The following is a 72089-nucleotide window of genomic DNA, read 5'->3' as shown; positions in this document are numbered from 1 at the left end:
ATTTTCAAAATTTAGCTGTTTTGCTCGGTTTTATTAGAGCAAGATTGTTTCCCTTTTATACAAACTTGTAGTTATTATTAAATCTTAGCAAATTACCACACAAATTCTTAGTTCTAAACCAACGTTTGGGTCAAGTTTCGTCGAATTCTAAGAACGTTTAAAGTTTAGCTGTTTTGTACGGTTTTATTAAGGTAAGTTTGTTTGCCTTTTATAAAAACTTGTAGTTATTATTACGCTTATCAAATTTACCACACAAATTCTTGGGTCTAAACCTACGTTTGGGCCAAGTTTCGTCGAATTCTGGTAACGTTCAAAATTTAGCTGTTTTTTGAATGGTTTTATTAGAGCAAGTTTGTTTCCCTTTTATACAAAATCGTAGTTATTATTAAACTTAGAGAATTTACCACACAAATTCTATGGTCTAGACCAATTTTTGGGTCAAATTTCATCGAATTCTGGTAACGTTCAAAATGTAACTTTTTTGCACGGTTTTATTATAACTAGTTTGTTTCCCTTTTATACAAACTTGTAGTTGTTATTACGCTTAGCAAATATACCACACAAACTGTTGGGTCTAGACCAACGTTTGGGTCAAGTTTCGTTGAATTCTGAGAATTTTCAAAATTTAGCTGTTTTGCACGGTTTTATTAGAGCAAGATTGTTTCCCTTTTATACAAATTTGTAGTTATTATTAAAGCTTAGCAAATTACCACACAAATTCTTAGTTCTAAACCAACGTTTGGGTCAAGTTTCGTCGAATTCTAAGAACGTTTAAAGTTTAGCTGTTTTGTACGGTTTTATTAAAGTAAGTTTGTTTGCCTTTTATAAAAACTTGTAGTTATTATTATGCTTAGCATATTTACAACACAAATTCATGGGTCTAGACCAACGTTTGGGTCAAGTTTCGTCGAATTCTGAGAACGTTCAAAATTTAGCTTTGCACAATTTTATTATAGCAACTTTGTTTCCCTTTTATACAAACTTGTAGTTATTATTACGCTTAGCAAATTTACCACAGAAATGCTTGGGTTTAGACAAACGTTTGGGTCAAGTTTCATCGAATTCTGAGAACGTTCAAAATTTAGTTGTTTTGCACGGTTTTATTGGTGCAAGTTTGTTTCCCTTTTATGAAAACTTGTAGTTATTATTATGCTTAGCAAATTACCACACAAATTCTTGGGTCTGGACGAACGTTTGGGTCAAGTTTCGTCAAATTCTAAGAACGTTCAATCTTTAGCTGTTTTGTACGGTTTTATTTAAGTAAGTTTGTCTGTCTTTTATAAAAACCTGTAGTTATTATTATGCTTAGTAAATTTACAATACAAATTCATGGGTCTAGACCAACGTTTGGTTCAAGTTTAGTCAAATTCTGAGAACGTTCAAAATTAAGCTTTGCACGATTTTATTAGAGCAACTTCGTTTCCCTTTTATACAAACTTTTAGTTATTATCACACTTAAAAAATTTACTACACAAATTTTTGGGCGTAGACCAACGTTTTGGGTCAAGTTTCGTCGAATTCTGAGAACGCTCAAAATTTAGCTGTTTTGTACGGTTTTATTAAAGCAAGTTTTTTCTCCTTTTATAAAAACTTGTAGTTATTATTACGCTTATCAAATTTACCATACAAATTCTTGGGCCTAAACCTACGTTTGGGCCAAGTTTCGTCGAATTCCGGTAACGTTCAAAATTTAGCTGTTTCTTGAACGGTTTTATTAGAGCAAGTTTGTTTCCCTTTTATACAAAATCGTAGTTATTATTAAACTTAGCAAATTTACCACACAAATTCTATGGTCTAGACCAATTTTAGGGTCAAATTTCATCGAATTCTGGTAACGTTCAAAATGTAACTGTTTTGCACGGTTTTATTATAACTAGTTTGTTTCCCTTTTATACAAACTTGTAGTTGTTATTACGCTTAGCAAATTTACCACACAAACTGGTTGGGTCTAGACCAACGTTTGGGTCAAGTTTCGTCTAATTCTAAGAATTTTTAAAATTTAGCTGTTTTGCACGGTTTTATTAGAGCAAGATTGTTTCCCTTTTATACAAACTTGTAGTTATTAATAAAGCTTAGCAAATTACCACACAAATTCTTAGGTCTAAACCAACGTTTGGGTCAAGTTTCGTCGAATTCTAAGAATGTTTAAAGTTTAGCTGTTTTGTACGGTTTATTAAAGTAAGTTTGTTTGCCTTTTATAAAAACTTTGTACTTATTATTATGCTTAGCAAATTTACAACACAAATTCATGGGTCTAGACCAACGTTTGGGTCAAGTTTCGTCGAATTCTAAGAACGTTCAAAATTTAGCTTTGCACAATTTTATTATAGCAACTTTGTTTCCCTTTTATACAAACTTGTAGTTATTATTACGCTTAGCAAATTTACCACAGAAATGCTTCGGTTTAGACAAACGTTTGGGTCAAGTTTCATCGAATTCTGAGAACGTTCAAAATTTAGTTGTTTTGCACGGTTTTATTGGTGCAAGTTTGTTTCCCCTTTATAAAAACTTGTAGTTATTATTATGCTTAGCAAATTACCACACAAATTCTTGGGTCTGGACGAACGTTTGGGTCAAGTTTCGTCAAATTCTAAGAACGTTCAATCTTTAGCTGTTTTGTACGGTTTTATTTAAGTAAGTTTCTCTGCCTTTTATAAAACCTGTAGTTATTATTATGCTTAGTAAATTTACAATACAAATTCATGGGTCTAGTCCAACGTTTGGTTTAAGTTTCATCGAATTCTGAGAACGTTCAAAATTAAGCTTTGCACGATTTTATTAGAGCAACTTCGTTTCCCTTTTATACAAACTTTTAGTTATTATCACGGTTAAAAAATTTACTACACAAATTTTTGGGCCTAGACTAACGTTTTGGGTCAAGTTTCGTCGAATTTTGAGAACGTTCAAAATTTAGCTGTTTTGTACGGTTTTATTAAAGCAAGTTTGTTCTCCTTTTATAAAAACTTGTAGTTATTATTACGCTTATCAAATTTACCACACAAATTCTTGGGTCTAAACCTACGTTTGGGCCAAGTTTTGTCGAATTCTGGTAACGTTCAAAATTTAGCTGTTTCTTGAACGGTTTTATTAGAGCAAGTTTGTTTCCCTTTTATACAAAATCGTAGTTATTATTAAATTTAGCAAATTTACCACACAAATTCTATGGTCTAGACCAATTTTTGGGTCAAATTTAATCGAATTCTTGTAACTTTCAAAATGTAACTGTTTTGCACGGTTTTATTATAACTAGTTTGTTTCCCTTTTATACAAACTTGTATTTGTTATTATGCTTAGCAAATTTACCACACAAACTGTTGGGTCTAGACCAACGTTTGGGTCAAGTTTCATTGAATTCTGAGAATTTTCAAAATTTAGCTGTTTTGCACGGTTTTATTAGAGCAAGATTGTTTCCCTTTTATACAAACTGGTAGTTATTATTAAAGCTTAGCAAATTACCACACAAATTCTTAGTTCTAAACCAACGTTTGGGTCAAGTTTCGTCGAATTCTAAGAACGTTTAAAGTTTAGCTGTTTTGTACGGTTTTATTAAGGTAAGTTTGTTTGCCTTTTATAAAAACTTGTAGTTATTATTACGCTTATCAAATTTACCACACAAATTCTTGGGTCTAAACCTACGTTTGGGCCAAGTTTCGTCGAATTCTGGTAACGTTCAAAATTTAGCTGTTTTTTGAATGGTTTTATTAGAGCAAGTTTGTTTCCCTTTTATACAAAATCGTAGTTATTATTAAACTTAGAGAATTTACCACACAAATTCTATGGTCTAGACCAATTTTTGGGTCAAATTTCATCGAATTCTGGTAACGTTCAAAATGTAACTTTTTTGCACGGTTTTATTATAACTAGTTTGTTTCCCTTTTATACAAACTTGTAGTTGTTATTACGCTTAGCAAATTTACCACACAAACTGGTTGGGTCTAGACCAACGTTTGGGTTAAGTTTCGTCTAATTCTAAGAATTTTTAAAATTTAGCTGTTTTGCACGGTTTTATTAGAGCAAGATTGTTTCCCTTTTATACAAACTTGTAGTTATTAATAAAGCTTAGCAAATTACCACACAAATTCTTAGGTCTAAACCAACGTTTGGGTCAAGTTTCGTCGAATTCTAAGAATGTTTAAAGTTTAGCTGTTTTGTACGGTTTATTAAAGTAAGTTTGTTTGCCTTTTATAAAAACTTTGTAGTTATTATTATGCTTAGCAAATTTACAACACAAATTCATGGGTCTAGACCAACGTTTGGGTCAAGTTTCGTCGAATTCTGAGAACGTTCAAAATTTAGCTTTGCACAATTTTATTATAGCAACTTTGTTTCCCTTTTATACAAACTTGTAGTTATTATTACGCTTAGCAAATTTACCACAGAAATGCTTCGGTTTAGACAAACGTTTGGGTCAAGTTTCATCGAATTCTGAGAACGTTCAAAATTTAGTTGTTTTGCACGGTTTTATTGGTGCAAGTTTGTTTCCCCTTTATACAAACTTGTAGTTATTATTATGCTTAGCAAATTACCACACAAATTCTTGGGTCTGGACGAACGTTTGGGTCAAGTTTCGTCAAATTCTAAGAACGTTCAATCTTTAGCTGTTTTGTACGGTTTTATTTAAGTAAGTTTGTCTGCCTTTTATAAAACCTGTAGTTATTATTATGCTTAGTAAATTTACAATACAAATTCATGGGTCTAGTCCAACGTTTGGTTTAAGTTTCATCGAATTCTGAGAACGTTCAAAATTAAGCTTTGCACGATTTTATTAGAGCAACTTCGTTTCCCTTTTATACAAACTTTTAGTTATTATCACGCTTAAAAAATTTACTACACAAATTTTTGGGCCTAGACTAACGTTTTGGGTCAAGTTTCGTCGAATTCTGAGAACGTTCAAAATTTAGCTGTTTTGTACGGTTTTATTAAAGCAAGTTTGTTCTCCTTTTATAAAAACTTGTAGTTATTATTACGCTTATCAAATTTACCATACAAATTCTTGGGTCTAAACCTACGTTTGGGCCAAGTTTCGTCGAATTCTGGTAACGTTCAAAATTTAGCTGTTTCTTGAACGGTTTTATTAGAGCAAGTTTGTTTCCCTTTTATACAAAATCGTAGTTATTATTAAACTTAGCAAATTTACCACACAAATTCTATGGTCTAGACCAATTTTAGGGTCAAATTTCATCGAATTCTGGTAACGTTCAAAATGTAACTGTTTTGCACGGTTTTATTATAACTAGTTTGTTTCCCTTTTATGCAAACTTGTAGTTGTTATTACGCTTAGCAAATTTACCACACAAACTGGTTGGGTCTAGACCAACGTTTGGGTCAAGTTTCGTCTAATTCTAAGAATTTTTAAAATTTAGCTGTTTTGCACGGTTTTATTAGAGCAAGATTGTTTCCCTTTTATACAAACTTGTAGTTATTAATAAAGCTTAGCAAATTACCACACAAATTCTTAGGTCTAAACCAACGTTTGGGTCAAGTTTCGTCGAATTCTAAGAATGTTTAAAGTTTAGCTGTTTTGTACGGTTTATTAAAGTAAGTTTGTTTGCCTTTTATAAAAACTTTGTACTTATTATTATGCTTAGCAAATTTACAACACAAATTCATGGGTCTAGACCAACGTTTGGGTCAAGTTTCGTCGAATTCTAAGAACGTTCAAAATTTAGCTGTTTTTTGAATGGTTTTATTAGAGCAAGTTTGTTTCCCTTTTATACAAAATCGTAGTTATTATTAAACTTAGAGAATTTACCACACAAATTCTATGGTCTAGACCAATTTTTGGGTCAAATTTCATCGAATTCTGGTAACGTTCAAAATGTAACTTTTTTGCACGGTTTTATTATAACTAGTTTATTTCCCTTTTATACAAACTTGTAGTTGTTATTACGCTTAGCAAATTTACCACACAAACTGGTTGGGTCTAGACCAACGTTTGGGTCAAGTTTCGTCTAATTCTAAGAATTTTTAAAATTTAGCTGTTTTGCACGGTTTTATTAGAGCAAGATTGTTTCCCTTTTATACAAACTTGTAGTTATTAATAAAGCTTAGCAAATTACCACAGAAATTCTTAGGTCTAAACAAACGTTTGGGTCAAGTTTCGTCGAATTCTAAGAATGTTTAAAGTTTAGCTGTTTTGTACGGTTTATTAAAGTAAGTTTGTTTGCCTTTTATAAAAACTTTGTAGTTATTATTATGCTTAGCAAATTTACAACACAAATTCATGGGTCTAGACCAACGTTTGGGTCAAGTTTCGTCGAATTCTGAGAACGTTCAAAATTTAGCTTTGCACAATTTTATTATAGCAACTTTGTTTCCCTTTTATACAAACTTGTAGTTATTATTACGCTTAGCAAATTTACCACAGAAATGCTTGGGTTTAGACAAACGTTTGGGTCAAGTTTCATCGAATTCTGAGAACGTTCAAAATTTAGTTGTTTTGCACGGTTTTATTGGTGCAAGTTTGTTTCCCCTTTATAAAAACTTGTAGTTATTATTATGCTTAGCAAATTACCACACAAATTCTTGGGTCTGGACGAACGTTTGGGTCAAGTTTCGTCAAATTCTAAGAACGTTCAATCTTTAGCTGTTTTGTACGGTTTTATTTAAGTAAGTTTGTCTGCCTTTTATAAAACCTGTAGTTATTATTATGCTTAGTAAATTTACAATACAAATTCATGGGTCTAGTCCAACGTTTGGTTTAAGTTTCATCGAATTCTGAGAACGTTCAAAATTAAGCTTTGCACGATTTTATTAGAGCAACTTCGTTTCCCTTTTATACAAACTTTTAGTTATTATCACGCTTAAAAAATTTACTACACAAATTTTTGGGCCTAGACTAACGTTTTGGGTCAAGTTTCGTCGAATTCTGAGAACGTTCAAAATTTAGCTGTTTTGTACGGTTTTATTAAAGCAAGTTTGTTCTCCTTTTATAAAAACTTGTAGTTATTATTACGCTTATCAAATTTACCACACAAATTCTTGGGTCTAAACCTACGTTTGGGCCAAGTTTCGTCGAATTCTGGTAACGTTCAAAATTTAGCTGTTTCTTGAACGGTTTTATTAGAGCAAGTTTGTTTCCCTTTTATACAAAATCGTAGTTATTATTAAATTTAGCAAATTTACCACACAAATTCTATGGTCTAGACCAATTTTTGGGTCAAATTTCATCGAATTCTTGTAACTTTCAAAATGTAACTGTTTTGCACGGTTTTATTATAACTAGTTTGTTTCCCTTTTATACAAACTTGTATTTGTTATTACGCTTAGCAAATTTACCACACAAACTGTTGGGTCTAGACCAACGTTTGGGTCAAGTTTCGTTGAATTCTGAGAATTTTCAAAATTTAGCTGTTTTGCACGGTTTTATTAGAGCAAGATTGTTTCCCTTTTATACAAACTTGTAGTTATTATTAAAGCTTAGCAAATTACCACACAAATTCTTAGTTCTAAACCAACGTTCGGGTCAAGTTTCGTCGAATTCTAAGAACGTTTAAAGTTTAGCTGTTTTGTACGGTTTTATTAAGGTAAGTTTGTTTGCCTTTTATAAAAACTTGTAGTTATCATTACGCTTATCAAATTTACCACACAAATTCTTGGGTCTAAACCTACGTTTGGGCCAAGTTTCGTCGAATTCTGGTAACGTTCAAAATTTAGTTGTTTTTTGAATGGTTTTATTAGAGCAAGTTTGTTTCCCTTTTATACAAAATCGTAGTTATTATTAAACTTAGAGAATTTACCACACAAATTCTATGGTCTAGACCAATTTTTGGGTCAAATTTCATCGAATTCTGGTAACGTTCAAAATGTAACTTTTTTGCACGGTTTTATTATAACTAGTTTGTTTCCCTTTTATACAAACTTGTAGTTGTTATTACGCTTAGCAAATTTACCACACAAACTGTTGGGTCTAGACCAACGTTTGGGTCAAGTTTCGTTGAATTCTGAGAATTTTCAAAATTTAGCTGTTTTGCACGGTTTTATTAGAGCAAGATTGTTTCCCTTTTATACAAATTTGTAGTTATTATTAAAGCTTAGCAAATTACCACACAAATTCTTAGTTCTAAACCAACGTTTGGGTCAAGTTTCGTCGAATTCTAAGAATGTTTAAAGTTGAGCTGTTTTGTACGGTTTTATTAAAGTAAGTTTGTTTGCCTTTTATAAAAACTTTGTAGTTATTATTATGCTTAGCAAATTTACAACACAAATTCATGGGTCTAGACCAACGTTTGGGTCAAGTTTCGTCGAATTCTGAGAACGTTCAAAATTTAGCTTTGCACAATTTTATTATAGCAACTTTGTTTCCCTTTTATACAAACTTGTAGTTATTATTACGCTTAGCAAATTTACCACAGAAATGCTTCGGTTTAGACAAACGTTTGGGTCAAGTTTCATCGAATTCTGAGAACGTTCAAAATTTAGTTGTTTTGCACGGTTTTATTGGTGCAAGTTTGTTTCCCTTTTATAAAAACTTGTAGTTATTATTATTCTTAGCAAATTACCACACAAATTCTTGGGTCTGGACGAACATTTGGGTCAAGTTTCGTCAAATTCTAAGAACGTTTAATCTTTAGCTGTTTTGTACGGTTTTATTTAAGTAAGTTTGTCTGCCTTTTGTAAAAACCTGTAGTTATTATTATGTGTAGTAAATTTACAATACAAATTCATGGGTCTAGACCAACGTTTGGTTCAAGTTTCATCGAATTCTGAGAAGGTTCAAAATTAAGCTTTGCACGATTTTATTAGAGCAACTTCGTTTCCCTTTTATACAAACTTTTAGTTATTATCACTCTAAAAAAATTTACTACACAAATTTTTGGGCCTAGACCAACGTTTTGGGTCAAGTTTCGTCGAATTCTGAGAACGTCCAAAATTTAGCTGTTTTGTACGGTTTTATTAAAGCAAGTTTGTTCTCCTTTTATAAAAACTTGTAGTTATTATTATGCTTATCAAATATACCACACAAATTCTTGGGTCTAAACCTACGTTTGGGCCAAGTTTCGTCGAATTCTGGTAACGTTCAAAATTTAGCTGTTTCTTGAACGGTTTTATTAGAGCAAGTTTGTTTCCCTTTTATACAAAATCGTAGTTATTATTAAACTTAGCAAATTTACCACACAAATTCTATGGTCTAGACCAATTTTTGGGTCAAATTTCATTGAATTCTGGTAACGTTCAAAATGTAACTGTTTTGCACGATTTTATTATAACTAGTTTGTTTCCCTTTTATACAAACTTGTAGTTGTTATTACGCTTAGCAAATTTACCACACAAACTGTTGGGTCTAGACCAACGTTTGGGTCAAGTTTCGTTGAATTCTGAGAATTTTCAAAATTTAGCTGTTTTGCACGGTTTTATTAGAGCAAGATTGTTTCCCTTTTATACAAATTTGTAGTTATTATTAAAGCTTAGCAAATTACCACACAAATTCTTAGTTCTAAACCAACGTTTGGGTCAAGTTTCGTCGAATTCTAAGAACGTTTAAAGTTTAGCTGTTTTGTACAGTTTTATTAAAGTAAGTTTGTTTGCCTTTTATAAAAACTTGTAGTTATTATTATGCTTAGCAAATTTACAACACAAATTCATGGGTCTAGACCAACGTTTGGGTCAAGTTTCGTCGAATTCTGAGAACGTTCAAAATTTAGCTTTGCACAATTTTATTATAGCAACTTTGTTTCCCTTTTATACAAACTTGTAGTTATTATTACGCTTAGCAAATTTACCACAGAAATGCTTCGGTTTAGACAAACGTTTGGGTCAAGTTTCATCGAATTCTGAGAACGTTCAAAATTTAGTTGTTTTGCACGGTTTTATTGGTGCAAGTTTGTTTCCCTTTTATAAAAACTTGTAGTTATTATTATTCTTAGCAAATTACCACACAAATTCTTGGGTCTGGACGAACATTTGGGTCAAGTTTCGTCAAATTCTAAGAACGTTTAATCTTTAGCTGTTTTGTACGGTTTTATTTAAGTAAGTTTGTCTGCCTTTTGTAAAAACCTGTAGTTATTATTATGTGTAGTAAATTTACAATACAAATTCATGGGTCTAGACCAACGTTTGGTTCAAGTTTCATCGAATTCTGAGAAGGTTCAAAATTAAGCTTTGCACGATTTTATTAGAGCAACTTCGTTTCCCTTTTATACAAACTTTTAGTTATTATCACTCTAAAAAAATTTACTACACAAATTTTTGGGCCTAGACCAACGTTTTGGGTCAAGTTTCGTCGAATTCTGAGAACGTCCAAAATTTAGCTGTTTTGTACGGTTTTATTAAAGCAAGTTTGTTCTCCTTTTATAAAAACTTGTAGTTATTATTATGCTTATCAAATATACCACACAAATTCTTGGGTCTAAACCTACGTTTGGGCCAAGTTTCGTCGAATTCTGGTAACGTTCAAAATTTAGCTGTTTCTTGAACGGTTTTATTAGAGCAAGTTTGTTTCCCTTTTATACAAAATCGTAGTTATTATTAAACTTAGCAAATTTACCACACAAATTCTATGGTCTAGACCAATTTTTGGGTCAAATTTCATTGAATTCTGGTAACGTTCAAAATGTAACTGTTTTGCACGATTTTATTATAACTAGTTTGTTTCCCTTTTATACAAACTTGTAGTTGTTATTACGCTTAGCAAATTTACCACACAAACTGTTGGGTCTAGACCAACGTTTGGGTCAAGTTTCGTTGAATTCTGAGAATTTTCAAAATTTAGCTGTTTTGCACGGTTTTATTAGAGCAAGATTGTTTCCCTTTTATACAAATTTGTAGTTATTATTAAAGCTTAGCAAATTACCACACAAATTCTTAGTTCTAAACCAACGTTTGGGTCAAGTTTCGTCGAATTCTAAGAACGTTTAAAGTTTAGCTGTTTTGTACAGTTTTATTAAAGTAAGTTTGTTTGCCTTTTATAAAAACTTGTAGTTATTATTATGCTTAGCAAATTTACAACACAAATTCATGGGTCTAGACCAACGTTTGGGTCAAGTTTCGTCGAATTCTGAGAACGTTCAAAATTTAGCTTTGCACAATTTTATTATAGCAACTTTGTTTCCCTTTTATACAAACTTGTAGTTATTATTACGCTTAGCAAATTTACGACAGAAATGCTTGGGTTTAGACAAACGTTTGGGTCAAGTTTCATCGAATTCTGAGAACGTTCAAAATTTAGTTGTTTTGCACGGTTTTATTGGTGCAAGTTTGTTTTCCTTTTATAAAAACTTGTAGTTATTATTATGCTTAGCAAATTACCACTCAAATTCTTGGGTCTGGACGAACGTTTGGGTCAAGTTTCGTCAAATTCTAAGAACGTTCAATCTTTAGCTGTTTTGTACGGTTTTATTCAAGTAAGTTTGTCTGTCTTTTATAAAAACCTGTAGTTATTATTATTCTTAGTAAATTTACAATACAAATTCATGGGTCTAGACCAACGTTTGGTTCAAGTTTAATCGAATTCTGAGAACGTTCAAAATTAAGCTTTGCACGATTTTATTAGAGCAACTTCGTTTCCCTTTTATACAAACTTTTAGTTATTATCACGCTTAAAAAATTTACTACACAAATTTTTGGGCGTAGACCAACATTTTGGGTCAAGTTTCCCTTTTATACAAAATCGTAGTTATTATTAAACTTAGCAAATTTACCACACCAATTCTATGGTCTAGACCAATTTTAGGGTCAATTTTCATCGAATTCTGGTAACGTTCAAAATGTAACTGTTTTGCACGTTTTATTATAACTAGTTTGTTTCCCTTTTATACAAACTTGTAGTTGTTATTACGCTTAGCAAACATACCAAACAAACTGGTTGGGTCTAGACCAACGTTTGGGTAAAGTTTCGTCTAATTCTAAGAATTTTCAAAATTTAGCTGTTTTGCACGGTTTTATTAGAGCAAGATTGTTTCCCTTTTATACAAACTTGTAGTTATTATTAAAGCTTAGCAAATTACCACACAAATTCTTAGGTCTAAACCAACGTTTGGGTCAAGTATCGTCGAATTCTAATAATGTTTAAAGTTTAGCTGTTCTGTACGGTTTTATTAAAGTAAGTTTGTTTGCCCTTTATAAAAACTTTGTAGTTATTATTATGCTTAGCAAATTTACAACACAAATTCATGGGTCTAGACCAACATTTGGGTCAAGTTTCGTCGAATTCTGAGAACGTTCAAAATTTAGCTTTGCACAATTTTATTATAGCAACTTTGTTTCCCTTTTATACAAACTTGTAGTTATTATTACGCTTAGCAAATTTACCACAGAAATGCTTCGGTTTAGACAAACCTTTGGGTCAAGTTTCATCGAATTCTGAGAACGTTCAAAATTTAGTTGTTTTGCACGGTTTTATTGGTGCAAGTTTGTTTCCCTTTTATAAAAACTTGTAGTTATTATTATGCTTAGCAAATTACCATACAAAATCTTGGGTCTGGACGAACGTTTGGGTCAAGTTTCGTCAAATTCTAAGAACGTTCAATCTTTAGCTGTTTTATACGGTTTTATTTAAGTAAGTTTGTCTGCCTTTTATAAAACCTGTAGTTATTATTATGCTTAGTAAATTTACAATACAAATTCATGGGTCTAGTCCAACGTTTGGTTTAAGTTTCATCGAATTCTGAGAACGTTCAAAATTAAGCTTTGCACGATTTTATTAGAGCAACTTCGTTTCCCTTTTATACAAACTTTTAGTTATTATCACGCTTAAAAAATTTACTACACAAATTTTTGGGCCTAGACCAACGTTTTGGGTCAAGTTTCGTCGAATTCTGAGAACGTTCAAAATTTAGCTGTTTTGTACGGTTTTATTAAAGCAAGTTTGTTCTCCTTTTATAAAAACTTGTAGTTATTATTACGCTTATCAAATTTACCACACAAATTCTTGGGTCTAAACCTCCGTTTGGGCCAAGTTTCGTCGAATTATGGTAACGTTCAAAATTTAGCTGTTTCTTGAACGGTTTTATTAGAGCAAGTTTGTTTCCCTTTTATACAAAATCGTAGTTATTATTAAACTTAGCAAATTTACCACACAAATTCTATGGTCTAGACCAATTTTAGGGTCAAATTTCATCGAATTCTGGTAACGTTCAAAATTTAACTATTTTGCACGGTTTTATTATAACTAGTTTGTTTCCCTTTTATACAAACTTGTAGTTGTTATTACGCTTAGCAAATTTACCACACAAACTGTTGGGTCTAGAACAACGTTTGGGTCAAGTTTCGTTGAATTCTGAGAATTTTCAAAATTTAGCTGTTTTGCACGGTTTTATTAGAGCAAGATTGTTTCCCTTTTATACAAACTTGTAGTTATTATTAAAGCTTAGCAAATTACCACACAAATTCTTAGGTCTAAACCAACGTTTGGGTCAAGTTTCGTCGAATTCTAAGAACGTTTAAAGTTTAGCTGTTTTGTACGGTTTATTAAAGTAAGTTTGTTTGCCTTTTATAAAAACTTGTAGTTATTATTTTGCTTAGCAAATTTACAACACAAATTCATGGGTCTAGACCAACGTTTGGGTCAAGTTTCGTCGAATTCTGAGAACGTTCAAAATTTAGCTTAGCACAATTTTATTATAGCAACTTTGTTTCCCTTTTATACAAACTTGTAGTTATTATTACGCTTAGCAAATTTTACCACAGAAATGCTTGGGTTCAAACAAACGTTTGGGTCAAGTTTCATCGAATTCTGAGAACGTTCAAAATTTAGTTGTTTTGCACGGTTTTATTGGTGCAAGTTTGTTTCCCTTTTATAAAAACTTGTAGTTATTATTATTCTTAGCAAATTACCACACAAAATCTTGGGTCTGGACGAACGTTTGGGTCAAGTTTCGTCAAATTCTAAGAACGTTCAAATTTTAGCTGTTTTGTACGGTTTTATTTAAGTAAGTTTGTCTGCCTTTTATAAAAACCTGTAGTTATTATTATGCTTAGTAAATTTACAATACAAATTCATGGGTCTAGACCAACGTTTGGGTCAAGTTTCGTCGAATTTTGAGAACGTTCAAAATTAAGCTTTGCACGATTTTATTAGAGCAACTTCGTTTCCCTTTTATACAAACTTTTAATTATTATCACGCTTAAAAAATTTACTACACAAATTCTTGGGCCTAGACCAACGTTTTGGGTCAAGTTTCGTCGAATTATGAGAATGTTCAAAATTTAGCTGTTTTGTACGGTTTTATTGAAGCAAGTTTGTTCTCCTTTTATAAAAACTTGTAGTTATTATTACGCTTAGCAAATTTACCACACAAATTTTTGGGTCTAAACCTACGTTTGGGCCAAGTTTCGTCGAATTCTGGTAACGTTCAAAATTTAGCTATTTCTTGAACGGTTTTATTAGAGCAAGTTTGTTTCCCTTTTATACAAAATCGTAGTTATTATTAAACTTAGCAAATTTACCACACAAATTCTATGGTCTAGACCAATTTTTGGGTCAAATTTCATCGAATTCTGGTAACGTTCAAAATGTAACTGTTTTGCACGGTTTTATTATAACTAGTTTGTTTCCCTTTTATACAAACTTGTAGTTGTTATTACGCTTAGCAAATTTACCACACAAACTGTTGGGTCTAGACCAACGTTTGGGTCAAGTTTCGTTGAATTCTGAGAATTTTCAAAATTTAGCTGTTTTGCACGGATTTATTAGAGCAAGATTGTTTCCCTTTTATACAAATTTGTAGTTATTATTAAAGGTTAGCAAATTACCACACAAATTCTTAGTTCTAAACCAACGTTTGGGTCAAGTTTCGTCGAATTCTAAGAACATTTAAAGTTTAGCTGTTTTGTACGGTTTATTAAAGTAAGTTTGTTTGCCTTTTATAAAAACTTGTAGTTATTATTTTGCTTAGCAAATTTACAACACAAATTCATGGGTCTAGACCAACGTTTGGGTCAAGTTTCGTCGAATTCTGAGAACGTTCAAAATTTAGCTTAGCACAATTTTATTATAGCAACTTTGTTTCCCTTTTATACAAACTTGTAGTTATTATTACGCTTAGCAAATTTTACCACAGAAATGCTTGGGTTCAGACAAACGTTTGGGTCAAGTTTCATCGAATTCTGAGAACGTTCAAAATTTAGTTGTTTTGCACGGTTTTATTGGTGCAAGTTTGTTTCCCTTTTATAAAAACTTGTAGTTATTATTATGCTTAGCAAATTACCACACAAAATCTTGGGTCTGGACGAACGTTTGGGTCAAGTTTCGTCAAATTCTAAGAACGTTCAATCTTTAGCTGTTTTGTACGGTTTTATTTAAGTAAGTTTGTCTGTCTTTTATAAAAACCTGTAGTTATTATTATGCTTAGTAAATTTACAATACAAATTCATGGGTCTAGACCAACGTTTGGTTCAAGTTTCATCGAATTCTGAGAACGTTCAAAATTAAGCTTTGCACGATTTTATTAGAGCAACTTCGTTTCCCTTTTATACAAACTTTTAGTTATTATCACACTTAAAAAATTTACTAGACAAATTCTTGGTCCTAGACCAACGTTTTGGGTCAAGTTTCGTCGAATTATGAGAATATTCAAAATTTAGCTGTTTTGTACGGTTTTATTCAAGCAAGTTTGTTCTCCTTTTATAAAAACTTGTAGTTATTATTACGCTTATCAAATTTACCACACAAATTCTTGGGTCTAAACCTACGTTTGGGCCAAGTTTCGTCGAATTCTGGTAACGTTCAAAATTTAGCTGTTTCTTGAACGGTTTTATTAGAGCAAGTTTGTTTCCCTTTTATACAAAATCGTAGTTATTATTAAACTTAGCGAATTTACCACACAAATTCTATGGTCTAGACCAATTTTTGGGTCAAATTTCATCGAATTCTGGTAACGTTCAAAATTTAAATGTTTTGCACGGTTTTATTATAAGTAGTTTGTTTCCCTTTTATACAAACTTGTGGTTGTTATTACGCTTAGCAAATTTACCACACAAACTGTTGGGTCTAGACCAACGTTTGGGTCAAGTTTCGTTGGATTCTGAGAATTTTCAAAATTTAGCTGTTTTGCACGGTTTTATTAGAGCAAGATTGTTTCCCTTTTATACAAACTTGTAGTTATTATTAAAGCTTAGCAAATTACCACACAAATTCTTAGTTCTAAACCAACGTTTGGGTCAAGTTTCGTCGAATTCTAAGAACGTTTAAAGTTTAGCTGTTTTGTACGGTTTTATTAAAGTAAGTTCGTTTGCCTTTTATAAAAACTTGTAGTTATTATTATGCTTAGCAAATTTACAACACAAATTCATGGGTCTAGACCAACGTTTGTGTCAAGTTTCGTCGAATTCTGAGAACGTTCAAAATTTAGCTATGCACAATTTTATTATCGCAACTTTGTTTCCCTTTTATACAAACTTGTAGTTATTATTACGCTTAGCAAATTTACCACAGAAATGCTTGGGTTCAGACAAACATTTGGGTCAAGTTTCATCGAATTCTGAGAACGTTCAAAATTTAGTTGTTTTGCACGGTTTTATTGGTGCAAGTTTGTTTCCCTTTTATAAAAACTTGTAGTTATTATTATTCTTAGCAAATTACCACACAAAATCTTGGGTCTGGACGAACGTTTGGGTCAAGTTTCGTCAAATTCTAAGAACGTTCAAATTTTAGATATTTTGTACGGTTTTATTTAAGTAAGTTTGTCTGTCTTTTATAAAAACCTGTAGTTATTATTATGCTTATTAAATTTACAATACAAATTCATGGGTCTAGACCAACGTTTGGGTCAAGTTTCGTCGAATTTTGAAAACGTTCAAAATTAAGCTTTGCACGATTTTATTAGAGCAACTTCGTTTCCCTTTTATACAAACTTTTAATTATTATCACGCTTAAAAAATTTACTACACAAATTCTTGGGCCTAAACCAACGTTTTGGGTCAAGTTTCGTCGAATTATGAGAATGTTCAAAATTTAGCTGTTTTGTACGATTTTATTCAAGCAAGTTTGTTCTCCTTTTATAAAAACTTGTAGTTATTATTACGCTTAGCAAATTTACCACACAAATTCTTGGGTCTAAACCTCCGTTTGGGCCAAGTTTCGTCGAATTCTGGTAACGTTCAAAATTTAGCTGTTTCTTGAACGGTTTTATTAGAGGAAGTTTGTTTCCCTTTTATACAAAATCGTAGTTATTATTAAACTTAGCAAATTTACCATACAAATTCTATGGTCTAGACCAATTTTTGGGTCAAATTTCATCGAATTCTGGTAACGTTCAAAATGTAACTGTTTTGCACGGTTTTATTATAACTAGTTTGTTTCCCTTTTATACAAACTTGTAGTTGTTATTACGCTTAGCAAATTTTCCACACAAACTGTTTGGTCTAGACCAACGTTTTGGTCAAGTTTCGTTGAATTCTGAGAATTTTCAAAATTTAGCTGTTTTGCACGGTTTTATTAGAGCAAGATTGTTTCCCTTTTATACAAACTTGTAGTTATTATTAAAGCTTAGCAAATTACCACACAAATTCTTAGGTCTAAACCAACGTTTGGGTCAAGTTTCGTCGAATTCTAAGAACGTTTAAAGTTTAGCTCTTTTGTACGGTTTTATTAAAGTAAGTTTGTTTGCCTTTTATAAAAACTTGTAGTTATTATTATGCTTAGCAAATTTACAACACAAATTCATGGGTCTAGACCAACGTTTGGGTCAAGTTTCGTCGAATTCTGAGAACGTTCAAAATTTAGCTTTGCACAATTTTATTATCGCAACTTTGTTTCCCTTTTATAAAAACTTGTAGATATTATTACGCTTAGCAAATTTACCACAGAAATGCTTGGGTTCAGACAAACGTTTGGGTCAAGTTTCATTGAATTCTGAGAATGTTCAAAATTTAGTTGTTTTGCACGATTTTATTGGTGCAAGTTTGTTTCCCTTTTATAAAAACTTGTAGTTATTATTATTCTTAGCAAATTACCACACAAAATCTTGGGTCTGGACGAACGTTTGGGTCAAGTTTCGTCAAATTCTAAGAACGTTCAAATTTTAGCTGTTTTGTACGGTTTTATTTAAGTAAGTTTGTCTGCCTTTTATAAAAACCTGTAGTTATTATTATGCTTAGTAAATTTACAATACAAATTCATGGGTCTAGACCAACGTTTGGGTCAAGTTTCGTCGAATTTTGAGAACGTTCAAAATTAAGCTTTGCACGATTTTATTAGAGCAACTTCGTTTCCCTTTTATACAAACTTTTAATTATTATCACGCTTAAGAAATTTACTACACAAATTCTTGGGCCTAGACCAACGTTTTGGGTCAAGTTTCGTCGAATTATGAGAATGTTCAAAATTTAGCTGTTTTGTACGATTTTATTCAAGCAAGTTTGTTCTCCTTTTATAAAAACTTGTTGTTATTATGACGCTTAGCAAATTTACCACACAAATTCTTGGGTCTAAACCTCCGTTTGGGCCAAGTTTCGTCGAATTATGGTAAAGTTCAAAATTTAGCTGTTTCTTGAACGGTTTTATTAGAGGAAGTTTGTTTCCCTTTTATACAAAATCGTAGTTATTATTAAACTTAGCAAATTTACCACACAAATTCTATGGTCTAGACCAATTTTTGGGTCAAATTTCATCGAATTCTGGTAACGTTCAAAATGTAACTGTTTTGCACGGTTTTATTATAACTAGTTTGTTTCCCTTTTATACAAACTTGTAGTTGTTATTACGCTTAGCAAATTTTCCACACAAACTGTTTGGTCTAGACCAACGTTTGGGTCAAGTTTCGTTGAATTCTGAGAATTTTCAAAATTTAGCTGTTTTGCACGGTTTTATTAGAGCAAGATTGTTTCCCTTTTATACAAACTTGTAGTTATTATTAAAACTTAGCAAATTACCACACAAATTCTTAGGTCTAAACCAACGTTTGGGCCAAGTTTCGTCGAATTCTAAGAACGTTTAAAGTTTAGCTGTTTTTTACGGTTTTATTAAAGTAAGTTCGTTTGCCTTTTATAAAAACTTGTAGTTATTATTATGCTTAGCAAATTTACAACACAAATTCATGGGTCTAGACCAACGTTTGGGTCAAGTTTCGTCGAATTCTGAGAACGTTCAAAATTTAGCTTTGCACAATTTTATTATCGCAACTTTGTTTCCCTTTTATAAAAACTTGTAGATATTATTACGCTTAGCAAATTTACCACAGAAATGCTTGGGTTCAGACAAACGTTTGGGTCAAGTTTCATCGAATTCTGAGAATGTTCAAAATTTAGTTGTTTTGCACGATTTTATTGGTGCAAGTTTGTTTCCCTTTTATAAAAACTTGTAGTTATTATTATTCTTAGCAAATTACCACACAAAATCTTGGGTCTGGACGAACGTTTGGGTCAAGTTTCGTCAAATTCTAAGAACGTTCAAATTTTAGCTGTTTTGTACGGTTTTATTTAAGTAAGTTTGTCTGCCTTTTATAAAAACCTGTAGTTATTATTATGCTTAGTAAATTTACAATACAAATTCATGGGTCTAGACCAACGTTTGGGTCAAGTTTCGTCGAATTTTGAGAACGTTCAAAATTAAGCTTTGCACGATTTTATTAGAGCAACTTCGTTTCCCTTTTATACAAACTTTTAATTATTATCACGCTTAAGAAAATTTACTACACAAATTCTTGGGCCTAGACCAACGTTTTGGGTCAAGTTTCGTCGAATTATGAGAATGTTCAAAATTTAGCTGTTTTGTACGATTTTATTCAAGCAAGTTTGTTCTCCTTTTATAAAAACTTGTAGTTATTATTACGCTTAGCAAATTTACCACACAAATTCTTGGGTCTAAACCTACGTTTGGGCCAAGTCTCGTCGAATTATGGTAACGTTCAAAATTTAGCTGTTTCTTGAACGGTTTTATTAGAGCAAGTTTGTTTCCCTTTTATACAAAATCGTAGTTATTATTAAACTTAGCAAATTTACCACACAAATTCTATGGTCTAGACCAATTTTTGGGTCAAATTTCATCGAATTCTGGTAACGTTCAAAATGTAACTGTTTTGCACGGTTTTATTATAACTAGTTTGTTTCCCTTTTATACAAACTTGTAGTTGTTATTACGCTTAGCAAATTTTCCACACAAACTGTTTGGTCTAGACCAACGTTTGGGTCAAGTTTCGTTGAATTCTGAGAATTTTCAAAATTTAGCTGTTTTGCACGGTTTTATTAGAGCAAGATTGTTTCCCTTTTATACAAACTTGTAGTTATTATTAAAGCTTAGCAAATTACCACACAAATTCTTAGGTCTAAACCAACGTTTGGGTCAAGTTTCGTCGAATTCTAAGAACGTTTAAAGTTTAGCTATTTTGTACGGTTTTATTAAAGTAAGTTTGTTTGCCTTTTATAAAAACTTGTAGTTATTATTATGCTTAGCAAATTTACAACACAAATTCATGGGTCTAGACCAACGTTTGGGTCAAGTTTCATCGAATTCTGAGAACGTTCAAAATTTAGCTTTGCACAATTTTATTATCGCAACTTTGTTTCCCTTTTATACAAACTTGTAGTTATTATTACGTTTAGCAAATTTACCACAGAAATGCTTGGGTTCAGACAAACGTTTGGGTCAAGTTTCATCGAATTCTGAGAACGTTCAAAATTTAGTTGTTTTGCACGGTTTTATTGGTGCAAGTTTGTTTCCCTTTTATAAAAACTTGTAGTTATTATTATTCTTAGCAAATTACCACACAAAATCTTGGGTCTGGACGAACGTTTCGGTCAAGTTTCGTCAAATTCTAAGAACGTTCAAATTTTAGCTGTTTTGTACGGTTTTATTTAAGTAAGTTTGTCTGCCTTTTATAAAAACCTGTAGTTATTATTATGCTTAGTAAATTTACAATACAAATTCATGGGTCTAGACCAACGTTTGGGTCAAGTTTCGTCGAATTCTGAGAACGTTCAAAATTGAGCTTTGCACGATTTTATTAGAGCAACTTCGTTTCCCTTTTATACAAACTTTTAATTATTATCACGCTTAAAAAATTTACTACACAAATTCTTGGGCCTAGACCAACGTTTTGGGTCAAGTTTCGTCGAATTATGAGAATGTTCAAAATTTAGCTGTTTTGTACGGTTTTATTCAAGCAAGTTTGTTCTCCTTTTATAAAAATTTGTAGTTATTATTACGCTTAGCAAATTTACCACACATATTCTTGGGTCTAAACCTACGTTTGGGCCAAGTTTCGTCGAATTCTGGTAACGTTCAAAATTTAGCTGTTTCTTGAACGGTTTTATTAGAGCAAGTTTGTTTCCCTTTTATACAAAATTGTAGTTATTATTAAACTTAGCAAATTTACCACACAAATTCTATGGTCTAGACCAATTTTTGGGTCAAATTTCATCGAATTCTGGTAACGTTCAAAATTTAACTGTTTTGCACGGTTTTATTATAACTAGTTTATTTCCCTTTTATACAAACTTGTAGTTGTTATTACGCTTAGCAAATTTACCACACAAACTGTTGGGTCTAGACCAACGTTTGGGTCAAGTTTCGTTGAATTCTGAGAATTTTCAAAATTTAGCTGTTTTGCACGGTTTTATTAGAGCAAGATTGTTTCCCTTTTATACAAACTTGTAGTTATTATTAAAGCTTAGCAAATTACCACACAAATTCTTAGGTCTAAACCAACGTTTGGGTCAAGTTTCGTCGAATTCTAAGAACGTTTAAAGTTTAGCTGTTTTGTACGGTTTTATTAAAGTAAGTTTGTTTGCCTTTTATAAAAACTTGTAGTTATTATTATGCTTAGAAAATTTACAACACAAATTCATGGGTCTAGACCAACGTTTGGGTCAAGTTTCGTCGAATTATGAGAATGTTCAAAATTTAGCTGTTTTGTACGGTTTTATTCAAGCAAGTTTGTTCTCCTTTTATAAAAACTTGTAGTTATTATTACGCTTAGCAAATTTACCACACGTATTCTTGGGTCTAAACCTACGTGTGGGCCACGTTTCGTCGAATTCTGGTAACGTTCAAAATTTAGCTGTTTCTTGAACGGTTTTATTAGAGTAAGTTTGTTTCCCTTTTATACAAAATTATAGTTATTATTAAACTTAGCAAATTTACCACACAAATTCTATGGTCTAGACCAATTTTTGGGTCAAATTTCATCGAATTCTGGTAACGTTCAAAATTTAACTGTTTTGCACGTTTTTATTATAACTAGTTTATTTCCCTTTTATACAAACTTGTAGTTGTTATTACGCTTAGCAAATTTACCACACAAACTGTTGGGTCTAGACCAACGTTTGGGTCAAGTTTCGTTGAATTCTGAGAATTTTCAAAATTTAGCTGTTTTGCACGGTTTTATTAGAGCTAGATTGTTTCCCTTTTATACAAACTTGTAGTTATTATTAAAGCTTAGCAAATTACCACACAAATTCTTAGGTCTAAACCAACGTTTAGGTCAAGTTTCGTCGAATTCTAAGAACGTTTAAAGTTTAGCTGTTTTGTACGGTTTTATTAAAGTAAGTTTGTTTGCCTTTTATAAAAACTTGTAGTTATTATTATGCTTAGCAAATTTACAACACAAATTCATGGGTCTAGACCAACGTTTGGGTCAAGTTTCGTCGAATTCTGAGAACGTTCAAAATTTAGCTTTGCACAATTTTATTATCGCAACTTTGTTTCCCTTTTATAAAAACTTGTAGATATTATTACGCTTAGCAAATTTACCACAGAAATGCTTGGGTTCAGACAAACGTTTGGGTCAAGTTTCATTGAATTCTGAGAATGTTCAAAATTTAGTTGTTTTGCACGATTTTATTGGTGCAAGTTTGTTTCCCTTTTATAAAAACTTGTAGTTATTATTATTCTTAGCAAATTACCACACAAAATCTTGGGTCTGGACGAACGTTTGGGTCAAGTTTCGTCAAATTCTAAGAACGTTCAAATTTTAGCTGTTTTGTACGGTTTTATTTAAGTAAGTTTGTCTGCCTTTTATAAAAACCTGTAGTTATTATTATGCTTAGTAAATTTACAATACAAATTCATGGGTCTAGACCAACGTTTGGGTCAAGTTTCGTCGAATTTTGAGAACGTTCAAAATTAAGCTTTGCACGATTTTATTAGAGCAACTTCGTTTCCCTTTTATACAAACTTTTAATTATTATCACGCTTAAGAAATTTACTACACAAATTCTTGGGCCTAGACCAACGTTTTGGGTCAAGTTTCGTCGAATTATGAGAATGTTCAAAATTTAGCTGTTTTGTACGATTTTATTCAAGCAAGTTTGTTCTCCTTTTATAAAAACTTGTTGTTATTATGACGCTTAGCAAATTTACCACACAAATTCTTGGGTCTAAACCTCCGTTTGGGCCAAGTTTCGTCGAATTATGGTAAAGTTCAAAATTTAGCTGTTTCTTGAACGGTTTTATTAGAGGAAGTTTGTTTCCCTTTTATACAAAATCGTAGTTATTATTAAACTTAGCAAATTTACCACACAAATTCTATGGTCTAGACCAATTTTTGGGTCAAATTTCATCGAATTCTGGTAACGTTCAAAATGTAACTGTTTTGCACGGTTTTATTATAACTAGTTTGTTTCCCTTTTATACAAACTTGTAGTTGTTATTACGCTTAGCAAATTTTCCACACAAACTGTTTGGTCTAGACCAACGTTTGGGTCAAGTTTCGTTGAATTCTGAGAATTTTCAAAATTTAGCTGTTTTGCACGGTTTTATTAGAGCAAGATTGTTTCCCTTTTATACAAACTTGTAGTTATTATTAAAACTTAGCAAATTACCACACAAATTCTTAGGTCTAAACCAACGTTTGGGCCAAGTTTCGTCGAATTCTAAGAACGTTTAAAGTTTAGCTGTTTTTTACGGTTTTATTAAAGTAAGTTCGTTTGCCTTTTATAAAAACTTGTAGTTATTATTATGCTTAGCAAATTTACAACACAAATTCATGGGTCTAGACCAACGTTTGGGTCAAGTTTCGTCGAATTCTGAGAACGTTCAAAATTTAGCTTTGCACAATTTTATTATCGCAACTTTGTTTCCCTTTTATAAAAACTTGTAGATATTATTACGCTTAGCAAATTTACCACAGAAATGCTTGGGTTCAGACAAACGTTTGGGTCAAGTTTCATCGAATTCTGAGAATGTTCAAAATTTAGTTGTTTTGCACGATTTTATTGGTGCAAGTTTGTTTCCCTTTTATAAAAACTTGTAGTTATTATTATTCTTAGCAAATTACCACACAAAATCTTGGGTCTGGACGAACGTTTGGGTCAAGTTTCGTCAAATTCTAAGAACGTTCAAATTTTAGCTGTTTTGTACGGTTTTATTTAAGTAAGTTTGTCTGCCTTTTATAAAAACCTGTAGTTATTATTATGCTTAGTAAATTTACAATACAAATTCATGGTTCTAGACCAACGTTTGGGTCAAGTTTCGTCGAATTTTGAGAACGTTCAAAATTAAGCTTTGCACGATTTTATTAGAGCAACTTCGTTTCCCTTTTATACAAACTTTTAATTATTATCACGCTTAAGAAAATTTACTACACAAATTCTTGGGCCTAGACCAACGTTTTGGGTCAAGTTTCGTCGAATTATGAGAATGTTCAAAATTTAGCTGTTTTGTACGATTTTATTCAAGCAAGTTTGTTCTCCTTTTATAAAAACTTGTAGTTATTATTACGCTTAGCAAATTTACCACACAAATTCTTGGGTCTAAACCTACGTTTGGGCCAAGTCTCGTCGAATTATGGTAACGTTCAAAATTTAGCTGTTTCTTGAACGGTTTTATTAGAGCAAGTTTGTTTCCCTTTTATACAAAATCGTAGTTATTATTAAACTTAGCAAATTTACCACACAAATTCTATGGTCTAGACCAATTTTTGGGTCAAATTTCATCGAATTCTGGTAACGTTCAAAATGTAACTGTTTTGCACGGTTTTATTATAACTAGTTTGTTTCCCTTTTATACAAACTTGTAGTTGTTATTACGCTTAGCAAATTTTCCACACAAACTGTTTGGTCTAGACCAACGTTTGGGTCAAGTTTCGTTGAATTCTGAGAATTTTCAAAATTTAGCTGTTTTGCACGGTTTTATTAGAGCAAGATTGTTTCCCTTTTATACAAACTTGTAGTTATTATTAAAGCTTAGCAAATTACCACACAAATTCTTAGGTCTAAACCAACGTTTGGGTCAAGTTTCGTCGAATTCTAAGAACGTTTAAAGTTTAGCTATTTTGTACGGTTTTATTAAAGTAAGTTTGTTTGCCTTTTATAAAAACTTGTAGTTATTATTATGCTTAGCAAATTTACAACACAAATTCATGGGTCTAGACCAACGTTTGGGTCAAGTTTCATCGAATTCTGAGAACGTTCAAAATTTAGCTTTGCACAATTTTATTATCGCAACTTTGTTTCCCTTTTATACAAACTTGTAGTTATTATTACGTTTAGCAAATTTACCACAGAAATGCTTGGGTTCAGACAAACGTTTGGGTCAAGTTTCATCGAATTCTGAGAACGTTCAAAATTTAGTTGTTTTGCACGGTTTTATTGGTGCAAGTTTGTTTCCCTTTTATAAAAACTTGTAGTTATTATTATTCTTAGCAAATTACCACACAAAATCTTGGGTCTGGACGAACGTTTCGGTCAAGTTTCGTCAAATTCTAAGAACGTTCAAATTTTAGCTGTTTTGTACGGTTTTATTTAAGTAAGTTTGTCTGCCTTTTATAAAAACCTGTAGTTATTATTATGCTTAGTAAATTTACAATACAAATTCATGGGTCTAGACCAACGTTTGGGTCAAGTTTCGTCGAATTCTGAGAACGTTCAAAATTGAGCTTTGCACGATTTTATTAGAGCAACTTCGTTTCCCTTTTATACAAACTTTTAATTATTATCACGCTTAAAAAATTTACTACACAAATTCTTGGGCCTAGACCAACGTTTTGGGTCAAGTTTCGTCGAATTATGAGAATGTTCAAAATTTAGCTGTTTTGTACGGTTTTATTCAAGCAAGTTTGTTCTCCTTTTATAAAAATTTGTAGTTATTATTACGCTTAGCAAATTTACCACACATATTCTTGGGTCTAAACCTACGTTTGGGCCAAGTTTCGTCGAATTCTGGTAACGTTCAAAATTTAGCTGTTTCTTGAACGGTTTTATTAGAGCAAGTTTGTTTCCCTTTTATACAAAATTGTAGTTATTATTAAACTTAGCAAATTTACCACACAAATTCTATGGTCTAGACCAATTTTTGGGTCAAATTTCATCGAATTCTGGTAACGTTCAAAATTTAACTATTTTGCACGGTTTTATTATAACTAGTTTATTTCCCTTTTATACAAACTTGTAGTTGTTATTACGCTTAGCAAATTTACCACACAAACTGTTGGGTCTAGACCAACGTTTGGGTCAAGTTTCGTTGAATTCTGAGAATTTTCAAAATTTAGCTGTTTTGCACGGTTTTATTAGAGCAAGATTGTTTCCCTTTTATACAAACTTGTAGTTATTATTAAAGCTTAGCAAATTACCACACAAATTCTTAGGTCTAAACCAACGTTTGGGTCAAGTTTCGTCGAATTCTAAGAACGTTTAAAGTTTAGCTGTTTTGTACGGTTTTATTAAAGTAAGTTTGTTTGCCTTTTATAAAAACTTGTAGTTATTATTATGCTTAGAAAATTTACAACACAAATTCATGGGTCTAGACCAACGTTTGGGTCAAGTTTCGTCGAATTATGAGAATGTTCAAAATTTAGCTGTTTTGTACGGTTTTATTCAAGCAAGTTTGTTCTCCTTTTATAAAAACTTGTAGTTATTATTACGCTTAGCAAATTTACCACACATATTCTTGGGTCTAAACCTACGTTTGGGCCACGTTTCGTCGAATTCTGGTAACGTTCAAAATTTAGCTGTTTCTTGAACGGTTTTATTAGAGTAAGTTTGTTTCCCTTTTATACAAAATTATAGTTATTATTAAACTTAGCAAATTTACCACACAAATTCTATGGTCTAGACCAATTTTTGGGTCAAATTTCATCGAATTCTGGTAACGTTCAAAATTTAACTGTTTTGCACGTTTTTATTATAACTAGTTTATTTCCCTTTTATACAAACTTGTAGTTGTTATTACGCTTAGCAAATTTACCACACAAACTGTTGGGTCTAGACCAACGTTTGGGTCAAGTTTCGTTGAATTCTGAGAATTTTCAAAATTTAGCTGTTTTGCACGGTTTTATTAGAGCTAGATTGTTTCCCTTTTATACAAACTTGTAGTTATTATTAAAGCTTAGCAAATTACCACACAAATTCTTAGGTCTAAACCAACGTTTAGGTCAAGTTTCGTCGAATTCTAAGAACGTTTAAAGTTTAGCTGTTTTGTACGGTTTTATTAAAGTAAGTTTGTTTGCCTTTTATAAAAACTTGTAGTTATTATTATGCTTAGCAAATTTACAACACAAATTCATGGGTCTAGACCAACGTTTGGGTCAAGTTTCGTCGAATTCTGAGAACGTTCAAAATTTAGCTTTGCACAATTTTATTATCGCAACTTTGTTTCCCTTTTATAAAAACTTGTAGATATTATTACGCTTAGCAAATTTACCACAGAAATGCTTGGGTTCAGACAAACGTTTGGGTCAAGTTTCATCGAATTCTGAGAATGTTCAAAATTTAGTTGTTTTGCACGATTTTATTGGTGCAAGTTTGTTTCCCTTTTATAAAAACTTGTAGTTATTATTATTCTTAGACAATTACCACACAAAATCTTGGGTCTGGACGAACGTTTGGGTCAAGTTTCGTCAAATTCTAAGAACGTTCAAATTTTAGCTGTTTTGTACGGTTTTATTTAAGTAAGTTTGTCTGCCTTTTATAAAAACCTGTAGTTATTATTATGCTTAGTAAATTTACAATACAAATTCATGGGTCTAGACCAACGTTTGGGTCAAGTTTCGTCGAATTTTGAGAACGTTAAAAATTAAGCTTTGCACGATTTTATTAGAGCAACTTCGTTTCCCTTTTATCCAAACTTTTAATTATTATCACGCTTAAAAAATTTACTACACAAATTCTTGGGCCTAGACCAACGTTTTGGGTCAAGTTTCGTCGAATTATGAGAATGTTCAAAATTTAGCTGTTTTGTACGATTTTATTCAAGCAAGTTTGTTCTCCTTTTATAAAAACTTGTAGTTATTATTACGCTTAGCAAATTTACCACACAAATTCTTGGGTCTAAACCTACGTTTGGGCCAAGTTTCGTCAAATTCTGGTAACGTTCAAAATTTAGCTGTTTCTTGAACGGTTTTATTAGAGCAAGTTTGTTTCCCTTTTATACAAAATCGTAGTTATTATTAAACTTAGCAAATTTACCACACAAATTCTATGGTCTAGACCAATTTTTGGGTCAAATTTCATTGAATTCTGGTAACGTTCAAAATGTAACTGTTTTGCACGATTTTATTATAACTAGTTTGTTTCCCTTTTATACAAACTTGTAGTTGTTATTACGCTTAGCAAATTTTCCACACAAACTGTTTGGTCTAGACCAACGTTTGGGTCAAGTTTCGTTGAATTCTGAGAATTTTCAAAATTTAGCTGTTTTGCACGGTTTTATTAGAGCAAGATTGTTTCCGTTTTATACAAACTTGTAGTTATAATTAAAGCTTAGCAAATTACCACACAAATTCTTAGGTCTAAACCAACGTTTGGGTCAAGTTTCGTCGAATTCTAAGAACGTTTAAAGTTTAGCTGTTTTTTACGGTTTTATTAAAGTAAGTTCGTTTGCCTTTTATAAAAACTTGTAGTTATTATTATGCTTAGCAAATTTACAACACAAATTCATGGGTCTAGACCAACGTTTGGGTCAAGTTTCATCGAATTCTGAGAACGTTCAAAATTTAGCTTTGCACAATTTTATTATCGCAACTTTGTTTCCCTTTTATAAAAACTTGTAGTTATTATTACGTTTAGCAAATTTACCACAGAAATGCTTGGGTTCAGACAAACGTTTGGGTCAAGTTTCATCGAATTCTGAGAACGTTCAAAATTTAGTTGTTTTGCACGGTTTTATTGGTGCAAGTTTGTTTCCCTATTATAAAAACTTGTAGTTATTATTATTCTTAGCAAATTACCACACAAAATCTTGGGTCTGGACGAACGTTTCGGTCAAGTTTCGTCAAATTCTAAGAACGTTCAAATTTTAGCTGTTTTGTACGGTTTTATTTAAGTAAGTTTGTCTGCCTTTTATAAAACCTGTAGTTATTATTATGCTTTGTAAATTTACAATACAAATTCATGGGTCTAGACCAACGTTTGGGTCAAGTTTCGTCGAATTCTGAGAACGTTCAAAATTAAGCTTTGCACGATTTTATTAGAGCAACTTCGTTTCCCTTTTATACAAACTTTTAATTATTATCACGCTTAAAAAATTTACTACACAAATTCTTGGGCCTAGACCAACGTTTTGGGTCAAGTTTCGTCGAATTATGAGAATGTTCAAAATTTAGCTGTTTTGTACGGTTTTATTCAAGCAAGTTTGTTCTCCTTTTATAAAAATTTGTAGTTATTATTACGCTTAGCAAATTTACCACACAAATTCTTGGGTCTAAACCTACGTTTGGGCCAAGTTTCGTCGAATTATGGTAACGTTCAAAATTTAGCTGTTTCTTGAACGGTTTTATTAGAGCAAGTTTGTTTCCCTTTTATACAAAATCGTAGTTATTATTAAACTTAGCAAATTTACCACACAAATTCTATGGTCTAGACCAATTTTTGGGTCAAATTTCATCGAATTCTGGTAACGTTCAAAATGTAACTGTTTTGCACGGTTTTATTATAACTAGTTTGTTTCCCTTTTATACAAACTTGTAGTTGTTATTACGCTTAGCAAATTTTCCACACAAACTGTTTGGTCTAGACCAACGTTTGGGTCAAGTTTCGTTGAATTCTGAGAATTTTCAAAATTTAGCTGTTTTGCACGGTTTTATTAGAGCAAGATTGTTTCCCTTTTATACAAACTTGTAGTTATAATTAAAGCTTAGCAAATTACCACACAAATTCTTAGGTCTAAACCAACGTTTGGGTCAAGTTTCGTCGAATTCTAAGAACGTTTAAAGTTTAGCTGTTTTTTACGGTTTTATTAAAGTAAGTTCGTTTGCCTTTTATAAAAACTTGTAGTTATTATTATGCTTAGCAAATTTACAACACAAATTCATGGGTCTAGACCAACGTTTGGGTCAAGTTTCATCGAATTCTGAGAACGTTCAAAATTTAGCTTTGCACAATTTTATTATCGCAACTTTGTTTCCCTTTTATAAAAACTTGTAGTTATTATTACGTTTAGCAAATTTACCACAGAAATGCTTGGGTTCAGACAAACGTTTGGGTCAAGTTTCATCGAATTCTGAGAACGTTCAAAATTTAGTTGTTTTGCACGGTTTTATTGGTGCAAGATTGTTTCCCTTTTATAAAAACTTGTAGTTATTATTATTCTTAGCAAATTACCACACAAAATCTTGGGTCTGGACGAACGTTTCGGTCAAGTTTCGTCAAATTCTAAGAACGTTCAAATTTTAGCTGTTTGTACGGTTTTATTTAAGTAAGTTTGTCTGCCTTTTATAAAAACCTGTAGTTATTATTATGCTTAGTAAATTTACAATACAAATTCATGGGTCTAGACCAACGTTTGGGTCAAGTTTCGTCGAATTCTGAGAACGTTCAAAATTGAGCTTTGCACGATTTTATTAGAGCAACTTCGTTTCCCTTTTATACAAACTTTTAATTATTATCACGCTTAAAAAATTTACTACACAAATTCTTGGGCCTAGACCAACGTTTTGGGTCAAGTTTCATCAAATTATGAGAATGTTCAAAATTTAGCTGTTCTGTACGGTTTTATTCAAGCAAGTTTGTTCTCCTTTTATAAAAACTTGTAGTTATTATTACGCTTAGCAAATTTACCACACATATTCTTGGGTCTAAACCTACGTTTGGGCCAAGTTTCGTCGAATTCTGGTAACGTTCAAAATTTAGCTGTTTCTTGAACGATTTTATTAGAGTAAGTTTGTTTCCCTTTTATACAAAATTATAGTTATTATTAAACTTAGCAAATTTACCACACAAATTCTATGGTCTAGACCAATTTTTGGGTCAAATTTCATCGAATTCTGGTAACGTTCAAAATTTAACTGTTTTGCACGTTTTTATTATAACTAGTTTATTTCCCTTTTATACAAACTTGTAGTTGTTATTACGCTTAGCAAATTTACCACACAAACTGTTGGGTCTAGACCAACGTTTGGGTCAAGTTTCGTTGAATTTTGAGAATTTTCAAAATTTAGCTGTTTTGCACGGTTTTATTAGAGCAAGATTGTTTCCCTTTTATACAAACTTGTAGTTATTATTAAAGCTTAGCAAATTACCACACAAATTCTTAGGTCTAAACCAACGTTTCGGTCAAGTTTCGTCGAATTCTAAGAACGTTTAAAGTTTAGCTGTTTTGTACGGTTTTATTAAAGTAAGTTTGTTTGCCTTTTATAAAAACTTGTAGTTATTATTATGCTTAGCAAATTTACAACACAAATTCATGGGTCTAGACCAACGTTTGGGTCAAGTTTCGTCGAATTCTGAGAACGTTCAAAATTTAGCTTTGCACAATTTTATTATCGCAACTTTGTTTCCCTTTTATAAAAACTTGTAGATATTATTACGCTTAGCAAATTTACCACAGAAATGCTTGGGTTCAGACAAACGTTTGGGTCAAGTTTCATCGAATTCTGAGAATGTTCAAAATTTAGTTGTTTTGCACGATTTTATTGGTGCAAGTTTGTTTCCCTTTTATAAAAACTTGTAGTTATTATTATTCTTAGCAAATTACCACACAAAATCTTGGGTCTGGACGAACGTTTGGGTCAAGTTTCGTCAAATTCTAAGAACGTTCAAATTTTAGCTGTTTTGTACGGTTTTATTTAAGTAAGTTTGTCTGCCTTTTATAAAAACCTGTAGTTATTATTATGCTTAGTAAATTTACAATACAAATTCATGGGTCTAGACCAACGTTTGGGTCAAGTTTCGTCGAATTTTGAGAACGTTAAAAATTAAGCTTTGCACGATTTTATTAGAGCAACTTCGTTTCCCTTTTATCCAAACTTTTAATTATTATCACGCTTAAAAAATTTACTACACAAATTCTTGGGCCTAGACCAACGTTTTGGGTCAAGTTTCGTTGAATTATGAGAATGTTCAAAATTTAGCTGTTTTGTACGATTTTATTCAAGCAAGTTTGTTCTCCTTTTATAAAAACTTGTAGTTATTATTACGCTTAGCAAATTTACCACACAAATTCTTGGGTCTAAACCTACGTTTGGGCCAAGTTTCGTCAAATTCTGGTAACGTTCAAAATTTAGCTGTTTCTTGAACGGTTTTATTAGAGCAAGTTTGTTTCCCTTTTATACAAAATCGTAGTTATTATTAAACTTAGCAAATTTACCACACAAATTCTATGGTCTAGACCAATTTTTGGGTCAAATTTCATCGAATTCTGGTAACGTTCAAAATGTAACTGTTTTGCACGGTTTTATTATAACTAGTTTGTTTCCCTTTTATACAAACTTGTAGTTGTTATTACGCTTAGCAAATTTTCCACACAAACTGTTTGGTCTAGACCAACGTTTGGGTCAAGTTTCGTTGAATTCTGAGAATTTTCAAAATTTAGCTGTTTTGCACGGTTTTATTAGAGCAAGATTGTTTCCCTTTTATACAAACTTGTAGTTATTATTAAAGCTTAGCAAATTACCACACAAATTCTTAGGTCTAAACCAACGTTTGGGTCAAGTTTCGTCGAATTCTAAGAACGTTTAAAGTTTAGCTGTTTTGTACGGTTTTATTAAAGTAAGTTTGTTTGCCTTTTATAAAAACTTGTAGTTATTATTATGCTTAGAAAATTTACAACACAAATTCATGGGTCTAGACCAACGTTTGGGTCAAGTTTCGTCGAATTCTGAGAACGTTCAAAATTTAGCTTTGCACAATTTTATTATCGCAACTTTGTTTCCCTTTTATAAAAACTTGTAGATATTATTACGCTTAGAAAATTTACCACAGAAATGCTTGGGTTCAGACAAACGTTTGGGTCAAGTTTCATCGAATTCTGTGAATGTTCAAAATTTAGTTGTTTTGCACGATTTTATTGGTGCAAGTTTGTTTCCCTTTTATAAAAACTTGTAGTTATTATTATTCTTAGCAAATTACCACACAAAATCTTGGGTCTGGACGAACGTTTGGGTCAAGTTTCGTCAAATTCTAAGAACGTTCAAATTTTAGCTGTTTTGTACGGTTTTATTTAAGTAAGTTTGTCTGCCTTTTATAAAAACCTGTAGTTATTATTATGCTTAGTAAATTTACAATACAAATTCATGGGTCTAGACCAACGTTTGGGTCAAGTTTCGTCGAATTTTGAGAACGTTCAAAATTAAGCTTTGCACGATTTTATTAGAGCAATTTCGTTTCCCTTTTATACAAACTTTTAATTATTATCACGCTTAAAAAATTTACTACACAAATTCTTGGGCCTAGACCAACGTTTTGGGTCAAGTTTCGTCGAATTATGAGAATGCTCAAAATTTAGCTGTTTTGTACGGTTTTATTCAAGCAAGTTTGTTCTCCTTTTATAAAAACTTGTAGTTATTATTACGCTTAGCAAATTTACCACACAAATTCTTGGGTCTGAACCTACGTTTGGGCCAAGTTTCGTCGAATTCTGGTAACGTTCAAAATTTAGCTGTTTCTTGAACGGGTTTATTAGAGCAAGTTTGTTTCCCTTTTATACAAAATCGTAGTTATTATTAAACTTAGCAAATTTACCACACAAATTCTATGGTCTAGACCAATTTTTGGGTCAAATTTCATCGAATTCTGGTAACGTTCAAAATGTAACTGTTTTGCACGGTTTTATTATAACTAGTTTGTTTCCCTTTTATACAAACTTGTAGTTGTTATTACGCTTAGCAAATTTTCCACACGAACTGTTGGGTCTAGACCAACGTTTGGGTCAAGTTTTGTTGAATTTTGAGAATTTTCAAAATTTAGATGTTTTGCACGGTTTTATTTGAACAAGATTGTTTCCCTTTTATACAAACTTGTAGTTATTATTAAAGCTTAGCAAATTACCACACAAATTCTTAGGTCTAAACCAACGTTTGGGTCAAGTTTCGTCGAATTCTAAGAACGTTTAAAGTTTAGCTATTTTGTACGGTTTTATTAAAGTAAGTTTGTTTGCCTTTTATAAAAACTTGTAGTTATTATTATGCTTAGCAAATTTACAACACAAATTCATGGGTCAAGACCAACGTTTGGGTCAAGTTTTATCGAATTCTGAGAACGTTCAAAATTTAGCTTTGCACAATTTTATTATCGCAACTTTGTTTCCCTTTTATACAAACTTGTAGTTATTATTACGTTTAGCAAATTTACCACAGAAATGCTTGGGTTCAGACAAACGTTTGGGTCAAGTTTCATCGAATTCTGGGAACGTTCAAAATTTAGTTGTTTTGCACGGTTTTATTGGTGCAAGTTTGTTTCCCTTTTATAAAAACTTGTAGTTATTATTATTCTTAGCAAATTACCACACAAAATCTTGGGTCTGGACGAACGTTTCGGTCAAGTTTCGTCAAATTCTAAGAACGTTCAAATTTTAGCTGTTTTGTACGGTTTAATTTAAGTAAGTTTGTCTGCCTTTTATAAAAACCTGTAGTTATTATTATGCTTAGTAAATTTACAATACAAATTCATGGGTCTAGACCAATGTTTGGGTCAAGTTTCGTCGAATTCTGAGAACGTTCAAAATTAAGCTTTGCACGATTTTATTAGAGCAACTTCGTTTCCCTTTTATACAAACTTTTAATTATTATCACGCTTAAAAAATTTACTACACAAATTCTTGGGCCTAGACCAACGTTTTGGGTCAAGTTTCGTCGAATTATGAGAATGTTCAAAATTTAGCTGTTTTGTACGGTTTTATTCAAGCAAGTTTGTTCTCCATTTATAAAAACTTGTAGTTATTATTACGCTTAGCAAATTTACCATACAAATTCTTGGGTCTAAACCTACGTTTGGGCCAAGTTTCGTCGAATTCTGGTAACGTTCAAAATTTAGCTGTTTCTTGAACGGTTTTATTAGAGCAAGTTTGTTTCCCTTTTATACAAAATCGTAGTTATTATTAAACTTAGCGAATTTACCACACAAATTCTATGGTCTAGACCAATTTTTGGGACAAATTTCATCAAATTCTGGTAACGTTCAAAATTTAACTGTTTTGCACGGTTTTATTATAACTAGTTTGTTTCCCTTTTATACAAACTTGTAGTTGTTATTACGCTTAGCAAATTTACCACACAAACTGTTGGGTCTAGACCAACGTTTGGGTCAAGTTTCGTTGAATTCTGAGAATTTTCAAAATTTAGCTGTTTTGCACGGTTTTATTAGAGCAAGATTGTTTCCCTTTTATACAAACTTGTAGTTATTATTAAAGCTTAGCAAATTACCACACAAATTCTTAGGTCTAAACCAACGTTTGGGTCAAGTTTCGTCGAATTCTAAGAACGTTTAAAGTTTAGCTGTTTTGTACGGTTTTATTAAAGTAAGTTTGTTTGCCTTTTATAAAAACTTGTAGTTATTATTATGCTTAGCAAATTTACAACACAAATTCATGGGTCTAGACCAACGTTTGGTTCAAGTTTCGTCGAATTCTGAGAACGTTCAAAATTTAGCTTTGCACAATTTTATTATCGCAACTTTGTTTCCCTTTTATAAAAACTTGTAGATATTATTACGCTTAGCAAATTTACCACAGAAATGCTTGGGTTCAGACAAACGTTTGGGTCAAGTTTCATCGAATTCTGAGAATGTTCAAAATTTAGTTGTTTTGCACGATTTTATTGGTGCAAGTTTGTTTCCCTTTTATAAAAACTTGTAGTTATTATTATTCTTAGACAATTACCACACAAAATTTTGGGTCTGGACGAACGTTTGGGTCAAGTTTCGTCAAATTCTAAGAACGTTCAAATTTTAGCTGTTTTGTACGGTTTTATTTAAGTAAGTTTGTCTGCCTTTTATAAAAACCTGTAGTTATTATTATGCTTAGTAAATTTACAATACAAATTCATGGGTCTAGACCAACGTTTGGGTCAAGTTTCGTCGAATTTTGAGAACGTTCAAAATTAAGCTTTGCACGATTTTATTAGAGCAACTTCGTTTCCCTTTTATACAAACTTTTAATTATTATCACGCTTAAAAAATTTACTACACAAATTCTTGGGCCTAGACCAACGTTTTGGGTCAAGTTTCGTCGAATTATGAGAATGCTCAAAATTTAGCTGTTTTGTACGGTTTTATTCAAGCAAGTTTGTTCTCCTTTTATAAAAACTTGTAGTTATTATTACGCTTAGCAAATTTACCACACAAATTCTTGGGTCTGAACCTACGTTTGGGCCAAGTTTCGTCGAATTCTGGTAACGTTCAAAATTTAGCTGTTTCTTGAACGGGTTTATTAGAGCAAGTTTGTTTCCCTTTTATACAAAATCGTAGTTATTATTAAACTTAGCAAATTACCACACAAATTCTATGGTCTAGACCAATTTTTGGGTCAAATTTCATCGAATTCTGGTAACGTTCAAAATGTAACTGTTTTGCACGGTTTTATTATAACTAGTTTGTTTCCCTTTTATACAAACTTGTAGTTGTTATTACGCTTAGCAAATTTTCCACACGAACTGTTGGGTCTAGACCAACGTTTGGGTCAAGTTTCGTTGAATTTTGAGAATTTTCAAAATTTAGCTGTTTTGCACGGTTTTATTTGAACAAAATTGTTTCCCTTTTATACAAACTTGTAGTTATTATTAAAGTTTAGCAAATTACCACACAAATTTTTAGGTCTAAACCAACGTTTGGGTCAAGTTTCGTCGAATTCTAAAAACGTTTAAAGTTTAGCTATTTTGTACGGTTTTATTAAAGTAAGTTTGTTTGCCTTTTATAAAAACTTGTAGTTATTATTATGCTTAGCAAATTTACAACACAAATTCATGGGTCAAGACCAACGTTTGCGTCAAGTTTCATCGAATTCTGAGAACGTTCAAAATTTAGCTTTGCACAATTTTATTATCGCAACTTTGTTTCCCTTTTATACAAACTTGTAGTTATTATTACGTTTAGCAAATTTACCACAGAAATGCTTGGGTTCAGACAAACGTTTGGGTCAAGTTTCATCGAATTCTGAGAACGTTCAAAATTTAGTTGTTTTGCACGGTTTTATTGGTGCAAGTTTGTTTCCCTTTTATAAAAACTTGTAGTTATTATTATTCTTAACAAATTACCACACAAAATCTTGGGTCTGGACGAACGTTTCGGTCAAGTTTCGTCAAATTCTAAGAACGTTCAAATTTTAGCTGTTTTGTACGGTTTTATTTAAGTAAGTTTGTCTGCATTTTATAAAAACCTGTAGTTATTATTATGCTTAGTAAATTTACAATACAAATTCATGGGTCTAGACCAATGTTTGGGTCAAGTTTCGTCGAATTCTGAGAACGTTCAAAATTAAGCTTTGCACGATTTTATTAGAGCAACTTCGTTTCCCTTTTATACAAACTTTTAATTATTATCACGCTTAAAAAATTTACTACACAAATTCTTGGGCCTAGACCAACGTTTTGGGTCAAGTTTCGTCGAATTATGAGAATGTTCAAAATTTAGCTGTTTTGTACGGTTTTATTCAAGCAAGTTTGTTCTCCTTTTATAAAAACTTGTAGTTATTATTACGCTTAGCAAATTTACCATACAAATTCTTGGGTCTAAACCTACGTTTGGGCCAAGTTTCGTCGAATTCTGGTAACGTTCAAAATTTAGCTGTTTCTTGAACGGTTTTATTAGAGCAAGTTTGTTTCCCTTTTATACAAAATCGTAGTTATTATTAAACTTAGCGAATTTACCACACAAATTCTATGGTCTAGACCAATTTTTGGGACAAATTTCATCAAATTCTGGTAACGTTCAAAATTTAACTGTTTTGCACGATTTTATTATAACTAGTTTGTTTCCCTTTTATACAAACTTGTAGTTGTTATTACGCTTAGCAAATTTACCACACAAACTGTTGGGTCTAGACCAACGTTTGGGTCAAGTTTCGTTGAATTCTGAGAATTTTCAAAATTTAGCTGTTTTGCACGGTTTTATTAGAGCAAGATTGTTTCTCTTTTATACAAACTTGTAGTTATTATTAAAGCTTAGCAAATTACCACACAAATTCTTAGGTCTAAACCAACGTTTGGGTCAAGTTTCGTCGAATTCTAAGAACGTTTAAAGTTTAGCTGTTTTGTACGGTTTTATTAAAGTAAGTTTGTTTGCCTTTTATAAAAACTTGTAGTTATTATTATGCTTAGCAAATTTACAACACAAATTCATGGGTCTAGACCAACGTTTGGGTCAAGTTTCGTCGAATTCTGAGAACGTTCAAAATTTAGCTTTGCACAATTTTATTATAGCAACTTTGTTTCCCTTTTATACAAACTTGTAGTTATTATTACGCTTAGCAAATTTTACCACAGAAATGCTTGGGTTCAGACAAACATTTGGGTCAAGTTTCATCGAATTCTGAGAACGTTCAAAATTTAGTTGTTTTGCACGGTTTTATTAGTGCTAGTTTGTTTCCCTTTTATAAAAACTTGTAGTTATTATTATTCTTAGCAAATTACCACACAAAATTTGGGTCTGGACGAACGTTTGGGTCAAGTTTCGTCAAATTCTAAGAACATTCAAATTTTAGCTGTTTTATACGGTTTTATTTAAGTAAGTTTGTCTGCCTTTTATAAAAACCTGTAGTTATTGTTATGCTTAGTAAATTTACAATACAAATTCATAGGTCTAGACCAACGTTTGTGTCAAGTTTCGTCGAATTCTGAGATCGTTCAAAATTAAGCTTTGCACGATTTTATTAGAGCAACTTCGTTTCCCTTTTACACAAACTTTTAATTATTATCACGCTTAAAAAATTTACTACACAAATTCTTGGGCCTAGACCAACGTTTTGGGTCAAGTTTCGTCGAATTCTGAGAACGTTCAAAATTTAGCTGTTTTATACGGTTTTATTAAAGCAAGTTTGTTCTCCTTTTATAAAAACTTGTAGTTATTATTATGCTTAGCAAATTTACCACACAAATTCTTGGGTCTAAACCTACGTTTGGGCCAAGTTTCGTCGAATTCTGGTAACGTTCAAAATTTAGCTGTTTCTTGAACGGTTTTATTAAAGCAAGTTTGTTTCCCTTTTATACAAAATCGTAGTTATTATTAAACTTAGCGAATTTACCACACAAATTCAATGGTCTAGACCAATTTTTGGGACAAATTTCATCAAATTCTGGTAACGTTCAAAATTTAACTGTTTTGCATGGTTTTATTATAACTAGTTTGTTTCCCTTTTATACAAACTTGTAGTTGTTATTACGCTTAGCAAATTTACCACACAAACTGTTGGGTCTAGACCAACGTTTGGGTCAAGTTTCGTTGAATTCTGAGAATTTTCAAAATTTAGCTGTTTTGCACGGTTTTATTAGAGCAAGATTGTTTCCCTTTTATACAAACTTGTAGTTATTATTAAAGCTTAGCAAATTACCACACAAATTCTTAGGTCTAAACCAACGTTTGGGTCAAGTTTCGTCGAATTCTAAGAACGTTTAAAGTTTAGCTGTTTTGTACGGTTTTATTAAAGTAAGTTTGTTTGCCTTTTATAAAAACTTGTAGTTATTATTATGCTTAGCAAATTTACAACACAAATTCATGGGTCTAGACCAACGTTTGGGTCAAGTTTCGTCGAATTCTGAGAACGTTCAAAATTTAGCTTTGCACAATTTTATTATCGCAACTTTGTTTCCCTTTTATAAAAACTTGTAGATATTATTACGCTTAGCAAATATACCACAGAAATGCTTGGGTTCAGACAAACGTTTGGGTCAAGTTTCATCGAATTCTAAGAATGTTCAAAATTTAGTTGTTTTGCACGATTTTATTGGTGCAAGTTTGTTTCCCTTTTATAAAAACTTGTAGTTATTATTATTCTTAGACAATTACCACACAAAATCTTGGGTCTGGACGAACGTTTGGGTCAAGTTTCGTCAAATTCTAAGAACGTTCAAATTTTAGCTGTTTTGTACGGTTTTATTTAAGTAAGTTTGTCTGCCTTTTATAAAAACCTGTAGTTATTATTATGCTTAGTAAATTTACAATACAAATTCATGGGTCTAGACCAACGTTTGGGTCAAGTTTCGTCGAATTTTGAGAACGTTCAAAATTAAGCTTTGCACGATTTTATTAGAGCAACTTCGTTTCCCTTTTATACAAACTTTTAATTATTATCACGCTTAAAAAATTTACTACACAAATTCTTGGGCCTAGACCAACGTTTTGGGTCAAGTTTCGTCGAATTATGAGAATGCTCAAAATTTAGCTGTTTTGTACGGTTTTATTCAAGCAAGTTTGTTCTCCTTTTATAAAAACTTGTAGTTATTATTACGCTTAGCAAATTTACCACACAAATTCTTGGGTCTGAACCTACGTTTGGGCCAAGTTTCGTCGAATTCTGGTAACGTTCAAAATTTAGCTGTTTCTTGAACGGGTTTATTAGAGCAAGTTTGTTTCCCTTTTATACAAAATCGTAGTTATTATTAAACTTAGCAAATTTACCACACAAATTCTATGGTCTAGACCAATTTTTGGGTCAAATTTCATCGAATTCTGGTAACGTTCAAAATGTAACTGTTTTGCACGGTTTTATTATAACTAGTTTGTTTCCCTTTTATACAAACTTGTAGTTGTTATTACGCTTAGTAAATTTTCCACACGAACTGTTGGGTCTAGACCAACGTTTGGGTCAAGTTTCGTTGAATTTTGAGAATTTTCAAAATTTAGCTGTTTTGCACGGTTTTATTTGAACAAGATTGTTTCCCTTTTATACAAACTTGTAGTTATTATTAAAGCTTAGCAAATTACCACACAAATTCTTAGGTCTAAACCAACGTTTGGGTCAAGTTTCGTCGAATTCTAAAAACGTTTAAAGTTTAGCTATTTTGTACGGTTTTATTAAAGTAAGTTTGTTTGCCTTTTATAAAAACTTGTAGTTATTATTATGCTTAGCAAATTTACAACACAAATTCATGGGTCAAGACCAACGTTTGGGTCAAGTTTCATCGAATTCTGAGAACGTTCAAAATTTAGCTTTGCACAATTTTATTATCGCAACTTTGTTTCCCTTTTATACAAACTTGTAGTTATTATTACGTTTAGCAAATTTACCACAGAAATGCTTGGGTTCAGACAAACGTTTGGGTCAAGTTTCATCGAATTCTGAGAACGTTCAAAATTTAGTTGTTTTGCACGGTTTTATTGGTGCAAGTTTGTTTCCCTTTTATAAAAACTTGTAGTTATTATTATTCTTAACAAATTACCACACAAAATCTTGGGTCTGGACGAACGTTTCGGTCAAGTTTCGTCAAATTCTAAGAACGTTCAAATTTTAGCTGTTTTGTACGGTTTTATTTAAGTAAGTTTGTCTGCCTTTTATAAAAACCTGTAGTTATTATTATGCTTAGTAAATTTACAATACAAATTCATGGGTCTAGACCAATGTTTGGGTCAAGTTTCGTCGAATTCTGAGAACGTTCAAAATTAAGCTTTGCACGATTTTATTAGAGCAACTTCGTTTCCCTTTTATACAAACTTTTAATTATTATCACGCTTAAAAAATTTACTACACAAATTCTTGGGCCTAGACCAACGTTTTGGGTCAAGTTTCGTCGAATTATGAGAATGTTCAAAATTTAGCTGTTTTGTACGGTTTTATTCAAGCAAGTTTGTTCTCCTTTTATAAAAACTTGTAGTTATTATTACGCTTAGCAAATTTACCATACAAATTCTTGGGTCTAAACCTACGTTTGGGCCAAGTTTCGTCGAATTCTGGTAACGTTCAAAATTTAGCTGTTTCTTGAACGGTTTTATTAGAGCAAGTCTGTTTCCCTTTTATACAAAATCGTAGTTATTATTAAACTTAGCGAATTTACCACACAAATTCTATGGTCTAGACCAATTTTTGGGACAAATTTCATCAAATTCTGGTAACGTTCAAAATTTAACTGTTTTGCACGATTTTATTATAACTAGTTTGTTTCCCTTTTATACAAACTTGTAGTTGTTATTACGCTTAGCAAATTTACCACACAAACTGTTGGGTCTAGACCAACGTTTGGGTCAAGTTTCGTTGAATTCTGAGAATTTTCAAAATTTAGCTGTTTTGCACGGTTTTATTAGAGCAAGATTGTTTCCCGTTTATACAAACTTGTAGTTATTATTAAAGCTTAGCAAATTACCACACAAATTCTTAGGTCTAAACCAACGTTTGGGTCAAGTTTCGTCGAATTCTAAGAACGTTTAAAGTTTAGCTGTTTTGTACGGTTTTATTAAAGTAAGTTTGTTTGCCTTTTATAAAAACTTGTAGTTATTATTATGCTTAGCAAATTTACAACACAAATTCATGGGTCTAGACCAACGTTTGGGTCAAGTTTCGTCGAATTCTGAGAACGTTCAAAATTTAGCTTTGCACAATTTTATTATAGCAACTTTGTTTCCCTTTTATACAAACTTGTAGTTATTATTACGCTTAGCAAATTTTACCACAGAAATGCTTGGGTTCAGACAAACATTTGGGTCAAGTTTCATCGAATTCTGAGAACGTTCAAAATTTAGTTGTTTTGCACGGTTTTATTAGTGCTAGTTTGTTTCCCTTTTATAAAAACTTGTAGTTATTATTATTCTTAGCAAATTACCACACAAAATTTGGGTCTGGACGAACGTTTGGGTCAAGTTTCGTCAAATTCTAAGAACATTCAAATTTTAGCTGTTTTATACGGTTTTATTTAAGTAAGTTTGTCTGCCTTTTATAAAAACCTGTAGTTATTGTTATGCTTAGTAAATTTACAATACAAATTCATAGGTCTAGACCAACGTTTGTGTCAAGTTTCGTCGAATTCTGAGATCGTTCAAAATTAAGCTTTGCACGATTTTATTAGAGCAACTTCGTTTCCCTTTTACACAAACTTTTAATTATTATCACGCTTAAAAAATTTACTACACAAATTCTTGGGCCTAGACCAACGTTTTGGGTCAAGTTTCGTCGAATTCTGAGAACGTTCAAAATTTAGCTGTTTTATACGGTTTTATTAAAGCAAGTTTGTTCTCCTTTTATAAAAACTTGTAGTTATTATTACGCTTAGCAAATTTACCACACAAATTCTTGGGTCTAAACCTACGTTTGGGCCAAGTTTCGTCGAATTCTGGTAACGTTCAAAATTTAGCTGTTTCTTGAACGGTTTTATTAAAGCAAGTTTGTTTCCCTTTTATACAAAATCGTAGTTATTATTAAACTTAGCGAATTTACCACACAAATTCTATGGTCTAGACCAATTTTTGGGACAAATTTCATCGAATTCTGGTAACGTTCAAAATTTAACTGTTTTGCACGGTTTTATTATAACTAGTTTATTTCCCTTTTATACAAACTTGTAGTTGTTATTACGCTTAGCAAATTTACCACACAAACTGTTGGGTCTAGACCAACGTTTGGGTCAAGTTTCGTTGAATTCTGAGAATTTTCAAAATTTAGCTGTTTTGCACGGTTTTATTAGAGCAAGATTGTTTCCCTTTTATACAAACTTGTAGTTATTATTAAAGCTTAGCAAATTACCACACAAATTCTTAGGTCTAAACCAACGTTTGGGTCAAGTTTCGTCGAATTCTAAGAACGTTTAAAGTTTAGCTGTTTTGTACGGTTTTATTAAAGTAAGTTTGTTTGCCTTTTATAAAAACTTGTAGTTATTATTATGCTTAGCAAATTTACAACACAAATTCATGGGTCTAGACCAACGTTTGGGTCAAGTTTCGTCGAATTCTGAGAACGTTCAAAATTTAGCTTTGCACAATTTTATTATCGCAACTTTGTTTCCCTTTTATAAAAACTTGTAGATATTATTACGCTTAGAAAATTTACCACAGAAATGCTTGGGTTCAGACAAACGTTTGGGTCAAGTTTCATCGAATTCTGAGAATGTTCAAAATTTAGTTGTTTTGCACGATTTTATTGGTGCAAGTTTGTTTCCCTTTTATAAAAACTTGTAGTTATTATTATTCTTAGCAAATTACCACACAAAATCTTGGGTCTGGACGAACGTTTGGGTCAAGTTTCGTCAAATTCTAAGAACGTTCAAATTTTAGCTATTTTGTACGGTTTTATTTAAGTAAGTTTGTCTGCCTTTTATAAAAACCTGTAGTTATTATTATGCTTAGTAAATTTACAATAAAAATTCATGCGTCTAGACCAACGTTTGGGTCAAGTTTCGTCGAATTTTGAGAACGTTCAAAATTAAACTTTGCACGATTTTATTAGAGCAACTTCGTTTCCCTTTTATACAAACTTTTAATTATTATCACGCTTAAAAAATTTACTACACAAATTCTTGGGCCTAGACCAACGTTTTGGGTCAATTTCGTCGAATTATGAGAATGCTCAAAATTTAGCTGTTTTGTACGGTTTTATTCAAGCAAGTTTGTTCTCCTTTTATAAAAACTGGTAGTTATTATTACGCTTAGCGAATTTACCACACAAATTCTTGGGTTTGAACCTACGTTTGGGCCAAGTTTCGTCGAATTCTGGTAACGTTCAAAATTTAGCTGTTTCTTGAACGGGTTTATTAGAGCAAGTTTGTTTCCCTTTTATACAAAATCGTAGTTATTATTAAACTTAGCAAATTTACCACACAAATTCTATGGTCTAGACCAATTTTTGGGTCAAATTTCATCGAATTCTGGTAACGTTCAAAATTTAACTGTTTTGCACGGTTTTATTATAACTAGTTTGTTTCCCTTTTATACAAAGTTGTAGTTGTTATTACGCTTAGCAAATTTTCCACACGAACTGTTGGGTCTAGACCAACGTTTGGGTCAAGTTTCGTTGAATTTTGAGAATTTTCAAAATTTAGCTGTTTTGCACGGTTTTATTAGAACAAGATTGTTTCCCTTTTATACAAACTTGTAGTTATTATTAAAGCTTAGCAAATTACCACACAAATTCTTAGGTCTAAACCAACGTTTGGGTCAAGTTTCGTCGAATTCTAAGAACGTTTAAAGTTTAGCTATTTTGTACGGTTTTATTAAAGTAAGTTTGTTTGCCTTTTATAAAAACTTGTAGTTATTATTATGCTTAGCAAATTTACAACACAAATTCATGGGTCAAGACCAACGTTTGGGTCAAGTTTCATCGAATTCTGAGAACGTTCAAAATTTAGCTTTGCACAATTTTATTATCGCAACTTTGTTTCCCTTTTATACAAACTTGTAGTTATTATTACGTTTAGCAAATTTACCACAGAAATGCTTGGGTTCAGACAAACGTTTGGGTCAAGTTTCATCGAATTCTGAGAACGTTCAAAATTTAGTTGTTTTGCACGGTTTTATTGGTGCAAGTTTGTTTCCCTTTTATAAAAACTTGTAGTTGTTATTATTCTTAGCAAATTACCACACAAAATGTTGGGTCTGGACGAACGTTTCGGTCAAGTTTCGTCAAATTCTAAGAACGTTCAAATTTTAGCTGTTTTGTACGGTTTTATTTAAATAAGTTTGTCTGCCTTTTATAAAAACCTGTAGTTATTGTTATGCTTAGTAAATTTACAATACAAATTCATAGGTCTAGACCAACGTTTGTGTCAAGTTTCGTCGAATTCTGAGATCGTTCAAAATTAAGCTTTGCACGATTTTATTAGAGCAACTTCGTTTCCCTTTTACACAAACTTTTAATTATTATCACGCTTAAAAAATTTACTACACAAATTCTTGGGCCTAGACCAACGTTTTGGGTTAATTTCGTCGAATTATGAGAATGCTCAAAATTTAGCTGTTTTGTACGGTTTTATTCAAGCAAGTTTGTTCTCCTTTTATAAAAACTTGTAGTTATTATTACGCTTAGCAAATTTACCACACAAATTCTTGGGTCTGAACCTACGTTTGGGCCAAGTTTCGTCGAATTCTGGTAACGTTCAAAATTTAGCTGTTTCTTGAACGGGTTTATTAGAGCAAGTTTGTTTCCCTTTTATACAAAATCGTAGTTATTATTAAACATAGCAAATTTACCACACAAATTCTATGGTCTAGACCAATTTTTGGGACAAATTTCATCAAATTCTGGTAACGTTCAAAATTTAACTGTTTTGCACGGTTTTATTATAACTAGTTTGTTTCCCTTTTATACAAACTTGTAATTGTTATTACGCTTAGCAAATTTACCACACAAACTGTTGGGTCTAGACCAACGTTTGGGTCAAGTTTCGTTGAATTCTGAGAATTTTCAAAATTTAGCTGTTTTGCACGGTTTTATTAGAGCAAGATTGTTTCCCTTTTATACAAACTTGTAGTTATTATTAAAGCTTAGCAAATTACCACACAAATTCTTAGGTCTAAACCAACGTTTGGGTCAAGTTTCGTCGAATTCTAAGAACGTTTAAAGTTTAGCTGTTTTGTACGGTTTTATTAAAGTAAGTTTGTTTGCCTTTTATAAAAACTTGTAGTTACTATTATGCTTAGCAAATTTACAACACAAATTCATGGGTCTAGACCAACGTTTGGGTCAAGTTTCGTCGAATTCTGAGAACGTTCAAAATTTAGCTTTGCACAATTTTATTATAGCAACTTTGTTTCCTTTTTATACAAACTTGTAGTTATTATTACGCTTAGCAAATTTTACCACAGAAATGCTTGGGTTCAGACAAACATTTGGGTCAAGTTTCATCGAATTCTGAGAACGTTCAAAATTTAGTTGTTTTGCACGATTTTATTAGTGCTAGTTTGTTTCCCTTTTATAAAAACATGTAGTTATTATTATTCTTAGCAAATTACCACACAAAATTTGGGTCTGGACGAACGTTTGGGTCAAGTTTCGTCAAATTCTAAGAACATTCAAATTTTAGCTGTTTTATACGGTTTTATTTAAGTAAGTTTGTCTGCCTTTTATAAAAACCTGTAGTTATTGTTATGCTTAGTAAATTTACAATACAAATTCATAGGTCTAGACCAACGTTTGTGTCAAGTTTCGTCGAATTCTGAGATCGTTCAAAATTAAGCTTTGCACGATTTTATTAGAGCAACTTCGTTTCCCTTTTACACAAACTTTTAAATTATTATCACGCTTAAAAAATTTACTACACAAATTCTTGGGCCTAGACCAACGTTTTGGGTCAAGTTTCGTCGAATTCTGAGAACGTTCAAAATTTAACTGTTTTGTACGGTTTTATTAAAGCAAGTTTGTTCTTCTTTTATAAAAACTTGTAGTTATTATTACGCTTAGCAAATTTACCACACAAATTCTTGGGTCTAAACCTACGTTTGGGCCAAGTTTCGTCGAATTCTGGTAACGTTCAAAATTTAGCTGTTTCTTGAACGGGTTTATTAGAGCAAGTTTGTTTCCCTTTTATACAAAATCGTAGTTATTATTAAACATAGCAAATTTACCACACAAATTCTATGGTCTAGACCAATTTTTGGGACAAATTTCATCAAATTCTGGTAACGTTCAAAATTTAACTGTTTTGCACGGTTTTATTATAACTAGTTTGTTTCCCTTTTATACAAACTTGTAATTGTTATTACGCTTAGCAAATTTACCACACAAACTGTTGGGTCTAGACCAACGTTTGGGTCAAGTTTCGTTGAATTCTGAGAATTTTCAAAATTTAGCTGTTTTGCACGGTTTTATTAGAGCAAGATTGTTTCCCTTTTATACAAACTTGTAGTTATTATTAAAGCTTAGCAAATTACCACACAAATTCTTAGGTCTAAACCAACGTCTGGGTCAAGTTTCGTCGAATTCTAAGAACGTTTAAAGTTTAGCTGTTTTGTACGGTTTTATTAAAGTAAGTTTGTTTGCCTTTTATAAAAACTTGTAGTTACTATTATGCTTAGCAAATTTACAACACAAATTCATGGGTCTAGACCAACGTTTGGGTCAAGTTTCGTCGAATTCTGAGAACGTTCAAAATTTAGCTTTGCACAATTTTATTATAGCAACTTTGTTTCCTTTTTATACAAACTTGTAGTTATTATTACGCTTAGCAAATTTTACCACAGAAATGCTTGGGTTCAGACAAACATTTGGGTCAAGTTTCATCGAATTCTGAGAACGTTCAAAATTTAGTTGTTTTGCACGGTTTTATTAGTGCTAGTTTGTTTCCCTTTTATAAAAACATGTAGTTATTATTATTCTTAGCAAATTACCACACAAAATTTGGGTCTGGACGAACGTTTGGGTCAAGTTTCGTCAAATTCTAAGAACATTCAAATTTTAGCTGTTTTATACGGTTTTATTTAAGTAAGTTTGTCTGCCTTTTATAAAAACCTGTAGTTATTGTTATGCTTAGTAAATTTACAATACAAATTCATAGGTCTAGACCAACGTTTGTGTCAAGTTTCGTCGAATTCTGAGATCGTTCAAAATTAAGCTTTGCACGATTTTATTAGAGCAACTTCGTTTCCCTTTTACACAAACTTTTAAATTATTATCACGCTTAAAAAATTTACTACACAAATTCTTGGGCCTAGACCAACGTTTTGGGTCAAGTTTCGTCGAATTCTGAGAACGTTCAAAATTTAGCTGTTTTATACGGTTTTATTAAAGCAAGTTTGTTCTCCTTTTATAAAAACTTGTAGTTATTATTACGCTTAGCAAATTTACCACACAAATTCTTGGGTCTAAACCTACGTTTGGGCCAAGTTTCGTCGAATTCTGGTAACGTTCAAAATTTAGCTGTTTCTTGAACGGTTTTATTAGAGCAAGTTTGTTTCCCTTTTATACAAAATCGTAGTTATTATTAAACTTAGCGAATTTACCACACAAATTCTATGGTCTAGACCAATTTTTGGGACAAATTTCATCAAATTCTGGTAACGTTCAAAATTTAACTATTTTGCACGGTTTTATTATAACTAGTTTGTTTCCCTTTTATACAAACTTGTAATTGTTATTACGCTTAGCAAATTTACCACACAAACTGTTGGGTCTAGACCAACGTTTGGGTCAAGTTTCGTTGAATTCTGAGAATTTTCAAAATTTAGCTGTTTTGCACGGTTTTATTAGAGCAAGATTGTTTACCTTTTATACAAACTTGTAGTTATTATTAAAGCTTAGCAAATTACCACACAAATTCTTAGGTCTAAACCAACGTTTGGGTCAAGTTTCGTCGAATTCTAAGAACGTTTAAAGTTTAGCTGTTTTGTACGGTTTTATTAAAGTAAGTTTGTTTGCCTTTTATAAAAACTTGTAGTTACTATTATGCTTAGCAAATTTACAACACAAATTCATGGGTCTAGACCAACGTTTGGGTCAAGTTTCGTCGAATTCTGAGAACGTTCAAAATTTAGCTTTGCACAATTTTATTATAGCAACTTTGTTTCCCTTTTATACAAACTTGTAGTTATTATTACGCTTAGCAAATTTTACCACAGAAATGCTTGGGTTCAGACAAACATTTGGGTCAAGTTTCATCGAATTCTGAGAACGTTCAAAATTTAGTTGTTTTGCACGGTTTTATTAGTGCTAGTTTGTTTCCCTTTTATAAAAACTTGTAGTTATTATTATTCTTAGCAAATTACCACACAAAATTTGGGTCTGGACGAACGTTTGGGTCAAGTTTCGTCAAATTCTAAGAACATTCAAATTTTAGCTGTTTTATACGGTTTTATTTAAGTAAGTTTGTCTGCCTCTTATAAAAACCTGTAGTTATTGTTATGCTTAGTAAATTTGCAATACAAATTCATAGGTCTAGACCAACGTTTGTGTCAAGTTTCGTCGAATTCTGAGATCGTTCAAAATTAAGCTTTGCACGATTTTATTAGAGCAACTTCGTTTCCCTTTTACACAAACTTTTAATTATTATCACGCTTAAAAAATTTACTACACAAATTCTTGGGCCTAGACCAACGTTTTGGGTCAAGTTTCGTCGAATTCTAAGAACGTTCAAAATTTAGCTGTTTTATACGGTTTTATTAAAGCAAGTTTGTTCTCCTTTTATAAAAACTTGTAGTTATTATTACGCTTAGCAAATTTACCACACAAATTCTTGGGTCTAAACCTACGTTTGGGCCAAGTTTCGTCGAATTCTGGTAACGTTCAAAATTTAGCTGTTTCTTGAACGGTTTTATTAGAGCAAGTTTGTTTCCCTTTTATACAAAATTGTAGTTATTATTAAACTTAGCGAATTTACCACACTAATTCTATTGTCTAGACCAATTTTTGGGACAAATTTCATCAAATTCTGGTAACGTTCAAAATTTAACTGTTTTGCACGGTTTTATTATAACTAGTTTGTTTCCCTTTTATACAAACTTGTAATTGTTATTACGCTTAGCAAATTTACCACACAAACTGTTGGGTCTAGACCAACGTTTGGGTCAAGTTTCGTTGAATTCTGAGAATTTTCAAAATTTAGCTGTTTTGCACGGTTTTATTAGAGCAAGATTGTTTCTCTTTTATACAAACTTGTAGTTATTATTAAAGCTTAGCAAATTACCACACAAATTCTTAGGTCTAAACCAACGTTTGGGTCAAGTTTCGTCGAATTCTAAGAACGTTTAAAGTTTAGCTGTTTTGTACGGTTTTATTAAAGTAAGTTTGTTTGCCTTTTATAAAAACTTGTAGTTATTATTATGCTTAGCAAATTTACAACACAAATTCATGGGTCTAGACCAACGTTTGGGTCAAGTTTCGTCGAATTCTGAGAACGTTCAAAATTTAGCTTTGCACAATTTTATTATAGCAACTTTGTTTCCCTTTTATACAAACTTGTAGTTATTATTACGCTTAGCAAATTTTACCACAGAAATGCTTGGGTTCAGACAAACATTTGGGTCAAGTTTCATCGAATTCTGAGAACGTTCAAAATTTAGTTGTTTTGCACGGTTTTATTAGTGCTAGTTTGTTTCCCTTTTATAAAAACTTGTAGTTATTATTATTCTTAGCAAATTACCACACAAAATTTGGGTCTGGACGAACGTTTGGGTCAAGTTTCGTCAAATTCTAAGAACATTCAAATTTTAGCTGTTTTATACGGTTTTATTTAAGTAAGTTTGTCTGCCTTTTATAAAAACCTGTAGTTATTGTTATGCTTAGTAAATTTACAATACAAATTCATAGGTCTAGACCAACGTTTGTGTCAAGTTTCGTCGAATTCTGAGATCGTTCAAAATTAAGCTTTGCACGATTTTATTAGAGCAACTTCGTTTCCCTTTTACACAAACTTTTAATTATTATCACGCTTAAAAAATTTACTACACAAATTCTTGGCCCTAGACCAACGTTTTGGGTCAAGTTTCGTCGAATTCTGAGAACGTTCAAAATTTAGCAGTTTTATACGGTTTTATTAAAGCAAGTTTGTTCTCCTTTTATAAAAACTTGTAGTTATTATTACGCTTAGCAAATTTACCACACAAATTCTTGGGTCTAAACCTACGTTTGGGCCAAGTTTCGTCGAATTCTGGTAACGTTCAAAATTTAGCTGTTTCTTGAACGGTTTTATTAGAGCAAGTTTGTTTCCCTTTTATACAAAATCGTAGTTATTATTAAACTTAGCGAATTTACCACACAAATTCTATGGTCTAGACCAATTTTTGGGACAAATTTCATCAAATTCTGGTAACGTTCAAAATTTTAACTGTTTTGCACGGTTTTATTATAACTAGTTTGTTTCCCTTTTATACAAACTTGTAATTGTTATTACGCTTAGCAAATTTACCACACAAACTGTTGGGTCTAGACCAACGTTTGGGTCAAGTTTCGTTGAATTCTGAGAATTTTCAAAATTTAGCTGTTTTGCACGGTTTTATTAGAGCAAGATTGTTTCCCTTTTATACAAACTTGTAGTTATTATTAAAGCTTAGCAAATTACCACACAAATTCTTAGGTCTAAACCAACGTTTGGGTCAAGTTTCGTCGAATTCTAAGAACGTTTAAAGTTTAGCTGTTTTGTACGGTTTTATTAAAGTAAGTTTGTTTGCCTTTTATAAAAACTTGTAGTTACTATTATGCTTAGCAAATTTACAACACAAATTCATGGGTCTAGACCAACGTTTGGGTCAAGTTTCGTCGAATTCTGAGAACGTTCAAAATTTAGCTTTGCACAATTTTATTATAGCAACTTTGTTTCCCTTTTATACAAACTTGTAGTTATTATTACGCTTAGCAAATTTTACCATAGAAATGCTTGGGTTCAGACAAACATTTGGGTCAAGTTTCATCGAATTCTGAGAACGTTCAAAATTTAGTTGTTTTGCACGGTTTTATTAGTGCTAGTTTGTTTCCCTTTTATAAAAACTTGTAGTTATTATTATTCTTAGCAAATTACCACACAAAATTTGGGTCTGGACGAACGTTTGGGTCAAGTTTCGTCAAATTCTAAGAACATTCAAATTTTAGCTGTTTTATACGGTTTTATTTAAGTAAGTTTGTCTGCCTCTTATAAAAACCTGTAGTTATTGTTAATCTTAGTAAATTTACAATACAAATTCATAGGTCTAGACCAACGTTTGTGTCAAGTTTCGTCGAATTCTGAGATCGTTCAAAATTAAGCTTTGCACGATTTTATTAGAGCAACTTCGTTTCCCTTTTACACAAACTTTTAATTATTATCACGCTTAAAAAATTTACTACACAAATTCTTGGGCCTAGACCAACGTTTTGGGTCAAGTTTCGTCGAATTCTGAGAACGTTCAAAATTTAGCTGTTTTATACGGTTTTATTAAAGCAAGTTTGTTCTCCTTTTATAAAAACTTGTAGTTATTATTACGCTTAGCAAATTTACCACACAAATTCTTGGGTCTAAACCTACGTTTGGGCCAAGTTTCGTCGAATTCTGGTAACGTTCAAAATTTAGCTGTTTCTTGAACGGTTTTATTAGAGCAAGTTTGTTTCCCTTTTATACAAAATCGTAGTTATTATTAAACTTAGCGAATTTACCACACAAATTCTATGGTCTAGACCAATTTTTGGGACAAATTTCATCAAATTCTGGTAACGTTCAAAATTTAACTGTTTTGCACGGTTTTATTATAACTAGTTTGTTTCCCTTTTATACAAACTTGTAATTGTTATTACGCTTAGCAAATTTACCACACAAACTGTTGGGTCTAGACCAACGTTTGGGTCAAGTTTCGTTGAATTCTGAGAATTTTCGAAATTTAGCTGTTTTGCACGGTTTTATTAGAGCAAGATTGTTTCCCTTTTATACAAACTTGTAGTTATTATTAAAGCTTAGCAAATTACCACAAAAATTCTTAGGTCTAAACCAACGTTTGGGTCAAGTTTCGTCGAATTCTAAGAACGTTTAAAGTTTAGCTGTTTTGTACGGTTTTATTAAAGTAAGTTTGTTTGCCTTTTATAAAAACTTGTAGTTATTATTATGCTTAGAAAATTTACAACACAAATTCATGGGTCTAGACCAACGTTTGGGTCAAGTTTCGTCGAATTCTGAGAACGTTCAAAATTTAGCTTTGCACAATTTTATTATAGCAACTTTGTTTCCCTTTTATACAAACTTGTAGTTATTATTACGCTTAGCAAATTTTACCACAGAAATGCTTGGGTTCAGACAAACATTTGGGTCAAGTTTCATCGAATTCTGAGAACGTTCAAAATTTAGTTGTTTTGCACGGTTTTATTAGTGCTAGTTTGTTTCCCTTTTATAAAAACTTGTAGTTATTATTATTCTTAGCAAATTACCACACAAAATTTGGGTCTGGACGAACGTTTGGGTCAAGTTTCGTCAAATTCTAAGAACATTCAAATTTTAGCTGTTTTATACGGTTTTATTTAAGTAAGTTTGTCTGCCTTTTATAAAAACCTGTAGTTATTGTTATGCTTAGTAAATTTACAATACAAATTCATAGGTCTAGACCAACGTTTGTGTCAAGTTTCGTCGAATTCTGAGATCGTTCAAAATTAAGCTTTGCACGATTTTATTAGAGCAACTTCGTTTCCCTTTTACACAAACTTTTAATTATTATCACGCTTAAAAAATTTACTACACAAATTCTTGGCCCTAGACCAACGTTTTGGGTCAAGTTTCGTCGAATTATGAGAACGTTCAAAATTTAGCTGTTTTATACGGTTTTATTAAAGCAAGTTTGTTCTCCTTTTATAAAAACTTGTAGTTATTATTACGCTTAGCAAATTTACCACACAAATTCTTGGGTCTAAACCTACGTTTGGGCCAAGTTTCGTCGAATTCTGGTAACGTTCAAAATTTAGCTGTTTCTTGAACGGTTTTATTAGAGCAAGTTTGTTTCCCTTTTATACAAAATCGTAGTTATTATTAAACTTAGCGAATTTACCACACAAATTCTATGGTCTAGACCAATTTTTGGGACAAATTTCATCAAATTCTGGTAACGTTCAAAATTTTAACTGTTTTGCACGGTTTTATTATAACTAGTTTGTTTCCCTTTTATACAAACTTGTAATTGTTATTACGCTTAGCAAATTTACCACACAAACTGTTGGGTCTAGACCAACGTTTGGGTCAAGTTTCGTTGAATTCTGAGAATTTTCAAAATTTAGCTGTTTTGCACGGTTTTATTAGAGCAAGATTGTTTCCCTTTTATACAAACTTGTAGTTATTATTAAAGCTTAGCAAATTACCACACAAATTCTTAGGTCTAAACCAACGTTTGGGTCAAGTTTCGTCGAATTCTAAGAACGTTTAAAGTTTAGCTGTTTTGTACGGTTTTATTAAAGTAAGTTTGTTTGCCTTTTATAAAAACTTGTAGTTACTATTATGCTTAGCAAATTTACAACACAAATTCATGGGTCTAGACCAACGTTTGGGTCAAGTTTCGTCGAATTCTGAGAACGTTCAAAATTTAGCTTTGCACAATTTTATTATAGCAACTTTGTTTCCCTTTTATACAAACTTGTAGTTATTATTACGCTTAGCAAATTTTACCACAGAAATGCTTGGGTTCAGACAAACATTTGGGTCAAGTTTCATCGAATTCTGAGAACGTTCAAAATTTAGTTGTTTTGCACGGTTTTATTAGTGCTAGTTTGTTTCCCTTTTATAAAAACTTGTAGTTATTATTATTCTTAGCAAATTACCACACAAAATTTGGGTCTGGACGAACGTTTGGGTCAAGTTTCGTCAAATTCTAAGAACATTCAAATTTTAGCTGTTTTATACGGTTTTATTTAAGTAAGTTTGTCTGCCTCTTATAAAAACCTGTAGTTATTGTTATGCTTAGTAAATTTACAATACAAATTCATAGGTCTAGACCAACGTTTGTGTCAAGTTTCGTCGAATTCTGAGATCGTTCAAAATTAAGCTTTGCACGATTTTATTAGAGCAACTTCGTTTCCCTTTTACACAAACTTTTAATTATTATCACGCTTAAAAAATTTACTACACAAATTCTTGGGCCTAGACCAACGTTTTGGGTCAAGTTTCGTCGAATTCTGAGAACGTTCAAAATTTAGCTGTTTTATACGGTTTTATTAAAGCAAGTTTGTTCTCCTTTTATAAAAACTTGTAGTTATTATTACGCTTAGCAAATTTACCACACAAATTCTTGGGTCTAAACCTACGTTTGGGCCAAGTTTCGTCGAATTCTGGTAACGTTCAAAATTTAGCTGTTTCTTGAACGGTTTTATTAGAGCAAGTTTGTTTCCCTTTTATACAAAATTGTAGTTATTATTAAACTTAGCGAATTTACCACACTAATTCTATTGTCTAGACCAATTTTTGGGACAAATTTCATCAAATTCTGGTAACGTTCAAAATTTAACTGTTTTGCACGGTTTTATTATAACTAGTTTGTTTCCCTTTTATACAAACTTGTAATTGTTATTACGCTTAGCAAATTTACCACACAAACTGTTGGGTCTAGACCAACGTTTGGGTCAAGTTTCGTTGAATTCTGAGAATTTTCAAAATTTAGCTGTTTTGCACGGTTTTATTAGAGCAAGATTGTTTCCCTTTTATACAAACTTGTAGTTATTATTAAAGCTTAGCAAATTACCACACAAATTCTTAGGTCTAAACCAACGTTTGGGTCAAGTTTCGTCGAATTCTAAGAACGTTTAAAGTTTAGCTGTTTTGTACGGTTTTATTAAAGTAAGTTTGTTTGCCTTTTATAAAAACTTGTAGTTATTATTATGCTTAGCAAATTTACAACACAAATTCATGGGTCTAGACCAACGTTTGGGTCAAGTTTCGTCGAATTCTGAGAACGTTCAAAATTTAGCTTTGCACAATTTTATTATAGCAACTTTGTTTCCCTTTTATACAAACTTGTAGTTATTATTACGCTTAGCAAATTTTACCACAGAAATGCTTGGGTTCAGACAAACATTTGGGACAAGTTTCATCGAATTCTGAGAACGTTCAAAATTTAGTTGTTTTGCACGGTTTTATTAGTGCTAGTTTGTTTCCCTTTTATAAAAACTTGTAGTTATTATTATTCTTAGCAAATTACCACACAAAATTTGGGTCTGGACGAACGTTTGGGTCAAGTTTCGTCAAATTCTAAGAACATTCAAATTTTAGCTGTTTTATACGGTTTTATTTAAGTAAGTTTGTCTGCCTTTTATAAAAACCTGTAGTTATTGTTATGCTTAGTAAATTTACAATACAAATTCATAGGTCTAGACCAACGTTTGTGTCAAGTTTCGTCGAATTCTGAGATCGTTCAAAATTAAGCTTTGCACGATTTTATTAGAGCAACTTCGTTTCCCTTTTACACAAACTTTTAATTATTATCACGCTTAAAAAATTTACTACACAAATTCTTGGGCCTCGACCAACGTTTTGGGTCAAGTTTCGTCGAATTCTGAGAACGTTCAAAATTTAGCTGTTTTATACGGTTTTATTAAAGCAAGTTTGTTCTACTTTTATAAAAACTTGTAGTTATTATTATGCTTAGCAAATTTACCACACAAATTCTTGGGTCTAAACCTACGTTTGGGCCAAGTTTCGTCGAATTCTGGTAACGTTCAAAATTTAGCTGTTTCTTGAACGGATTTATTAAAGCAAGTTTGTTTCGCTTTTATACAAAATCGTAGTTATTATTAAACTTAGCGAATCTACCACACAAATTCTATGGTCTAGACCAATTTTTGGGACAAATTTCATCGAATTCTGGTAACGTTCAAAATTTAACTGTTTTGCACGGTTTTATTATAACTAGTTTGTTTCCCTTTTATACAAACTTGTAGTTGTTATTACGCTTAGCAAATTTACCACACAAACTGTTGGGTCTAGACCAACGTTTGGGTCAAGTTTCGTTGAATTCTGAGAATTTTCAAAATTTAGCTGTTTTGCACGGTTTTATTAGAGCAAGATTGTTTCCCTTTTATACAAACTTGTAGTTATTATTAAAGCTTAGCAAATTACCACACAAATTCTTAGGTCTAAACCAACGTTTGGGTCAAGTTTCGTCGAATTCTAAGAACGTTTAAAGTTTAGCTGTTTTGTACGGTTTTATTAAAGTAAGTTTGTTTGCCTTTTATAAAAACTTGTAGTTATTATTATGCTTAGCAAATTTACAACACAAATTCATGGGTCTAGACCAACGTTTGGGTCAAGTTTCGTCGAATTCTGAGAACGTTCAAAATTTAGCTTTGCACAATTTTATTATAGCAACTTTGCTTCCCTTTTATACAAACTTGTAGTTATTATTACGCTTAGCAAATTTTACCACAGAAATGCTTGGGTTCAGACAAACGTTTGGGTCAAGTTTCATCGAATTCTGAGAACGTTCAAAATTTAGTTGTTTAGCACGGTTTTATTGGTGCAAGTTTGTTTCCCTTTTATAAAAACTTGTAGTTATTATTATTCTTAGCAAATTACCACACAAAATCTTGGGTCTGGACGAACGTTTGGGTCAAGTTTCGTCAAATTCTAAGAACGTTCAAATTTTAGCTGTTTTGTACGGTTTTATTTAAGTAAGTTTGTCTGCCTTTTATAAAAACCTGTAGTTATTATTATGCTTAGTAAATTTACAATACAAATTCATGGGTCTAGACCAACGTTTGGGTCAAGTTTCGTCGAATTCTAAGAACGTTCAAAATTAAGCTTTGCACGATTTTATTAGAGCAACTTCGTTTCCCTTTTATACAAACTTTTAATTATTATCACGCTTAAAAAATTTACTACACAAATTCTTGGGCCTAGACCAACGTTTTGGGTCAAGTATCGTCAAATTATGAGAATGTTCAAAATTTAGCTGTTTTGTACGGTTTTATTCTAGCAAGTTTGTTCGCCTTTTATAAAAACTTGTAGTTATTATTACGCTTAGCAAATTTACCACACAAATTCTTGGGTCTAAACCTACGTTTGGGCCAAGTTTCGTCAAATTCTGGTAACGTTCAAACTTTAGCTGTTTCTTGAACGGTTTTATTAAAGCAAGTTTGTTTACCTTTTATACAAAATCGTAGTTATTATTAAACTTAGCGAATTTACCACATAAATTCTATGGTCTAGACCAATTTTTGGGACAAATTTCATCGAATTCTGTTAACGTTCAAAATTTAACTGTTTTGCACGGTTTTATTATAACTAGTTTGTTTCCCTTTTATACAAACTTGTAGTTGTTATTACGCTTAGCAAATTTACCACACAAACTGTTGGGTCTAGACCAACGTTTGGGTCAAGTTTCGTTGAATTCTGAGAATTTTCAAAATTTAGCTGTTTTGCACGGTTTTATTAGAGCAAGATTGTTTCCCTTTTATACAAACTTGTAGTTATTATTAAAGCTTAGTAAATTACCACACAAATTCTTAGGTCTAAACCAACGTTTGGGTCAAGTTTCGTCGAATTCTAAGAACGTTTAAAGTTTAGCTGTTTTGTACGGTTTTATTAAAGTAAGTTTGTTTGCCTTTTATAAAAACTTGTAGTTATTATTATGCTTAGCAAATTTACAACACAAATTCATGGGTCTAGACCAACGTTTGGGTCAAGTTTCGTCGAATTCTGAGAACGTTCAAAATTTAGCTTTGCACAATTTTATTATAGCAACTTTGTTTCCCTTTTATACAAACTTGTAGTTATTATTACGCTTAGCAAATTTTACCACAGAAATGCTTGGGTTCAGACAAACGTTTGGGTCAAGTTTCATCGAATTCTGAGAACGTTCAAAATTTAGTTGTTTTGCACGTTTTTATTGGTGCAAGTTTGTTTCCCTTTTATAAAAACTTGTAGTTATTATTATTTTTAGCAAATTACCACACAAAATCTTGGGTCTGGACGAATGTTTGGGTCAAGTTTCGTCAAATTCTAAGAACGTTCAAATTTTAGCTGTTTTGTACGGTTTTATTTAAGTAAGTTTGTCTGCCTTTTATAAAAACCTGTAGTTATTATTATGCTTAGTAAATTTACAATACAAATTCATGGGTCTAGACCAACGTTTGGGTCAAGTTTCGTCGAATTCTGAGAACGTTCAAAATTAAGCTTTGCACGATTTTATTAGAGCATCTTCGTTTCCCTTTTATACAAACTTTTAATTATCATCACGCTTAAAAAATTTACTACACAAATTCTTGGGCCTAGACCAACGTTTTGGGTCAAGTTTCGACGAATTCTGAGAATGTTCAAAATTTAGCTGTTTTGTACGGTTTTATTAAAGCAAGTTTGTTCTCCTTTTATAAAAACTTGTAGTTATTATTAAGCTTAGCAAATTTACCACACAAATTCTTGGGTCTAAACCTACGTTTGGGCCAAGTTTCGTCGAATTCTGGTAAAGTTCAAAATTTAGCTGTTTCTTGAACGGTTTTATTAGAGCAAGTTTGTTTCCCTTTTATACAAAATCGTAGTTATTATTAAACTAGCGAATTTACCACACAAATTCTATGGTCTAGACCAATTTTTGGGTCAAATTTCATCGAATTCTGGTAACGTTCAAAATGTAACTGTTTTGCACGGTTTCATTATAACTAGTTTGTTTCCCTTTTATACAAACTTGTAGTTGTTATTACGCTTAGTAAATTTACCACACAAACTGTTGGGTCTAGACCAACGTTTGGGTCAAGTTTCATTGAATTCTGAGAATTTTCAAAATTTAGCTGTTTTGCACGGTTTTATTAGAGCAAGATTGTTTCCCTTTTATACAAACTTGTAGTTATTATTAAAGCTTAGCAAATTACCACACAAATTCTTAGGTCTAAACCAACGTTTGGGTCAAGTTTCGTCGAATTCTAAGAACGTTTAAAGTTTAGCTGTTTTGTACGGTTTTATTAAAGTAAGTTTGTTTGCCTTTTATAAAAACTTGTAGTTATTATTATGCTTAGCAAATTTACAACACAAATTCATGGGTCTAGACCAACGTTTGGGTCAAGTTTCGTCGAATTCTGAGAACGTTCAAAATTTAGCTTTGCGCAATTTTATTATAGCAACTTTGTTTCCCTTTTATACAAACTTGTAGTTATTATTACGCTTAGCAAATTTACCACAGAAATGCTTGGGTTCAGACAAACGTTTGGGTCAAGTTTCATCGAATTCTGAGAACGTTCAAAATTTAGTTGTTTTGCACGGTTTTATTGGTGCAAGTTTGTTTCCCTTTTATAAAAACTTGTAGTTATTATTATTCTTAGCAAATTACCACACAAAATCTTGGGTCTGGACGAACGTTTGGGTCAAGTTTCGTCAAATTCTAAGAACGTTCAAATTTTAGCTGTTTTGTACGGTTTTATTTAAGTAAGTTTGTCTGCCTTTTATAAAAATCTGTAGTTATTATTATGCTTAGTAAATTTACAATACAAATTCATGGGTCTAGACCAACGTTTGGGTCAAGTTTCGTCGAATTCTGAGAACGTTCAAAATTAAGCTTTGCACGATTTTATTAGAGCATCTTCGTTTTCCTTTTATACAAACTTTTAATTATTATCACGCTTAAAAAATTTACTACAAAAATTCTTGGGCCTAGACCAACGTTTTGGGTCAAGTTTCGACGAATTCTGAGAATGTTCAAAATTTAGCTGTTTTGTACGGTTTTATTAAAGCAAGTTTGTTCTCCTTTTATAAAAACTTGTAGTTATTATTACGCTTAGCAAATTTACCACACAAATTCTTGGGTCTAAACCTACGTTTGGGCCAAGTTTCGTCGAATTCTGGTAAAGTTCAAAATTTAGCTGTTTCTTGAACGGTTTTATTAGAGCAAGTTTGTTTCCCTTTTATACAAAATCGTAGTTATTATAAACTTAGCAAATTTACCACACAAATTCTATGGTCTAGACCAATTTTTGGGTCAAATTTCATCGAATTCTGGTAACGTTCAAAATGTAACTGTTTTGCATGGTTTTATTATAACTAGTTTGTTTCCGTTTTATACAAACTTGTAGTTGTTATTACGCTTAGCAAATTTACCACACAAACTGTTGGGTCAAGTTTCGTTGAATTCTGAGAATTTTCAAAATTTAGCTATTTAGCACGGTTTTATTAGAGCAAGATTGTTTCCCTTTTATACAAACTTGTAGTTATTATTAAAGCTTAGCAAATTACCACACAAATTCTTAGGTCTAAACCAACGTTTGGGTCAAGTTTCGTCGAATTCTAAGAACGTTTAAAGTTTAGCTGTTTTGTACGGTTTTATTAAAGTAAGTTTGTTTGCCTTTTATAAAAACTTGTAGTTATTATTATGCTTAGCAAATTTACAACACAAATTCATGGGTCTAGACCAACGTTTGGTCAAGTTTCGTCGAATTCTGAGAACGTTCAAAATTTAGCTTTGCACAATTTTATTATAGCAACTTTGTTTCCCTTTTATACAAAATTGTAGTTATTATTACGCTTAGCAAATTTACCACAGAAATGCTTGGGTTTAGACAAACGTTTGGGTCAAGTTTCATCGAATTCTGAGAACGTTCAAAATTTAGTTGTTTTGTACGGTTTTATTGGTGCAAGTTTGTTTCCCTTTTATAAAAACTTGTAGTTATTATTATGCTTAGCAAATTACCACACAAATTATTGGGTCTGGACGAACGTTTGGGTCAAGTTTCGTCAAATTCTACGAACGTTCAATCTTTAGCTATTTTGTACGGTTTTATTTAAGTAAGTTTGTCTGCCTTTTATAAAAACCTGTAGTTATTATTATGCTTAGTAAATTTACAATACAAATTCATGGGTCTAGACCAACGTTTGGTTCAAGTTTCATCGAATTCTGAGAACGTTCAAAATTAAGCTTTGCACGATTTTATTAGAGCAACTTTGTTTCCCTTTTATACAAACTTTTAGTTATTATCACGCTTAAAAAATTTACTACACAAATTTTTGGGCCTAGACCAATGTTTTGGGTCAAGTTTCGTCGAATTCTGGGAACGTTCAAAATTTAGTTGTTTTGTATGGTTTTATTAAAGCAAGTTTGTTCTCCTTTTATAAAAATTTGTAGTTATTATTACGCTTATCAAATTTACCACACAAATTTTTGGGTCTAAACCTACGTTTGGCCAAGTTTCGTCGAATTCTGGTAACGTTCAAAATTTAGCTGTTTCTTGAACTGTTTTATTAGAGCAAGTTTGTTTCCCTTTTATACAAAATCGTAGTTATTATTAAACTTAGCAAATTTACCACACAAATTCTATGGTCTAGACAAATTTTTGGGTCAAATTTCATTGAATTCTGGTAACGTTCAAAATGTAACTGTTTTGCACGGTTTATTATAACTAGTTTGTTTCCCTTTTATACAAACTTGTAGTTGTTATTACGCTTAGCAAATTTACCACACAAACTGTTGGGTCTAGACCAACGTTTGGGTCAAGTTTCGTTGAATTCTGAAAATTTTCAAAATTTAGCTGTTTTGCACGGTTTTATTAGAGCAAGATTGTTTCCCTTTTATACAAACTTGTAGTTATTATTAAAGCTTAGCAAATTACCACACAAATTCTTAAGTCTAAACCAACATTTGGGTCAAGTTTCGTCGAATTCTAAGAACGTTTAAAGTTTAGCTGTTTTGTACGGTTTTATTAAAGTAAGTTTGTTTGCCTTTTATAAAAACTTGTAGTTATTATTATGCTTAGAAAATTTACAACACAAACTCATGGGTCAAGACCAACGTTTGGGTCAAGTTTCGTCGAATTCTGAGAACGTTCAAAATTTAGCTTTGCACAATTTTATTATAGCAACTTTGTTTCCCTTTTATACAAACTTGTAGTTATTATTACACTTAGCAAATTTACCACAGAAATGCTTGGGTTCAGACAAACGTTTGGGTCAAGTTTCATCGAATTCTGAGAACGTTCAAAATTTAGTTGTTTTGCACGGTTTTATTGGTGCAAATTTGTTTCCCTTTTATAAAAACTTGTAGTTATTATTATTTTTAGCAAATTACCACACAAAATCTTGGGTCTGGACGAACGTTTGGGTCAAGTTTCGTCAAATTCTAAGAACGTTCAAATTTTAGCTGTTTTGTACGGTTTTATTTAAGTAAGTTTGTCTGCCTTTTATAAAAACCTGTAGTTATTATTATGCTTAGTAAATTTACAATACAAATTCATGGGTCTAGACCAACATTTGGGTCAAGTTTCGTCGAATTCTGAAAACGTTCAAAATTAAGCTTTGCACGATTTTATTAGAGCAACTTCGTTTCCTTTTTATACAAACTTTTAATTATTATCACGCTTAAAAAATTTACTACACAAACTCCTGGGTTTAGACCAATGTTTTGGGTCAAGTTTCGTCGAATTATGAGAATGTTCAAAATTTAGCTGTTTTGTACGGTTTTATTAAAGCAAGTTTGTTCTCCTTTTATAAAAACTTGTAGTTATTATTACGCTTAGCAAATTTACCACACAAATTCTTGGGTCTAAACCTACGTTTGGGCCAAGTTTCGTCGAATTCTGTTAACGTTCAAAATTTAGCTGTTTCTTGAACGGTTTTATTAGAGCAAGTTTGATTCCCTTTTATACAAAATCGTAGTTATTATTAAACTTAGCAAATTTACCACACAAATTCTATGGTCTAGACCAATTTTTGGGTCAAATTTCATCGAATTCTGGTAACGTTCAAAATGTAACTGTTTTGCACGGTTTTATTATAACTAGTTTGTTTCCCTTTTATACAAACTTGTAGTTGTTATTACGCTTAGCAAATTTACCACACAAACTGTTGGGTCTAGACTAACGTTTGGGTCAAGTTTCGTTGAATTCTGAGAATTTTCAAAATTTAGCTGTTTTGCACGGTTTTATTAGAGCAAGATTGTTTCCCTTTTATACAAACTTGTAGTTATTATTAAAGCTTAGCAAATTACCACACAAATTCTTAGGTCTAAACCAACGTTTGGCTCAAGTTTCGTCGAATTCTAAAAACGTTTAAAGTTTAGCTGTTTTGTACGGTTTTATTAAAGTAAGTTTGTTTGCCTTTTATAAAAACATGTAGTTATTATTATGCTTAGCAAATTTACAACACAAATTCATGGGTCTAGACCAACGTTTGGGTCAAGTTTCGTCGAATTCTGAGAACGTTCAAAATTTAGTTGTTTTGCACGGTTTTATTAGTGCAAGTTTGTTTCCCTTTTATAAAAACTTGTAGTTATTATTATTCTTAGCAAATTACCACACAAAATCTTGGGTCTGGACGAACGTTTGGGTCAAGTTTCGTTAAATTCTAAGAACGTTCAAATTTTAGCTGTTTTGTACGGTTTTATTTAAGTAAGTTTGTCTGCCTTTAATAAAAACCTGTAGTTATTATTATGCTTAGTAAATTTACAATACAAATTCATGGGTCTAGACCAACGTTTGGGTCAAGTTTCGTCGAATTCTGAAAACGTTCAAAATTAAGCTTTGCACGATTTTATTAGAGCAACTTCGTTTCCTTTTTGTACAAACTTTTAATTATTATCACGCTTAAAAAATTTACTACACAAATTCCTGGGTTTAGACCAATGTTTTGGGTCAAGTTTCGTCGAATTATGAGAATGTTCAAAATTTAGCTATTTTGTACGGTTTTATTAAAGCAAGTTTGTTCTCCTTTTATAAAAACTTGTAGTTATTATTACGCTTAGCAAATTTACCACACAACTTCTTGGGTCTAAACCTACGTTTGGGCCAAGTTTCGTCGAATTCTGTTAACGTTCAAAATTTAGCTGTTTCTTGAACGGTTTTATTAGAGCAAGTTTGTTTCCCTTTTATATAAAATCGTAGTTATTATTAAACTTAGCAAATTTACCACACAAATTCTATGGTCTAGACCAATTTTTGGGTCAAATTTCATCGAATTCTGGTAATGTTCAAAATGTAACTGTTTTGCACGGTTTTATTATAACTAGTTTGTTTCCCTTTTATACAAACTTGTAGTTGTTATTACGCTTAGCAAATTTACCACACAAACTGTTGGGTCTAGACTAACGTTTGGGTCAAGTTTCGTTGAATTCTGAGAATTTTCAAAATTTAGCTGTTTTGCACGGTTTTATTAGAGCAAGATTGTTTCCCTTTTATACAAACTTGTAGTTATTATTAAAGCTTAGCAAATTACCAAACAAATTCTTAGGTCTAAACCAACGTTTGGGTCAAGTTTCGTCGAATTCTAAAAACGTTTAAAGTTTAACTGTTTTGTACGGTTTTATTAAAGTAAGTTTGTTTGCCTTTTATAAAAACTTGTAGTTATTATTATGCTTAGCAAATTTACAACACAAATTCATGGGTCTAGACCAACGTTTGGGTTAAGTTTCGTCGAATTCTGAGAACGTTCAAAATTTAGTTGTTTTGCACGGTTTTATTAGTGCAAGTTTGTTTCCCTTTTATAAAAACTTGTATTTATTATTATTCTTAGCAAATTACCACACAAATTCTTGGGTCTGGACGAACGTTTGAGTCAAGTTTCGTCATATTCTAAGAACGTTCAAATTTTAGCTGTTTTGTACGGTTTTATTTAAGTAAGTTTGTCTGCCTTTCATAAAAACCTGTAGTTATTATTATGCTTAGTAAATTTACAATACAAATTCATGGGTCTAGACCAACGTTTGGGTCAAGTTTCGTCGAATTCTGAGAACGTTCAAAATTAAGCTTTGCACGATTTTATTAGATCAACTTTGTTTCCCTTTTATACAAACTTTTAGTTATTATCACGCTTAAAAAATTCACTACACAAATTTTTGGGCCTAGACCAACGTTTTGGGTCAAGTTTCGGCGAATTCTGAGAACGTTCAAAATTTAGTTGTTTTGTACGGTTTTATTAAAGCAAGTTTGTTCTCCTTTTATAAAAACTTGTAGTTATTATTACGCTTATCAAATTTACCACACAAATTCTTGGGTCTAAACCTACGTTTGGGCCAAGTTTCGTCGAATTCTGGTAACGTTCAAAATTTAGCTGTTCCTTGAACGGTTTTATTAGAGCAAGTTTGTTTCCCTTTTATACAAAATCGTAGTTATTATTAAACTTAGCAAATTTACCACACAAATTCTATGGTCTAGACCAATTTTTGGGTCAAATTTCATCGAATTCTGGTAACGTTCAAAATTTAACTGTTTTGCACGGTTTTATTATAACTAGTTTGTTTCCCTTTTATACAAACTTGTAGTTGTTATTACGCTTAGCAAATTTACCACACAAACTGTTGGGTCTAGACCAACGTTTGGGTCGAGTTTCGTTGAATTCTGAGAATTTTCAAAATTTAGCTGTTTTGCACGGTTTTATTAGAGCAAGATTGTTTTCCTTTTATACAAACTTGTAGTTATTATTAAAGCTTAGCAAATTACCACACAAATTCTTAGGTCTAAACCAACGTTTGGGTCAAGTTTCGTCGAATTCTAAGAACGTTTAAAGTTTAGCTGTTTTGTACGGTTTTATTAAAGTAAGTTTGTTTGCCTTTTATAAAAACTTGTAGTTATTATTATGCTTAGCAAATTTACAACACAAATTCATGGGTCTAGACCAACGTTTGGGTCAAGTTTCGTCGAATTCTGAGAACGTTCAAAATTTAGCTTTGCACAATTTTATTATAGCAACTTTATTTGCCTTTTATACAAACTTGTAGTTATTATTACGCTTAGCAAATTTACCACAGAAATGCTTGGGTTCAGACAAACGTTTGGGTCAAGTTTCATCGAATTCTGAGAACGTTCAAAATTTAGTTGTTTTGCACGGTTTTATTAGTGCTAGTTTGTTTCCCTTTTATAAAAACTTGTAGTTATTATTATGCTTAGTAAATTTACAATACAAATTCATAGGTCTAGACCAACGTTTATGTCAAGTTTCGTCGAATTCTGAGATAGTTCAAAATTAAGCTTTGCACGATTTTATTAGAGCAACTTCGTTTCCCTTTTACACAAACTTTTAATTATTATCACGCTTAAAAAATTTACTACACAAATTCTTGGGCCTAGACCAACGTTTTGGGTCAAGTTTCGTCGAATTCTGAGAACGCTCAAAATTTAGCTGTTTTATACGGTTTTATTAAAGCAAGTTTGTTCTCCTTTTATAAAAACTTGTAGTTATTATTACGCTTAGCAAATTTTCCACACAAATTCTTGGGTCTAAACCTACGTTTGGGCCAAGTTTCGTCGAATTCTGTTAACGTTCAAAATTTAGCTGTTTCTTGAACGGTTTTATTAGAGCAAGTTTGATTCCCTTTTATACAAAATCGTAGTTATTATTAAACTTAGCAAATTTACCACACAAATTCTATGGTCTAGACCAATTTTTGGGTCAAATTTCATCGAATTCTGGTAACGTTCAAAATGTAACTGTTTTGCACGGTTTTATTATAACTAGTTTGTTTCTCTTTTATACAAACTTGTAGTTGTTATTACGCTTAGCAAATTTACCACACAAACTGTTGGGTCTAGACTAACGTTTGGGTCAAGTTTCGTTGAATTCTGAGAATTTTCAAAATTTAGCTGTTTTGCACGGTTTTATTAGAGCAAGATTGTTTCCCTTTTATACAAACTTGTAGTTATTATTAAAGCTTAGCAAATTACCACACAAATTCTTAGGTCTAAACCAACGTTTTGGTCAAGTTTCGTCGAATTCTAAAAACGTTTAAAGTTTAACTGTTTGGTACGGTTTTATTAAAGTAAGTTTGTTTGCCTTTTATAAAAACTTGTAGTTATTATTATGCTTAGCAAATTTACAACACAAATTCATGGGTCTAGACCAACGTTTGGGTTAAGTTTCGTCGAATTCTGAGAACGTTCAAAATTTAGTTGTTTTGCACGGTTTTATTAGTGCAAGTTTGTTTCCCTTTTATAAAAACTTGTATTTATTATTATTCTTAGCAAATTACCACACAAATTCTTGGGTCTGGACGAACGTTTGAGTCAAGTTTCGTCATATTCTAAGAACGTTCAAATTTTAGCTGTTTTGTACGGTTTTATTTAAGTAAGTTTGTCTGCCTTTCATAAAAACCTGTAGTTATTATTATGCTTAGTAAATTTACAATACAAATTCATGGGTCTAGACCAACGTTTGGGTCAAGTTTCGTCGAATTCTGAGAACGTTCAAAATTAAGCTTTGCACGATTTTATTAGAGCAACTTTGTTTCCCTTTTATACAAACTTTTAGTTATTATCACGCTTAAAAAATTTACTACACAAATTTTTGGGCCTAGACCAATGTTTTGGGTCAAGTTTCGTCGAATTCTGGGAACGTTCAAAATTTAGTTGTTTTGTATGGTTTTATTAAAGCAAGTTTGTTCTCCTTTTATAAAAATTTGTAGTTATTATTACGCTTATCAAATTTACCACACAAATTTTTGGGTCTAAACCTACGTTTGGCCAAGTTTCGTCGAATTCTGGTAACGTTCAAAATTTAGCTGTTTCTTGAACTGTTTTATTAGAGCAAGTTTGTTTCCCTTTTATACAAAATCGTAGTTATTATTAAACTTAGCAAATTTACCACACAAATTCTATAGTCTAGACAAATTTTTGGGTCAAATTTCATTGAATTCTGGTAACGTTCAAAATGTAACTGTTTTGCACGGTTTATTATAACTAGTTTGTTTCCCTTTTATACAAACTTGTAGTTGTTATTACGCTTAGCAAATTTACCACACAAACTGTTGGGTCTAGACCAACGTTTGGGTCAAGTTTCGTTGAATTCTGAAAATTTTCAAAATTTAGCTGTTTTGCACGGTTTTATTAGAGCAAGATTGTTTCCCTTTTATACAAACTTGTAGTTATTATTAAAGCTTAGCAAATTACCACACAAATTCTTAAGTCTAAACCAACATTTGGGTCAAGTTTCGTCGAATTCTAAGAACGTTTAAAGTTTAGCTGTTTTGTACGGTTTTATTAAAGTAAGTTTGTTTGCCTTTTATAAAAACTTGTAGTTATTATTATGCTTAGAAAATTTACAACACAAACTCATGGGTCAAGACCAACGTTTGGGTCAAGTTTCGTCGAATTCTGAGAACGTTCAAAATTTAGCTTTGCACAATTTTATTATAGCAACTTTGTTTCCCTTTTATACAAACTTGTAGTTATTATTACACTTAGCAAATTTACCACAGAAATGCTTGGGTTCAGACAAACGTTTGGGTCAAGTTTCATCGAATTCTGAGAACGTTCAAAATTTAGTTGTTTTGCACGGTTTTATTGGTGCAAATTTGTTTCCCTTTTATAAAAACTTGTAGTTATTATTATTTTTAGCAAATTACCACACAAAATCTTGGGTCTGGACGAACGTTTGGGTCAAGTTTCGTCAAATTCTAAGAACGTTCAAATTTTAGCTGTTTTGTACGGTTTTATTTAAGTAAGTTTGTCTGCCTTTTATAAAAACCTGTAGTTATTATTATGCTTAGTAAATTTACAATACAAATTCATGGGTCTAGACCAACATTTGGGTCAAGTTTCGTCGAATTCTGAAAACGTTCAAAATTAAGCTTTGCACGATTTTATTAGAGCAACTTCGTTTCCTTTTTATACAAACTTTTAATTATTATCACGCTTAAAAAATTTACTACACAAACTCCTGGGTTTAGACCAATGTTTTGGGTCAAGTTTCGTCGAATTATGAGAATGTTCAAAATTTAGCTGTTTTGTACGGTTTTATTAAAGCAAGTTTGTTCTCCTTTTATAAAAACTTGTAGTTATTATTACGCTTAGCAAATTTACCACACAAATTCTTGGGTCTAAACCTACGTTTGGGCCAAGTTTCGTCGAATTCTGTTAACGTTCAAAATTTAGCTGTTTCTTGAACGGTTTTATTAGAGCAAGTTTGATTCCCTTTTATACAAAATCGTAGTTATTATTAAACTTAGCAAATTTACCACACAAATTCTATGGTCTAGACCAATTTTTGGGTCAAATTTCATCGAATTCTGGTAACGTTCAAAATGTAACTGTTTTGCACGGTTTTATTATAACTAGTTTGTTTCCCTTTTATACAAACTTGTAGTTGTTATTACGCTTAGCAAATTTACCACACAAACTGTTGGGTCTAGACTAACGTTTGGGTCAAGTTTCGTTGAATTCTGAGAATTTTCAAAATTTAGCTGTTTTGCACGGTTTTATTAGAGCAAGATTGTTTCCCTTTTATACAAACTTGTAGTTATTATTAAAGCTTAGCAAATTACCACACAAATTCTTAGGTCTAAACCAACGTTTGGGTCAAGTTTCGTCGAATTCTAAAAACGTTTAAAGTTTAGCTGTTTTGTACGGTTTTATTAAAGTAAGTTTGTTTGCCTTTTATAAAAACATGTAGTTATTATTATGCTTAGCAAATTTACAACACAAATTCATGGGTCTAGACCAACGTTTGGGTCAAGTTTCGTCGAATTCTGAGAACGTTCAAAATTTAGTTGTTTTGCACGGTTTTATTAGTGCAAGTTTGTTTCCCTTTTATAAAAACTTGTAGTTATTATTATTCTTAGCAAATTACCACACAAAATCTTGGGTCTGGACGAACGTTTGGGTCAAGTTTCGTTAAATTCTAAGAACGTTCAAATTTTAGCTGTTTTGTACGGTTTTATTTAAGTAAGTTTGTCTGCCTTTAATAAAAACCTGTAGTTATTATTATGCTTAGTAAATTTACAATACAAATTCATGGGTCTAGACCAACGTTTGGGTCAAGTTTCGTCGAATTCTGAAAACGTTCAAAATTAAGCTTTGCACGATTTTATTAGAGCAACTTCGTTTCCTTTTTGTACAAAATTTTAATTATTATCACGCTTAAAAAATTTACTACACAAATTCCTGGGTTTAGACCAATGTTTTGGGTCAAGTTTCGTCGAATTATGAGAATGTTCAAAATTTAGCTATTTTGTACGGTTTTATTAAAGCAAGTTTGTTCTCCTTTTATAAAAACTTGTAGTTATTATTACGCTTAGCAAATTTACCACACAACTTCTTGGGTCTAAACCTACGTTTGGGCCAAGTTTCGTCGAATTCTGTTAACGTTCAAAATTTAGCTGTTTCTTGAACGGTTTTATTAGAGCAAGTTTGTTTCCCTTTTATATAAAATCGTAGTTATTATTAAACTTAGCAAATTTACCACACAAATTCTATGGTCTAGACCAATTTTTGGGTCAAATTTCATCGAATTCTGGTAATGTTCAAAATGTAACTGTTTTGCACGGTTTTATTATAACTAGTTTGTTTCCCTTTTATACAAACTTGTAGTTGTTATTACGCTTAGCAAATTTACCACACAAACTGTTGGGTCTAGACTAACGTTTGGGTCAAGTTTCGTTGAATTCTGAGAATTTTCAAAATTTAGCTGTTTTGCACGGTTTTATTAGAGCAAGATTGTTTCCCTTTTATACAAACTTGTAGTTATTATTAAAGCTTAGCAAATTACCAAACAAATTCTTAGGTCTAAACCAACGTTTGGGTCAAGTTTCGTCGAATTCTAAAAACGTTTAAAGTTTAACTGTTTTGTACGGTTTTATTAAAGTAAGTTTGTTTGCCTTTTATAAAAACTTGTAGTTATTATTATGCTTAGCAAATTTACAACACAAATTCATGGGTCTAGACCAACGTTTGGGTTAAGTTTCGTCGAATTCTGAGAACGTTCAAAATTTAGTTGTTTTGCACGGTTTTATTAGTGCAAGTTTGTTTCCCTTTTATAAAAACTTGTATTTATTATTATTCTTAGCAAATTACCACACAAATTCTTGGGTCTGGACGAACGTTTGAGTCAAGT

The sequence above is a fragment of the Sesamum indicum genome, linkage group LG2 (genome assembly GCF_026168435.1).
Source record: "Sesamum indicum cultivar Baizhima isolate 11 linkage group LG2, ASM2616843v1, whole genome shotgun sequence".
In the NCBI taxonomy this organism is placed as follows: domain Eukaryota; kingdom Viridiplantae; phylum Streptophyta; class Magnoliopsida; order Lamiales; family Pedaliaceae; genus Sesamum; species Sesamum indicum.
The sequence above is the reverse complement of the archived record's forward strand: the minus strand, read 5'-3'. Positions refer to the sequence as shown.